At 45.1% G+C, this 72,089-nt stretch overlaps 1 protein-coding gene across 1 annotated transcript; it reads left to right on the top strand.

The window, feature by feature from the left end:
- Window positions 1-24,770: 24,770 nt before the first annotated feature.
- Window positions 24,771-46,217, top strand: LOC144821684 (uncharacterized). The gene is made up of 2 exons (XM_078678906.1): window positions 24,771-25,523; window positions 43,835-46,217. Exons 1-2 carry the CDS (start codon window positions 24,771-24,773, stop codon window positions 44,282-44,284), a joined length of 1,203 nt encoding a protein of 400 aa, XP_078535032.1. The 3' UTR covers window positions 44,285-46,217.
- Window positions 46,218-72,089: the final 25,872 nt, after the last annotated feature.

The following is a 72,089-nucleotide window of genomic DNA, read 5'->3' as shown; positions in this document are numbered from 1 at the left end:
AGATGCTCTCTCTTCCAAGGCAAGAAAGGAGTGGGACTCTTTCCCCACTTCCAACAATCTGTTGTCCACATGTATCTTTCCCATAATAGATAGCGTGTGCTGGGTCCTTGGTTCCCATGCCTTCTCTCTTACAAATTCATATTCGTATTTATCACCTTCGACCATATAACTGTAACTTATTTTCTCTTTTTCCCGCTGCTAAACAAAGACATTACCTTTTGCCTAACAAATACTTTGCCCCCTGCAATGAGACATGAGAAAGCACAGATTCCACAGTGCACATGAAATTCAGAACATTAATTCTGAAGCAAGAGTTTTCAGGGACTTGCATTTCAGGCTTACGATTTAAGTTAACATAAGAAAGCATTACTTCAGGCGTTTCATATTAGCATAATTCTATCGCAGTTTAACCAACACATTTACCAAATTATAGAAATCATTGTTAAACACATTCAGCATGTAAACTTCCATTGCCTTTGAGAACCCACACTATAAAATGGGATAAGGCACCCTCAAAATCTTAGTTTTGCCCCAATATTGTGGAATCGGTAGAGCACTTTATGTTTTTTTGCCCGCAATATAGAACCGTGCGCAAGAGATGGCTGATAGCGGCACTCAAATCCATGGGAGTGAGAAACTGTAGGGAAGCAGTAAGGTTTCTCAAGAGCGACACCAGGAAATTACCAGTATTGGCAGTCTTGCGCAATTTGCTCTGTGCTTGGAATCAGAGGAAAAAGGCTATAGATAATTTTCCATCTATGATAGCCAGCCTGTTGTAAAAGGCATAGAAGGTCCATTCAGTGTCATACCCTTTCCCCTATCTTACATTCTTAAAATAGTTATCAGGTTTATGACATTTTTATGCCTTGTTTATTAAATTGTTTCATCTACATATTAAATCTTATTCCTACGAAGGGTACTTGTGTAATAGGTTAATCCAGTTGGTTCTAGGAAAAGCATATACTACACATAGTAGCTATAAGAATTGTTTTATTCAATAATTATTCAATTTAACTTATTGTTGATTTGAACTTATTGCGAAAAGTAAGTCTGAATGATGTTTTTATTGATATTGATTGTTATGCTCTATGTTTGTAACTGTTTATGTCTCACATCCAACATAACAGGTTTGATGATGACATTCAGCATATAAGTGATGTTAACTCCACATCAAGAGTTGCTCCTTTTAACATGGTCTGCTAGTTACATTCCTTTCCCTATGTTAATCCTCCATGCTACTTACCAATAACCTAAAACATGTCACGAAATTGTGTTAATACATTTCACAACTGTAACACTAATACAATACAATTGCAAGATTATGTGCGGTTGCGCTCTACGCATAATCACGATGCAACTCTAAAATGAAATGAGATTTCTGCTCCTTCACATCACTACAACCCTCAGTCAAGAGACATGACTTTAAAGCCAGGAACAAGCCCTTGTGCCGTGGTGTGATCTGGTGTGGTGTGCATGCACTGTATCAGTGAAATGTCTTCCTGCAGGTGCCGCAGCAAACAGCTGCACACTAAGCCTCTAGCATATGGCTACCACTAAAATGAGCTGCTGCTATATATCTCCTATAAAACAAGGAAAAATATTGCTGTGGTGAGTTGTACAAAGGCGAAGAAGAATCACAGAGCCATAACTATTAAAAAGCATCGGCATAGGAGAGGATGTTGATGTTGTGAGACGCTGGTCGAGGGTTCACGTATGCACTGAAGAAGGTCGGGCTCAGGGTAAATCCTTGAGGAACTCTGCAGATCAGGGTTAGAGCGTTCGAGGTGTATGGTGCCGGGCTGACTGACTGAGTCTTTCAAGTCAGGAAGGAGCAGATCTAGCACAGTGTGTGTCCTTCGCAATGTCAGAGACGAACATTGGCTAAACTGTTTACGTCCTTCATCAAAAAAGCATAAATCATGCATGCATCCTCAATAAAGAAGTTACCTCCTGGACTAGTTGATGGTGAGGATGCTGTACTGCTACAGTACTGGAATCAGCGCATACCTTCTGGGAATTCATGAGCAGCTCAAGGACATTTCCATTCAGTCATCCAGGTAGAGGGCCACCACCAGAATTAAACCACTTGTCAATCACTGGTTGAAGCTTCAAAGAGCCATCACAGCAGGTTCATTGTTGGAAGGATTTGTCACAACATAAAAACATAGACTCCAGGGAAGATATTCTCAATTTCTTCTTGATGGATGGTCAGGTTCTCACTGTTTCCCTCAATACTGCTACCAGCTCTGACTGTTAATTAGAACTAGTGAGTGGTGTTGGCCATGTAGACTAAGGGTCAAGTAAGAAGATACCGGTGAATTTGGTACGTTACATTTTGTCTAAGATTGATATAATTTAATCAATAGAACAGTCCCAGCTTTGAAGATGAAATTTGGAGTGGTACTAACTGTTTGTGTTCTCCAAACGCCTAAATTGCTTGTGAAGACCTACATGGATATTAACGTTGGTGCGAGAATAAAAATGATGCCAATGAAGAAACCAAGCAGAGAAGTTATTAAATTCACAACTATGGCTAAATGCAAGTCTTAAGCATCTAAAAATAGCAAAAATCTCAAATCTGGGGATAATTATGAAGGTCTCACTCCCAAGTCTTTACTCATTTCTGGTATGTAGAAGATTTGTAGAACTAAGACTGAGGAATATCAGTGGATGGCAGTACCAATACGTTGTCACAGCAGCTTTGTGCTCATGTGAAAGGGATAGTAATGAATTATTTAGTGTTTTGTCATAGCTAGCTGATTACTATATAATTTTTGTGTCCTCTTAATATTTGAATGCCACTTCCACTGACCTCTCTTAGCTCCACTTTCTCCCTTTCTCTTCCCTCTTTTTGAGGCCTCTCCGTCCCATGCACTTCACAGTTCTCTGCATATTCTGCATTTTCAGTGGGATCAGTTTCGATTCTGCATTCTCTTTCTTTCTGTATTTTGATGCTACACAATTGTTAGTGACTATCACCAATCGACCAACTTCTTAGTCGGCCTCCAATGCAGATTGTCATCAACTAACTCCTGACATTCTGTAACAATCCCTGCAAAAAAGCAGCTCCAACAGCTTCCTGAGACGTCTCTGTAGGGTCCGCATTATCCCTGTCTCTTACACACATCTTTAAGTCTATCAAAATACTGGTGTTTCGCCACTATTTTGCTTATAATGCAAAATCTTTGCTGAACTCAACTCTTCTTCATTACTAGGGACAACCCTGGGACATGCCAACTTCTCCACCAATGTTTCCTCTCACTTCACTTGGCACCACCAATGGCAATGAGTGATTCACATCCATCCAATTCGGTCTGTTTATTTCAGTCACACTCTGCAGTTCAGATCAGAACTGAGTAGGGTTTTAGAACATTGTTTCTTAATGTTCACTACCTCAGAGGGGTCCAAGGATAGTAGTCCATATTTCTGCTCACCAGTAGCAGGGCAGTCCCTCAGGTGAAGAAGGGTGAAGAGGAAGGGTCTTTATCATCAGCGTCAAATGAATGACTCTAAGACAATCATTCTGCAGTCTGTCTCAAGCTTTTGAGATTAATAATAGGACTTAATTCTCTCCAGTCTCCATGCCTCAGCATAGCCCATACATGGGTCCTACACAACTCCACGGTAGTCAGCCTCATGCCAACTTGATTGCATCCCTATACCATGCATCAGTCAGTCGTACTGCAGCACCTGCTAGAACTTTACTCCCTCGTGTTGCTGTCACGGGCATTCCCGCAGAATTGCAGTTCGTCTCCAGGAGCTTCAGCAGCTGCACGCCCAGCCCCTTCAGTTGGCATGGGAACATTTCAAGCAGATCCTCCTCCCTCGTGTTTTGCTCTATTTTTCTTTTTCTTGTGGTTCAGTGATCTGGGGGAATAGATATTCGATATTAAATTACTTACCTTCAATTCGATATTTTTCACCACTATATTCTGTCCATTCGATATTTTGTCAATTCTATATTTTGACTTCGAAATTTTGGTAATTCTATATTTTGAATTCGATATTTTGTCTTGTTACCGGTTTTTCCTCTAGGTCCTGGCACTTTTACTTACCTCCCCCATTACTGCATTATTTCTAGAGCCCACAAGCTCCCAACCAGGGATTCACAGTCATTTGCATATTCAGGTTCTCCTTTGACTCCTCCCATTCCTACCTACCCAACCGTTTTCTTTCCCTGTTGTCTTCTACCTGGACGACAATTGAGGGCACCCTCTTTTTACCAACACATTTACTACCATAAAACAATACAGGCCATGCAAAGCAGCCAAGCGGACAGTTAGATTGTACCTATATTTAATTTTTGTTCAGTTGTACTCACACTACAGTGGAGTAGTGTGGCTCACTGGTTAGAGGCAGCAGGCCTGAGAGCAGAAGTCAGCCCGGGACCAGGGTTCAATTCCCGACGCGGCAGGGTCGTGGACCTTGGTCAGCGGACTTGATAATTCTCGCTTCGGTGCTTACTCTAATCAGGGGTTCCACTCGGCAACTCTGGGCATTAGCTTGCCTAATCTCCACAACGGCCCCACCAATTCCGGGGATGCCTGGCTCCACCTTGGGGACTCCCAGCAGGGACCATCCCACAGGGAAAGCCAGGACGGGTTCCCCAGAGTTATACAGCGCCGGGACGCCCCGTTGCTGGGGCAGCTGTGCGCTTTACAAGTATACTACATTTACATTTACATTTATATTTACACATTTAGCCTATTCTCCAGGTCCAGTCCTTAGCCCCCTTAGAGAACATTTTACCCTTAACTATGTGTGGAGACTGGTCCTGCGCTCACTTGTCTCCTACGCTGTTTAATCATTTCCTAGCAGATTTACCAGGGGAATTGGACAGCACCAAATCACATGCCCCATGATTGGGAGAAATCATGCTGTCCAATCTCCTATATGCTGATGACCTGGTCCTAATAAGCCGGACTCCAATTGGCCTCAAACACCTTCTGAATACTACCAGCTCATTTTCACAGCGCAACGGATTAACCATCAACTTAACAAAAACAAAAACCATGAACGTGAACTACAGGAAGGCTAGGAAAAACATCTGGTATTTGGAAGGGCGGAAACTGGACCATGTAACAAGCTACAAGTACCTTGGGGTACTACTAGATAGCAGAGGCTCGTTTAAACCTCAATTAGAGACGCTGCATCAAAAAGGCACCATGAGCTATCTTGCGATGAAGCCCCTGAAGAAAGTCCTGCCAGATTGTACACTGGACCCGCTCCTACAAGTAATAAGAGCATGTTTACAACCTATGCTGACATATGGGAGCGAATCAACATATGGAAAAGATGCACTGATCCTAGACAAAGTGATTAGTAAAACCTATAGATCCATCTTTCAGCTACCCAGCTATGTATCTCCTGCCCAAATACGCCTCGAATTTGGCCTCCAGAAGCAGACGGTGGAAAGAAGGGGCAGCTACATAAAATGCTGGCATAAGATCCGAAATGCTGAAGAAGGGACCTTAAACGCCCATCTTTGGACCGAGCTTCATCGACGAGAGCAGTCAGAGAGTATCTGTCAGAATCATTAGAAAAACTTGAATTGATTGATTTTTGGGAATCACCAGCAGACCATAAGAGCTTCAAAAAGGTCGTAACCAAAGTAACGAAAATAATATCGTTAACAGAAGACAAGAAAGCTCTAGCAAAGAGGACACACGGATGGATAGTGTTAAACGACTACAAAACACTTAAGCCACAAGCTTATTTGGAATGGGGATTCAAACAGAAGATAAAAGAATTTTTTTGAAAGCTGCGGCTTGGCATTTTACCAATCCTCCCTCATCTGGCACAATGGAAAAGGAAACAAGAAGATCAGATTTGTCGTCTTTGTAGAGTAGGACCTGAAGATTTAACACACATAATTTGTATTTGCCCAGGCTTAATGGATAAAAGGAGATCTTTACTACGAGCAAGATGGACCCAGAAGGGCATCAGGACTTGTAGACAGGCAGTCAAACTGTGCTTTAACCCGCAGGAGACCCAATTAAACTGCCGTCTCTCCAAAAATGTTGATATAGTGACGGAAAGAATCAAGAATAAGCAAAATGAGGAAACATGAACTTTATTCACCACTGTACAAAGCGAGATTACCGTGACCCTACTTTTTTTAAACTGTGAATTTAAAAAATTGTGAGTTTTAATTAACTGTACAATAAAGTTACTTACTTACCACTTGTCTCCTACTAGCAGAGTTGATTATTTGCTGCCAATGCACCATCTGTTAAAATAAAACACAACAGATGTCTAATATGTGATTAAAGCAAAAATAGCGAGCATCATAGCAAAAACTTATGAGACAATTGTCTATTCATCCAACTTGAGCTCTCACCCAAAATAGTCAGTGGGAGCATATATTGCTACAGTGCATGCAAAATTGAATGGTTTATATACATGTGTCTCTCCATACAGTTCTATCGGGTGCAACACACTTAACAGAAACTTGCTATTTTCAGCAAAACGTATCTAATGAGCAGGTGGCAGGATCTTCTTACAGAGAAAATGTGAGACACCCTTGAAGCAGAGATACAATACATAAATACACTGTTGACTTCATTACTTTCCTTAACCCCTCCCATGCTGGTGACGGAACCGCTCCGTCACGAGCCTCGGGTGGGCTGTGCTGGTGACGGAGCGGTTCCGTCACGGTCCGCGCGGTGCGCCTTCGCGGCGCGTTCTCTTGAGCGGGCGGGGCCGTGACGGAACCGCTTCGCCACAAGCACAGCCCACCCGAGGCTCGTGACGGAGCGTTTCAGTCACGAGCATGTGTGCGCTGCGCGGCCCCACCTCCCCCCTAGCGCTGCGGCGGAATTGCCGCCGCAGCCAAGAGGCTAAATTGTGCATCTGGTTGCCAATGGTTGCAAATGTTGAAAGCGAGGGCACACTTTACTATGAGTTGCAGGAAATGTGCAGATGTACTACCTCAAATAAAATGGTTTCCAAGCCTTCTGAAATCATGAAACTTAGCAGACATGTTGAGGTTAAAGGGCACTTTAGAATAATCAGACAACGACATACATATGTGATTATAAATGTGTCAGTGCATGCTGTGTCATGCAAATACAAAGAAACATTGGTGTTGAAGTAATGGAAGTACAATATTATGTATTCACATAATGTTGTGTTGATATTACAGCTCAGAGAATAGTATCTGAAGTGTCTGTCATGGTCGAGCACATATACCACATACAGCATGGCAAATTTGATACAGAACAAATTAAAAGCTTTAATTGTTGTCAGATTTCTTAGCCTCCAAATTCCATAAAAGAAACGTATTTTTCTTCAAGGAGTTTGTTTATGGAATAATTGAATGCAGATATCAAGGATGTAAATAATGATAAAAGTTGGTGAATAACAAAAGCATTTATACTTTCTAGATATATTATGGCACTGGTCGCTCTAGTTTGGTTTGTATTTTCATTCATTCAACACTTCTCCTTTTGTTGTTACTACATACCTTAATAATGTTGCTTGCATAGTATGAAACATTCACTTTGCCAGGAAGTATTTAGTCTTAGTTGCCATAAGTGTGACAGAATTTCTAGCACATTTTACAATTTGTCTGAGACTATGAATGAATAAATAGGTTGTATTTGAAAGCCAGCTATAGAACTTGTATATCTTTAGAGATGTTGTTGAAGCCAAATAACATAGCAAGAATGTGGCCTAACGGCTAGAGCGGTCAGCCTCGGAGCTGGGAAACCGTGTTCGAGTCTCAGCAGGAACGGTTAACATTCTGTGATTCTGGGCAAATCACTTAGGGCCACATGCATCAAATTCAGGATTTGAGAATCCTAAATAGCGAATTTTAAGAAATCGCTATTTAGGCCTCGCAAATCCCTATGCATGTAGGAGTTGCAAAAAAATTGTGATTTCTATATATTCCTTAATTACGACTCTCAAATTGCGAGTCGCAGTTAAGGACTTGTTTCCCATTCATTCCTATGGGCATATAGGCTATAGGCCCATAGGAATGAATAGGAATTGCATGCGCAATTTGCGAGTACCAAATTGGTACTCGTAAATTGCGCATGGAATTTCAAGGGTGACAAGGTGCCAAAAGGACACCCTGTTGCACCCCTGAAATTGAGTTGTTACCACATGTTGCACACATACATGCCCCAAGGGCATGTATGTGCATTTTTCATAGTTTCAGCAAATTACCATCAAGTTCAAATTGATGGTAATTTGCGATCCCTAATTGCGAATTCGAATTTGAAATTGCATCATGCATTGTATTTAGGGAATCACAATTTGCGATTCCCTACATGCATTCGGAATTTAAATAATTGCAAGTTTTGCAATTACTTAAATTGCGAATTTGCATTTGGGTTGATGCATCCTCAGGAATTAAGGGGCTACGTGGCAAGTTTTAGCTGGCTACACTTCCGTTCCTCGTCCTGACAACTTAACACCTAGCCAAAGTGGTAGGGGTGTTAAATCACACAGTTACCTTTTATAGGAGACTCGTACAGTTCATACAATGTATATTGAGCTCCAAACCTGCTGTCACAGCAGGACCTGCCGCTCCTGAACAGGTACAAACTATTAGTATACAGACTATCTACGCTATCATGGTACAAGCGCCCATGAAGTGTGATTAAATGGCTTTCTGAAGTGCTCATAGGACCAATCATTTGGAAGCAATGTATCCATACACTACCCCCCAGGACAAACACGGAATTCTTACTATCGGTCTACCTCTTCGAACGGCCCCCAGAGAGGAGAGTAATACCTGGGAAAGGAACTTTTCATGCATTTACATTAGTACGCATGGTACACATTCATTGGCAGTTCTCCCTGATGTACTTAGGCAGGTACAGAATGAGCACGGAGCTCCACCAGCTCTGGACGTAAGGATTAAGTTAAAGGGGTACCTCTCTACAGTGCCCTCTATCATCCGAAGCAATATTAAGGGAAGGCTTCAATTTTGGGTAGACATCAGAGACTGGAAGCAGTTCCAGGTCAAGAACAAGTACTACCAAAAATAATCAGGGACGTTTACACTTTTGTGTGCAGGGACACCTTGGAAACTTGACCCATTAAGCCACATTTGAAACCTATAAATGACTCTGAGAGTTCCACTGAAAAGAAATATGCAATGGAAGGGAAAAAGAAACAGAAGGACAAAGAAAAGAGACACACTGGATCACCCACTTCTCAGGAATCCCACAGGGTAGTTATAACTTAAGAGACCATGAAAAAAATGTATAAACCTGAACTGTATCAGTATTCTGATAGCCACTCTTCACATTCTTTCCAGGATAGTGATGGTGAAAAAACAGAGAGGGGGAGCCAAAGGAAAGACTACAGTAGGAAAAATGAAGTAGAACATGAGACTGATGTCAGTGTAACGAGGGAAGAGAAAGGATTGGACTCCAAAACCCCAGTAAAGAAGAAAAAGGTAGCAGGACTTTCTAAGAAACAGCTATGAGTCCTCCTCTGCAACAGGACTTGAGCAAGAGCGCTTCCAGACAGTGCAGCAGAAGTCACAATAGTGCATCAGATGCTTCAGAGGATTCTAGATGCAAATCCCACTGATGATTTTATACAGCTCGAGACTCTAGATATACATTTAAATCCTCCTGATAGGCTTCACAATCTAAACATACAAATTGAAGGGAACATACCACATAATAATAAAGCAGTGATTTGGTCACAATTATCTGATGATAATGACATCCATCAAAAAGATCCTGGTGGCTGTGCAGAGAAAACATATCATTATTGTTTTTCCCATATCAGCACTAGATGCGGCCACAAAGGCAAGTATTCCTAATGCTCACACCCTACACCAAAGATGGGTACAGTGGGCCTCTTCTTTAAGTTCAGTGGATGTGAAGTTTTAGTTTGATCCCTGTTTTCATAAACAAGCTTTTCTCCAATATGTACATGATTTTACTCCAACTACAGCCGCTTTACCCATTGAGTCTTATGAGACCATATTCTATATGGACGGCTATGCCCAACCTGTGGTAGGAACAAAATATAAGTTCTCCGCAGCCTGCGCAGCAATACAAGGTGTAGTGAAGGATGCTGAATTCATCCCACGTTTGCGCCCACATTAAAATGTTAGGTGACCGTACTGCACAACATGCAGAATTATATGCCCTGTTACTTGCATTGCAAAAAGGCTGGCTCGTCAGTTCCCATACTTATTGTGTATGAATCATCCTTCTGTATACAAGGTTACAATGTCGACTTCCAGCAGTGGCAGTTGAATGCATTAAAGGATTCAAAGGAAAAACCTATATATATATCTATCTATATATATCTATATATATATATATATATATATATATATATATATATATATATATATATATATATATATATATATATCTATATATATATCTATATATATAGATAGATATATATATATATATATATATATATATATATATATATATATATATATATATATATATATATAGATATATATATAGATATATATATAGATATATAGAAAGAGAGAGAGAGTAAAAGGCTTTGAGGAAGGGTACCTGTCTTACAAGATAAGCTTTCTTTGGGCCATCAGTGACACAGATATTTTAACAGCCATAAATGCAACTAAGCAAGGTGAAAAAGCCTCCTACAGGTTTTCCTCCCAAATACTCCTACACCCTTAGTTAGTTCTGATAACTTTCCTGAAGTCACAATACCACTAGTTGGAAACACAATAATAGCTAATAGTCAATCTCGATTAGATGTAATCAAAGAAGCCCATAAGGGGGTGACATCTGCTCATGCAGGAACTAACACAACTGTAGCAATACTACAGCAAAGCTATGGTGGCCTAGTGTATATAAACAGAGCAGTGATTATGTTAGGCAGTGTGACATTTATCTGCAGATTAAATACTCCAATGTCAAAACACCCTCGCCAACTCCCCTCATGACATCAAAAATCCCATTCCACGTGATTTATTTAGATTACTTCAGTCTCTTCCACTGAGCCAACCAATATAAGCACATAATGACGGCTATTGATTAATGTTTTCAATTCCTATGGGTTTGGCTATAGAGAAATGCAAGCACTTCACCAGTAGTCTAAGATTTGCAGTGCCTGGTAGCAATTGGGGCAGTTTGTGTATTTCATTCAGATAACAGTTCTGTGTTTAACTCTAAGGCTTACAGAGATTCAATATATTCAGTAGGATTTTTCTGCACTCCAGCAAACCATTCAAAGTTGAATCGAATGGCATTGTAGAACGTGCTAATGGCATGATTGAACTAGCATTGACTGCTAAGGTACTAAGTTCAGGCCTTAGGTGGTACCATAACCAATATGGAGGTCAGACAGTTTTAACCAGCTTTGCTTAGACAAGTATTGAGAGGATACACTTCATACAAGGTTTTCTACGGAGTTCCTATGTATATGCTTGGCTTAGATAATTCTAGGAAGGTAGAGGATGAAGATATATTTTGACTTGGAGAAACAGTTGAACACTCTGGAGAGTACCCAAAAAGTCAGAGACAAGCTGTCTAACCCAAACCACTCTGACGCCGCCACCTGTGAAGAACAGCTTATCATGGCTGCTGATGGGTTTGCTCCCAAAGTTAAGGATCTTGTTCGGGAAAAAATACACAACAAGCAAGCTTTCGAACCATGATACAGACCACCCACCCCTGTTCGTGAGGTAAAAGGCAACAGAACAGTTATTCTATCTACTATGCCTTGCTCAAGGAGAAAAAGACAGCTTCTATTGGCCATGTTAAAAAGCACTATGTGACCAGTCCTCTACAGCCAACCGCCGCAGACACCAAGAAGGATTCAGAGTAGTGCCTTTTGGCCTCTCCCTATTCTGAATCACATAACCCCTGAACAAAGCAGTAACATTTCTGTCTTGAACTCCCAGCCGAGGATATTTGACCCTAACTCAGTACATAGAACATTGAGTGCTAAAAACAGAGCTGATTTTGCCAATATGACAGTGGTTACTGTCCAACACCATTTCATGGTTTACTATGAAATTCCGCCTGACACTACATCATTTGAACTGTTGCTCTTTCAAGAGCTTTGAGAGACCAATGACATTGAAAATGACTCTGGATATTTCACACGAGATTTTTTAACCCCTTCTACAGTCACTCACTGCCAGTGACTACTTCATGCTTCGACCCCTTCGAGGCCACGCCCCCCCGCTCCTCACACTGTACTTAAGGCACCGATTGAAGGCGCCAGGTTAACTGTTGTTTGGTGTGCTCCTGAGGCGGAAAGCCGGTAGCGAGGCTGTGTGCTTGTTTATTTTTTAATCTTTGTGTCACCACTTTAAAACCTTTGTATTTTTAAAAATTAACACACTTACGATCTCTGGAATTCCCTGTGGTCCACAGCAGCCGAGTTATCGCTGCAGTCAGACCGCCCCAGATCTTTGTTTGGCGCCAGCGCCGCGCGCTGAAACCGGAGGCCACGCCCCCTTCGAGGCCACCCCCCCCCCCCGCTCCTCACCGGAAGTAGCATAAATTATGTGTATGCTACGGACACGCAGCGGACGAGCGCAGCGGGCGCGACGATTGCGCGCCAAAGGCGCGCCTAAGGCAAGCCCGTCTGCGCCCGTCCGCGCTCGACAGGGCTCAGGGCCAGACCCCCTGCCGGCCGGGCACACCGAGAGGGTGAGTTACTCTCGACGCGCCCTACTTAGTCTCCGACCTACAAAAAACATACATTGTAACTATGTTTACGACTCAGGCGGAAATTTCACAAACTGTGCCACTTGCAGCCCGGTTAAATTACAACTGACTCAAGCGCCACTGACATCCTCTGGCCTGAAATTAGCCGAACTGAACTGTTGGTCACTCCCCATGCACGCCCTATTCATTAACCATCTGCTCGTGGATCATGAGTTGGACATCCTATTTCTTACAGAAACATGGCTCACACCGCACTCGGACTCGGATGTGGTCTTGGCCCTGGCTCCAGGCTTCCTTATCCAGTCCCAGGCACGCTCCTGTGGCAGAGGAGGCGGATTGGCCATTTTGCACAGAGACCACCTCTCATGCAGAATTAGCGATGCCCACATCAAGGACTCAGAGAGCTGCCACTTCACCATCCATCTTACCCCGACAACCTCACTGACAGGTATTCTGGTGTACCGCCCCCCCCGGCCATTTCGGCCCCTTTGCTAGCGCTCTACTAGACTCCATATCAACTCTTGCCCACTCTACACCTAACTTTACTGTGCTAGGAGACCTCAATATCCATTTTGATGATCCCCTAGACACAGGGGCTGCTGACCTGGTATCAGACCTAACTGCCTATGGTCTTCAACTAGTAAATTCCGGAGCCACCCACATTAAGGGCCACCTGCTAGACCCAGTTTTTACAACTGTGCATACCCTCCAGGCCAGACCCCCTCTCCCCCTCCCCTGGACAGACCATTTTCTGGTGCCCCTTTCTCTGACAGGAGAATTTAAGAAGCCCCCCAAACCCACCACGTATACCCGGGACAGGGCATGGTCCAGACTCTCTACCAAGGACTGGGCCAGCGCCTTAGAATCAACGACCCCCCTCCCCCTCCGAGGACCCTATTATAGCAGATAGGAACCTCAGGAAGTGGATCTCCGACTCGCTAGACTCCATCCTTCCTATAAAAACCCGCGAAGACAAGAGCGGAAAAATAGGCTCAGCCCCCTGGTTTAACCTGGAACTTAGAGCCCTCCGCAAAGAATGTAAAAAAGCTGAGCGACTGTGGAGGAAGGATTGGCTTCACTCCAACAAAGACGCATACCGGAGGACTGTAAGAACATACAAAGCTGCTATGAAAATCTCTAAAGCCTCATACTATGACGATAGGATAAAAAATGCCACCAATTCCGCAAGAGAATCCTATCTCATTACTAAAGAACTGCTTAAGGTTCCCGAACCCCCACCATTAACCAGGTCCAATCCAGATAGGAGTGGAGAATTAGCAAAATTCTTCGACTCCAAAATCTCTCACATCCTTGACTCACTCCCGCAGCCTAGTCAGCCAAATTGCTGGGACACCGCGGCGCCCGACACCTGCCCAGTAGGCGTCGCTCGTCCCCGCGGCTTAATGCCTTCAGGGCGGTCACCGCAGACGAAGTAGAAAAGACTTTGGTCAAAATGAAAAGCGGCTCACCCCTTGACCCCGTACCCATGAGGTTCCTTAAAACTGTCGCCCCTGCGATTGTTCCCCCAGTTCTGGAGCTGATCAATGCCTCCCTGTCCCAAGGCATCGTCCCTCCTAGTTGGAAGGGAGCGGTAGTCAAAGCCCTGCTAAAAAAGCCCCAACTGGACCCCACCGAACTGGCCAACTATAGACCGATCTCGCTCCTTCCAGGAATTAGCAAAATTGCCGAAAAACTGGTCAATGCTCAGTTGTCCCAATTCTTGGAATCAAACAACCTGCTGCGACGATCCCAAACGGGGTTTTGTCCTGGCCAAGGCACGGACACCGCCCTCCTCGCTGTCATCGAGGTGCATTCTGGATTCGGGGGGGTCAGTGGAAGTGATCCTCCTGGACCTGAGTGCAGCCTTCGACACGGTGAACCACCGTGTCCTGCTCCACCGGCTGGCCAGAGCAGGAATCGGGAACACAGCACTGGCTTGGCTTGAGTCATTCCTGTCGGGCCGCTCATTTCAGGTCTGGGATGGCAGCTCCCGTTCTGACTCTCTTCCTTTGACAAGTGGGGTCCCCCAGGGTTCCTCACTGAGCCCCACTCTGTTCAATGCCTACATGGCCCCTTTGGAGGATGTTGTTGCCCCCTTTAACATCAAGATTGTGAGCTATGCGGACGACACGCAACTGGTCGTCTCACTCTCACATCTAGACCAATACCCTGATAATCTTCTGCACTGCCTCCAGAAAATCCACCTCTGGATGTGCGAATCCTCACTTAAACTCAATGGACCCAAAACAGAAGTTATGCTAATGGGCAAGAAATGGGCAACAATTCCACCTTCCGTTTGGCCCGACATCATGGGCGGGATACCCACCCCCAGAAAAGAAATCAAGAGCTTGGGGGTCTGGCTTGAACCAGACCTATCCATGAGAACTCAGGCCACCAAGATAGCCGGAACCTGCTTCGGACTTATGCGGTCAGTCCGCAAGATCCTCCCTCTGCTCCCTCCCCTTTCCAGGAAACTGCTGGTGCAAGGACTGGTTCTTGCACGACTGGATTACAGCAATGCTGTCTACTTAGGAGCCCCTGAAGTCACCCTGGGCAAGCTGCAACGAACCCAAAATGCAGCTGCTCGGATGCTGATGGGCCGTCCTCCCAGATCCTCCGCCAGATCGGCCCTTAAAGCACTCCACTGGTTGCCAGTGCGAGAGAGGATTGATTTTAAGGCTATGTGCATTGCCCACAAGCTCCTCAATGGACAAGGCCCTTCTATCCTAGGGGACATGGTTACCCCCTACAAAGCCCCGAGATCCCTGCGCTCGGACAATGAGCGTCTGGCAAATGTCCCCAGGGTTAGGAGGGCACGTACCGGAGGTCGCCGTTTCTCAGTAAGGGCGGTCTCCCGATGGAACTTGCTCCCCCGCACTCTGCGTTTGGAACCCTGCTACCTACGCTTCCGTGAGCAGCTCAAAACGCTGCTTTTCCCTAAATAAAATGGGTTTTCTCCCCCCTTTCCCCTCTCAGCTACCTTACTGGTCTTATAGCGCGGGGATGCCTCCGGGTCACCAGGCGCTCTACAGATCTTTAAATAAATAAATAAAATGCTTGTCAATGGGTATGTGACAAGTATTCGATTCCTCCGTGGTCCTGTGCCCTGATAATCTTGTGGTTGTCAATGATATTCATCATTCTACTGCTGTTTAATGGACATTTCACCCCTGCAAGAACAATTGCCTCACCTGTGGTTCGTGAACTACAGCCACGCTTTTCACGCAACAGAGTCGGAAGAGGTCTCTACCTGTGAACATTACAGCTTATACTGTGCCTCAGTACATAGCATGTTATGTTATGTTATGTTAATCACACTTGTAAAGTGCACGGTTACCCTGGGGTGTCCTCGCGTTAAGCACTTGTTGCTAGGGATAAAAGGGTGTGTGCTATTGGGAGAAGAGCCAAGTCTTCAAACCCTTTCTGAAGATAAGGAGATCCGGGGCATTTCTGAGATGAAAGGGAAGCTCGTTCCATGCCCAGGAGGCACAAGTAATGAAGCTCCTACCTCCCCAGTTGACTCTTTTGAAAGGGGGGACTTGAACAGATTTAGCTCCAGTGGATTGTAGCATTCTTCCCAGGACGTACCATTGGAATTTGCGCCTAAGGAAGTTGGGTCCTGCTCCATTGATGGCCTTAAAGACGGTGGAGAGTGCCTTAAAACTAACTCTTTGTTTCACCAGGAGCCAGTGAAGTTGCTTCAGCTCCTCTCTTACTGAGAAAACTTTTGGAGTACCTGACTGCAATCTTGCTGCTGCGTTTTGAGCCAGTTGGAACCGATTGATGTGCTGCTTTTGGGCATTAAGGTATAGGCCATTGCAATAGTCCAGGCACAACCTAATAAGGGCTGTTATCACTGCCTTAAGGCTGTTTTCAGACAGGAAGAACTTAATTTTCCTTATAATTCTTAGGACTAGAAAGCAGGCCGAGATCACCATGCTTATTTGGTCACCCATGGTGAGCTTATTGTCCAACAGTACCCCAAGATTTTTTGCTTTCCTAGGTCTTCTGGCCACCAGTCAGGTGTCCACACACATGGATTATTTCCAAACTTTATGACCTCTGTCTTGCTGGATATCAATTTTAGACAGTTAGAGGACATCGGGCCTGAGATGGCCCAATACACTCATGAACCGTGCCCCCGTTCCCTTTTCCCTCCCTTCCATCAGTGACAGCACTATTTGAGTGTCGTCAGTGTAGGAGGTGAGTTGGAAGCCAAATGATCTAATGACTCCAGCCAGGGGTGCCACGTAGATATTAAAAAGCATTGGGCTCAGTGACGAGCCTTGTGGTACCCCACATGGAAGGGAGAAAGGTTTGGACTTGTTGCAATCCAGATACACGGTTTGTGATCTGTCAGATAAAAAAGATTGCAAGAGTTCCCATGCTCACCCTTCTACTTCTATAGCATGTGAAAAGGTTGCATATCAGAGTAGGGGACCCACTGAGACATTGCAATTGCCTTATGTGATAAAAGATTCAACTAATGATATTGTAATTCCCGGTTCTATTTCAGATGAGTGGGACATTGAGACTATTAAAAGAATGATGACTGATTTACAGGCAAATGCTACTTTGAATAATCTTTATTTAAATTCAGCTAATTACAAAGAATTGTATTGTTATCACCACTATGCACATTCATTCTTATATAGGACTAGCTATCCTAGAGAAATTATTCACAATTACATACATTAGGATCATTGGGAGGCTCTTACTCTAGATAGTCATTCTCATTTCTTGAAGAAATTAACTTACTTTTAGAATACTGACAGATCTCATCTTTTAGCCTTCTATTTTATACAGAAGTCACAGCAGCTTCCCAAAAATATAATCACTACCAACAAGCTGATTTAATCTCCTGAATTTGGTAAAAACCTGGGTATTTAAGGATATGAATATTGGAAAACAAATGTTGATGGAAAAAGTATTTGGGCAACCAGATGTTGGCAGATCTAAGGCAAAAAGCCATATTTCGGGCATGTATAATACCAAAAGAAATGATATTTCTAAACAAAACTATCCAACAGACTACCTGTCTGGTATTCAGTACAGTAAAGTACTTAAACAACTCTCCTATACCAAAAACCAATTTGACCATGTTTAGTAATTGGCAATACCACATGAATACGTCTGAATCAGATATAAATGACATGATACAAAATGGAACTTATAAATATTTTAACCTAATTTCCTGTTGAAGGTTTAGCCTTATGGCCCTATAATTCTAACACAAGCATGCAGCATTGTTTCCAACACCCCTTGACCTAAAATTAATCTCCTGACCCACAGAATAATACCAAAACACTTGTGGTAGTTACCACATATAGTGTAGGTAAACTTTGCCAACGCTGACTAGAACATTTTAGTCTTTCAGTAGTAAAGGAAAGTGTTTCCTCAATTAATGAAAATATGTATTTTTCTGACTTTCTTCTGGGACGTCCTAAAAAAAATAGAACATTCCTTGCCACAGGAATATATATATTATATTATATATATATAAATATAATTCATTAAACAAATATTCAGAGAAAGAAGCTTTATAAATAATTTGGCAAATAGATCACGAAAACTTTCAAACAGTTTATACATTTATTGACAATGGAATGCACACGCTTGAAATGGTGTACTCATTGAATCACTTTCTCTCCATAGTCTTAGACATCATAAAGGAGGCCTATATTTAGTACAAGACAGGCAGGCTAGTAAAGAGCAATTATACAATTACATTGGGAACTACAAACTCTCAGATCAGGTTTCATACCTTCGCAACGTGTCAGAGAAACAGCCATCATTGTACCATGCAATTTAACACTGACTCAAAAAACAATGGCCAAGAAAGAGTTTATGTACACACTATTAAGTAAAGAATATTTTGAAGACACACCATTTACAGTCAGTCACACTCTACCTATTACCTAGGTAATACGCTGAATTATTTAATTGCCCATTACAACCTTTCATTTTCGTGAGTGTCAAAAATATAAATCCATTGGCTGGTATGAAACTCTGAACAATTCACAAGTGTTCCATTCATATAAATGTCCTTTTTCCTAAAAAATTTTGGGAATGTAAATTAAGATGCTGTGGGTGACAATCAGCTACTCGTCCATGAATGCAGCGCAGCTTCATGGGCAATCTGTTCCAAGAGTACGTCGGTGCCGGGTTCAAGGAACAGGAGGGAGAGCCAATCCATTAACTGGTCCGGGCAGCTGTGCTCCATCCATGCGTTTCACCAATCCGCAACACAGCCCAATAGAGGAGCGCCTCGATGTGGTCACTGCACATGAGGAGTTGTGCAATCTCCCATACCCAACTGCCAGCACATACGCCAAATATCATGGCATCCAATGCACAGGTATCACAGTTACACTCCTGTTCGTGGGCCAACAGGAGGCGCACACACAAGTCCTAATCCAGTTCAGCTACCATTGTGTTGTATAGGAAGACCTCCACTCGAATGTGCATGATCGACAGTGGAACCAGGGCTGGACGCAGGTGACGTACGCAAGACGGAAACTCAGACAGTAACTGATGCACAACACTGCCAGTGGCAGCATTCATGCACGGTACAGTTCCACGTGACAGGGGTTGTGCATGTGCCCAGGATTGCCTGCCATTGCTTTTGTTGGTCTCTTCACTTGCATAGTCAGTGTGGCTCACAGAGCAACTGCTTTTCTGGATTCAGCAAATGTGCATGGGTAGGTTGTGGCACTGGTGATATAGAGGGGGGGGGCCATTTTTGCACATTGTGGACGGGGGCCTATTTGCTGTTTCTATGTGTGCTGCAGTGTGCCAATGGTATCAGGGACATGTTCCACAATCATTGTGCGTGTGCAGTGTACTACACATGATTGTGCATGTTTGCCATTGTGCCCATCTCCCTCCGTCCCCCCAGGCCCTGGTTGTTACTCACCTTGTTGCTGTTGGGTGAGGTCATGTCGGGCTGTGTCTGGGCACCCAATTTCTTGCACCGTCTCCACACTGATGACTGTGGCCTCCATTTTCACCTGCTCATCCAGCTCCTCCTGTGGCGCAGGAATCCCACAGCCAGTCGCTGTTGCTGCCCTCCTGTTGGCAGCGAGTTTCTGTTTGGTTTGGCTTTGCACATAATGCCAGCACCTCTTGGCCTCCTCCGTTGACCTCCTCGACACTCTGACTGCATTCACGTTGTTGACGATGGACTGCCATATTTCCGTTTGTGTTGCCAATGACGCAGTGGAGGTGATAATCAGTTGTTGCTAGTGTGCTATTGATGAAGCAAAGCTTTGCATATTTTGCGGCTTGCCGAAATCAAGAACCTCATTTATGTGTAATAAGGTAACCCGTGTATGTTTTACTAACGTTTATATTTAGCTTAAGTAAAGTTCCCGAAGCTTGCCTATGTGTATTTCTAATGAATTAATCCGTGTCCTTTTAAAAATGGCCGTCGCTTGTATTTTAGTTACTGCGCATGCGTCAGCCACACTCACGTGTCCTGACGCGTCTGCAGAAGTGGAGGGAAAGTTATGCGCATGCGTAATTCATAGCTGTGCTTATCATGTGGTACAGCTCGTGCCACTGCTCTTGTGTCCGTGTCAATGTAGCTAACATTTAATGCAATTAAGTTTATTTCTTGATGATGAGTTAAAAGTACAAACCCTGTGATGTGTTTTCATAATGACATTATTATGTATTAATTTGTTTTCGCTTACTTTTCATGTACCGCGGGAAATGGGGGTCTGAGTGAGAGGAGAGCCATATTGGAGGTCCCTTCTGCGCCTGTGCGACATTCGGCAGCACGAGGGACCTTGGCTGATGGAACATAGCCAGCTGGCAGTGATGGGCGAGATGCTCCTGAGAAAGTCACCTCTGCCCTGCGAGAACAGCGAATGTGGCTCCTTATGTGATACATTGTTATATTGTGCTACTGTTAGCTCATGGGAACCCCAAATCTGCTAGGCGGTACCCAAATATGTTAATGAAGGCTTCAATTCGCGTATTGTGATTGGTGTGTTACCCAAACCCTACCTTAGGACCAATTGAAATTGAGGGATTCTGACACTTTGCAACATTGGGGGGTGGTACACTGTCCCCAAACTGTATATCTACCCTGGGTTCACCTAGTGAACCGTCCGACTTGTCTGGTTTAGCTGACCTGTCACTGACCCAACGCACTCAATAGGTGACTGAAGATACAGAGCGCTGCGGAGCACTCTGTCCGAATTTGACCATAGACTAAGGTTCTACTGAACCTTAAAGTGCTGGCAAGGCACTTAGCTGGGAGTTCGCTGACCCAATCGGGGTCTTGATCGATAGCTGCAGAGCGGGTGGAGCGCAGGCGTTGCTTCCGAACTGTGGGTTCCGGTCCTGTCCTGAAGAGGGTCCTGTCCTGAGGGTTTGCTGTCCTGTCCTGAGGGTCCTGTCCTGATTCCTATTCCGAGGGTATCCTGTCCTGTCCTGGGTGTCCATTCTGCACCTGCTGTCCTTTGAGGGGTATCCTTCCTTGAGGGTTTCCTGTCCTTAACTGACCCGTGGCCAGGGTTTGGTTTCCACACCTTTTCTAGGTAAATATTACTCTGAACCTCTTGAAATTCTTGCACCTTCTGAATTTCTAACTTTTGCTTAAATAAAGTTCAACATTGCATATGTTATATTTCCATGCCTTTCCGCAACTATTGAACAGTCATTTATAATTTTGCAAAGTTATTCCTATGTCTTCTCATTTGTTAGAAATTATATTTTGCATAGCAGTGTGTCATTTTCTGATATGGTCTAGAACTTCGTTGCCTAGGTTGTTCAAAGGCCCTTTCACCTTAAGTGAAGCGTGTTATTCATTATAAGTTCTTCTATAGTCACACACACTTAGTCTATCCCTGTTTAGATAATACTGACTTGCATAGTATCTTTTCTCGTTACATTTTATTTAGTACCTTGATGATTACTCTGTCATTATTTCTTTCTGCCTATGTGATTTACGTTATCTTGGTTATTGATTGCCTTATTTTACTGTACCTCATGCAAGAAAATATTGAATTTAGATAAACATTTTAAAACTTCCAGTTGTCCGTGGTCATTTAAACAGTATTTTGAATGTTATTGGTTGGGTTGGTATTTTGCTGCCTTTCTTTTACAGCTAGCTCCCTGATTCATTGTGGTCATTAGGCACCCGCATCGGTGGATGGTAAGTCGGGTGCACCGAAATTTGGTAGCAGGGAACACACACACACCAACTTGATAGAGCTCGTGAAGTCACCTGATCGATGTATATGGTGATTTGAAAAGTATATGGGCCCTGAAGCCGGAAACGGCGAAAACTGTTGGTCGGGTGGCCTCGCGCGCTCTATCAGTTTTCTGGTAGCTAGAGGATGGTTAGGGACTAGCTAAAGGTTAGGCAGGATTAGTTGGACTAGTTAAGTCGGAAGCTGCTATTATATTAATGCTGCTAAAAGAGCGGCTGTTCTGAGGGAACTGATCACTCTCTTGTGAATACGCTGCTGAAACTCATGAATTTTTGTATTGTTATTATTCTTGTTCTTATATTGTTATATGTACTAATCCATGCAATTGTCAATCGTTTAGTTAAGTGTTGTCCGAACTCCCCGGGGAATTGAAAGGGCAAGTGGTGAATAGAATCCATTGTCCTGAGGTCACAGGTTCGAGGAAAGTTAGGTGCAGGTTAGGATAACCGGGAAGCACTAACTAGGGTTTTCTGAATACATGTGTGAATAAATGACAGTAACGGGGTTCATTGGCAAAATTCCCATAGTGGCGTAACCTAGTAAGGGTCACATCGGAAGAGTAGCAGGTTCCTCGGAGCTAGCGTGAAAGCAGAGGGGTCCGCTGAGAAACCTTAAACTCGGAATATATCCCGGAAAGAAGTGGATGAGTTTAGGGGAATAACAGGTTCACCGATGCTAGAGTGAAGGGTAGGCGGAAGAGATCTGCCCGCAGCGAGTGAAAAGTAAATGGAAGTAGTTTACTTGCTGTAAAAGAATTCTTTCTCTGTCTAGACACTTGAGCACTGTGGCGAATGTGTATTTGTTGTAAAATAACCAAGCACTGAGCACTTTAAAAGAAAGAAAGTTTCCGTTACCTTGTGAAGGGAGGGAGTCAGTCGCGAAGCGCCTCTGACGTCACTCTGTGTCGCGCTGGGATTGGTAGACGCAGCGGGCGGGTAGCGGAGCTAAAATTGTAAAGGAGGGGTGAGCGCCGGAGCGTGGGAACTGTCTCACGAAGGGGCCGCGCACCCATTGGCGGAGCTTATTTTGTGTCGCGCACCCATTGGTTGCACGAATTTTCTGAAGCGCGTTCTGATTGGAGGTAGTTAGTAAACAAAGTTAGCGCAGAAGTCGTATGTGGCACTCGCGGACTACAGAGACGCGACCTGATCCAAGGCATCTAGGGTTTGAAAGGGATCAGTGGAAGGCTAACAGATACGATATTATGTACGGAACCAAGAGAAAAATGTCCCTTGTAAATAAGGTGAAAAATTATTTTAAAACGGACAAACCGATTAAATCTAGGGAAGGTGTTCTTGTCCCAGCACCCAATACTCCCGCCTCATTCATGATGTTTGACCGAGGGTACAATACCTGTGTGTGGCTGGAGAATTGGGTGAAGTATACAAAGGATGACGGAGTATTGGCGTTTCCGTTAGATGGTACTTTCAATGGTAGGATCTTATTTAATTTAAGAACCCGAATGAATGAGCTGCATCCCAGACCAAGACTAACGCAGTATGAGGCATTAGAGGAATGGGAGATTGAGGCTTTTGAAAGAGAAAGACCCCGAATGGACAAGGGTTTGACCAAGTGGTACCCCAGGCAGAAACAGGAGTCCAGGGACAAAAGGATGAAACAGTGGAGGCAGAGCATGATTGTTGAGGGTCTGTTTCCCATGATGCCGGCATGTCATAACATTGGAACGGGTGAGAAAAGTACTGAAAAATGTAAACATTGGGGGGCCCTGGGGGATTCAGATGATGAACTAATAGATGACATCTGTACCAGAAGTCCGCCACCTTACAATGAGGGAACCCGACCTTCCAGTGTAGGAGATGTTCCCCGACGCCACTTCCTAAAGGAAGAAGACAGGTCCCTGGGACTGGGAGGGGGTGGTCAAGTATTGCCCTATCCTGAAAAACCTGAACTAACGGAAACAAGGGATATATATCCCAAAGTGCCCGCAAGTCAGGAAGAAAAATATCCACGTACGAAAACTTTTTTTCCCAGACCCTTGTATGAAAGCGAAGAGAAACCTTCGAATTCGGGACTGCCTTTTGTTCAACCTCCATATGGGGAAGAGCGCAGGTCCTTTAATACTGGAACTTTATTCCCGAAACCAAATTACGGGGGAGGACCAAGTGAAACGCATCCTACTGCCCCGAGTTTTACTCCTCCATTGAACCCCCAAATATTACATGACACAACTTTAAGAAGGGTACTAGTGGAAAAGGAGCAAGAGGCTCTAGCTAGACAAAGAACAGAAATAATTCAGAAAATTTCTCAGATAAATACCAGTCCTGAGGCATTGACTATTCCAGTAACTATTGGACCGGTGGTCCCGTTATACGGAAATGGTCAGGGAAATCCGATTACTCCAGTTATGACCCCAGTCATGGCAACCCCGAGACAGGAACCAATCATCATAGATGATCAGTCCAGTGAATGCGAGTCTGAAGTTGCGTTTTTGGAATTGCCAAACAAACAGACTGTAAAGGGAACACAGCAGAGGTATAACCCTTTTAATACAAAGGAAATTAAATTAGAGACAGCAACCGGTACTAGGAATGTCTCTCTGGTAACTCCGGATGAAATTGAGAGTTGGAGTCGTGAATTAGAGAAGCAGACTCCGCAAACAAAGCCTTTAGACCTCTACAAGCTGAGGGTTGAAATAGAAGAATTAATGGCAGGAAATGTGGGGTTGGATCGTTTGAATACCTACTCTGAGGAAGAATTGTCGTTCATATGTAAAAGCTTTACTAGGAACACCAGAGTGCTCCATGAAAAACTGACCGAAACAGCAGTTAGTATGGGGGTAGACATCTCAAAATCCAAGCCCTTACAGAAACCGTACAGAGCAGACTTCTCAGACAAAGATATAGAACACCTGAATGTGGCAGGGAAGAAGTTGCAGATTAAAGAATTAATGGGGGTACTGCAGAAATGGGGAGATGTGGAAAGATGGAGAAGCAGGTGGGCGAAAAAGAGGGAAGAGGTTCGCTCCCGACAAGTGACTCCCGAGTTTGCTTTAAGAGAGGTAGAAAAACCTGAGCAGTTATGCCCCATGCGCGAAGTTCCAGGGGGAAAATATGTGCATGTCCCCTGGTCTAGGCAGGATATTGTGTCCTTCACGAACGATTTTCCAAAATTACGAGAGAAACCAGTTGACTGGTACCGGCAGGTGGAGAGGTTCGTGAAGGTACAGAAATGTCTGTGGAAAGACCTGGATGGGTTTTTCGACATTGTGGTTCCAGTAGATTTATGGACCCAGTGTAAAATAAACATAGATTGGCCCAGTGAAGAGTATCCCAGAAACAAGGAAACAGGGGAGCCATCAAAGGAAGTCATGCGAAAATATGAGCAGGTAATTCAGCACTTGAAAGAAAAGGTGCCCGCTAAGGAAACTGATTGGACAAAAATAGATAGAACAACACAGGAAAGGGACGAGACAGTGCACTCTTTCTATGAGAGGTTATTGCAGGTATTTAAAACATACAGTGGTATTGATAACATCGACCTGAAGGATATGACGCACTTTATTTACAGGTTTGTAAATGGTTTAAGACCTGAAATTTGTCAGTGGATAAAAGACAATAAAATCTGTTGGCATACTAAGAAAATGGATGAGGTCCTGCGGTACGCTAAGTACTGCGAGGACGAGATGGCAGAAAAGAAAAAGGTATACAGATCAACAAGAGAGAGAGGACTAGATAAGCTAGCCTGTATCCCCAGTTTATATATATAAATCAATAAAGGCTAGCTAGTTTAAGGGAAATATTTAGGGAGACTCTGGTACGTCAGCAGTGACAATATGTGGGAAAAACACTGTTTTCCTTTGAAAGCCCTCACCCACCGACCTAGTCGGTGGCATGCTTCATCATCGGGCCCACCACAGTGGCACCGAATGTGCCCCGGGTGTGCTTCAACGCCAGGTGACTGCGGAGCTGGTATGTTGCTGAGTGTGCAGTGAAGGGGTGTGAAGGTGAGAAATTAAAATGCTATCCAGGAGGTCCCAGCACCCGAGGGTATTAGCAATATTTAATGAACTGGGCCTCTGTTAGCAGGTTAAAAAGGCAATAGGACGTTTTAAGGGAGAGTTACAATGACCTCCAGCGTCCAGTGTGGTCTACATGTTTCTGCCAGTGCCTTTGTTGTAAGCTGGCTTTCCTCAGGACCAAAAAGGGGTGAAAAGTGCAAATAATAATAAACTATATTAAGTGAGTGTTGTTATTTTCTCTATGTATCGCGCACGCTAAGGCGCTGTAGCTGTTAGAGGGGGATTCCCTCAAGCTTTTCTACACAGAACACATAGGACAAAGACAAGACGTACAAGGAAGAGTCATATTAGGTTTACATTGAGTAAAAGAACCACTTATAGCCGACTTGTAAGGTGGTGTTCGACCTATATGCGGCTAAGGTGAGCTCATTGGGGACTCCATAGAGCTTGTGAGGGTATATTCGACCGTTAGTGAGGGGTGGTGGGCTAAAAACGAAATCACAAGGTGAGGTACAGGGAAGTAATAGTACTAAGTCCTCACTCTGTTATTTCAATGTAAAAAGCCTCATGGGTCGCCTGGCAGAGAAAGAGACCCTGTAGGGATAAAAATGAGACATACAAGGCTATCTAACCTGTAGGGAGAGAAAGTTCTTACCCCATTTGCAGGATTTAGAGGGTTACTCACGAGTAGTTCGGTCTGGTTCCTCCTAGGACCTATTCATCCATCCGCGGCGCCCGAAATGCAGTGACTGGGCCGCAATGTTTGTCTTTTTATGCTCTAATCGTAATCTATTTCACCTGGTTAGAGTAGAAAGAGAAGGCGGTATGCGCGTAAAACGCCCTATCATGCTGCAACCAACTGCACATGTGCAGGGGAGCAGCGCGTGGACTCGCGCATGCGCGGAAGGCAGGGCGCGTCAATGCGCATGCGCAAGGAACGGGGCTCTGATGCGCATGCGCGGAGCATCGCCGGGTGAGCGCTGCAAGCGCTGGGCTGTATGAGCAGCCTGTGTGAGAACAGGTGTGCGTAGCGCTGGATGTGCGCTAGCCCAAGCGTTATAATAGACAAAGTATTAAGCTCTGGCACATGTAAAGAAACACAAGCGCTGGGCAAAGAGAATAACCTGTGAGTTAACAGGTGTGTGTAGCGCTGACTATGTGCTACCCAGAGAGTCATTATAAACGAAGTATTGGGCCACTATGTTGAGAATGGGTAATGCCCATCAGGCTTAGGAAATACTAAGTGGAGAGGGGGGATCACTAGCTGGAGAGAAGGGGTCAGGGAGGACGCTCATGCAGGGGGACAGGGGCACAAGTGTCTCACATGAAGTGCTAGGTGCTACTGAGTAGGACCGTGGAGGTTATTACTGGCTCACAGCCCAAGTTGTATAGGTGGGCATGATATGGTTATACTGTTAGGCTATTCCATGGAATGGCATCGTTCAGGCCATGGATGTGTGTGGCCAGGCGGTAAATCCAGCGCTGCTCTTTTTGTAGAAGGAATCTTTCATCTTTGGCATTGTCAAATTTCTCAATGACAGTCCAGGAGAAATCATTTGGTGTGTGGTTGTGGGTCAGGAAGTGATCTGTAAGTTTACTGATATTTTTCCCACATCTTATTGTACTCCTGTGTTCGGTCATTCTTGTGCGTACCTTGCGAGTGGTCATGCCAATGTATCTCAGGCCGCATCTGCACGTTATCAGGTAAACCAGGTTGGTAGAGTTGCAGTTAGTGAAATTTCGTTGCATCCAGGTTTTGCCTGGTTCCAGATTGAGGGTTTTGGACGGAGATGTAAGGTGGCATACGCTGCAGTTGTTACAGGGTTGGTGTCCGATGATCTTGGGCAGGCCCCATGCGTTAACAATTGTGTTGTCTCTGTTCTGATTGGTCGTGCGTGGCCTGGTGTTGACTAGCTGGTCTCTTAGGTTGGTAGATCTTTTGTAGGCAATGCGTGGTTTTTCCCATTGTCTTGTGCCAGAGTTGATAATTTTCCAGTGCCGTTGTATAATGTTGGAAACTTGGTTCGATGCTGTGTTGTACGTTGTTACACAGGTGAGGACTGGTTCTTCCTCAGGTTTGTCGTAGTTTTCCAGGAGGGCTTCTCGATTTTGATTCCTTGCTCTTTTGCGGGTTTGGTTTATTATCCTGGTGGGGTAGCCACGGTCCCTCAGTTTGTGAACTAGGTCATTGGACTGTTGTTTATAGTCCTGGATGTTACTGCAATTGCGCCTGATACGTAAAAACTGCCCGTAGGGCAAGTTTTCCCTCAGGTGTCGAGGGTGAAAACTGTCAAACCTAAGCAGTGAGTTCCTTGCTGTGGGTTTGTAGTAGGTGGTGGTGGTAAGCTTCCCATTGTCTGGTTTGATGTTCAGGTCCAGGAAGGGTAGTTCAGTGGTACTGCTGGTGCATGTGAAGCGTAAGTAGGGGTCCAGTTGGTTGACCCAGAGTATGAAGCTGTCCAGTGATTCTTGGTCTCCTTTCCATATTAAGAGTATATCGTCGATATACCGACGCCACATACGTATGTTGGCAGAGAAAGGGTTAGTGGGTTGTAGTACGTGGGTGTCTTCAAAGTGGGCCACGTACAATCCTGCCACACTAGGGGCAAAAACACTGCCCATGGACGTTCCATTCGTCTGTAAGTAGTGCGTGCCTTCATATTCAAAATAGTTCTCTTTGAGAGCCAGAGCCGCGCAGTCTAAGATGAAGCTACGGGGGGTGTTGTACTCCCAGGGGCTTGTCATTAGGACATCATGTAACACTTGGAGTGTAGCGTCCTGTGGTAGGCTAGTATATAGGCTTTCTATGTCTAGTCCTGCCATGAGTTCTGTGGTGGGGTCAAAGTCAATATCTTGAATCACACTAAGGAGGTGTTTGGTGTCTTTAATGTAAGAGGGGGTCTTTTGGACGAGTGGGTTTAGGAAAAAATCACAGAACCGTGATAGGGGCTCTAGGAGTGACTTGATCCCTGATACGATGGGTCTCCCGGGTGGTGGAGAGATACCTTTATGTATCTTGGGGACCGTGTAGAAGTAAGGGGTCTTTATTTCTTTGGGACAAAGGTAGTCCGCCTCTTGTTTAGAGATGTGTTCGTTGTCTTTTGCGTTGGTGACCAGTTGGTTGATGGTGACTTGAAGTTGTGCAGTCGGGTCTCTGGTGAGGCGTTTGTAGTTTCTTGTGTCACTGAGGAGCCTCTTACATTCGAGGTCGTAGTCAGTCTTGTTCATCAAGACTATTCCTCCCCCTTTATCAGCAGGTTTGATTACCAGTGTGGGATCATTTTGTAGGCGTTGGATGGTACTTCTATCTTTGCTGGACAGGTTGTTAAAGGTGTCCTTTTGTTGTAGGTTTTGTATATCGGTGTAGACTGCCTGTTCGAACGTCAGGATTTCGACCGGGATGCTACCCGGTGGGGGGGTGAAGGTGGACTTCATTCTCAAGCCTGTCTCGTTTGGCGTGCTGGTTGTCTCCGACATGATGTTGTCCTTTTTCTCAAAGAAAGCTTTAAGTTTAAGTTTCCGGAAAAATTCGGCAAGCTCGACGTGTAATTTGAACATGTCTAGCCTGGGAGTGGGGACAAATGAAAGGCCTTTGTTGAGTACTTCCATTTCTTCTGTTGTTAACTGGGTATCAGATAAGTTGAACACTAGTGGGTGTTGCGGTGCTACTTGCTGGTTCCCGGTTGTTCCCTGGTTTTGTTTCTTGTGTTGGCGCTCACAGGTTCTTCCTCTGGGGTCCATTGGACATGCCCCGTGTTCCGTCTCTTGCCCCGGCCTCTTCTGCCCTGGGATAAAAAAGGATACCGGGGGTTTTGGTTCCCTTGGAAGAACGGCATGTTGCCTTGGGGATACATGTGAGGGTATCCAAAGTAAGGAGGTGGGAAGTGGCCTAGGAGGGGCGGTGGTGGCCCGTAATTTTGGTTTTGGGGGCCTTGCCAGGGTTGTTGCCAGTGTTGTCCCCGTCTTCCTCTTCCTCTTGATGTGTTGGATCCTGTGCTAGAGTTGCTAGAGGTGCTTGAGACAGAGCTGTTGTCTGAATTGTCAAAAGTTTTTTTGGGGGGGGTGTAGTCGTCCTCCGAGTACGGGTAAGTTTTAGAATAGCTGAATCTCTTCAGGTCTTTCTCGAATTTCTTAATTTTGGTCTGGGTTAGGTAGTCTTTGTATTCCGCTATTTCGCGGTTTTGGTCCTCGAGTTTTTTCTTAAAGCCCGTTATGGTGGTTTTGAAATGGGACTCTGTTGCTTGGATTTCTATCATGATGGCATCTGATAGACGTTTGGCAGTTTTGATGATTAAGACTAGCCAGTCCCTTGTGCAGTGCCAGGCGATCTGGGCCCAGTCTTTACGAAATGCTGCGTCATCCAGGAAGATCCTGGGGGCATTGGTGACTAGAAGGCCGGTAGGAGCTGTATTGGTGCGTAAGTATTGTGCCAGGATGACCCCATGCAGAACAGTCCGGATCCTGTTCCTCTTTTTCTCCGTAAGTGAATCCCAGTCCGTTGTTTGTGCTACGGTGGCCGGGATGTTGAAGTCTGCCAGGAGTGAGGGGTCAGCTAGAATTTCGCTGATATCCTCAGCAGTGTAAGTAAGGCCCATATTTTCGGCCATATTGAAGGGAAGGAAGCTCTCACAGCTGCGCGCTGCTCAGTAGTATACAGATCAACAAGAGAGAGAGGACTAGATAAGCTAGCCTGTATCCCCAGTTTATATATATAAATCAATAAAGGCTAGCTAGTTTAAGGGAAATATTTAGGGAGACTCTGGTACGTCAGCAGTGACAATATGTGGGAAAAACACTGTTTTCCTTTGAAAGCCCTCACCCACCGACCTAGTCGGTGGCATGCTTCATCATCGGGCCCACCACAGTGGCACCGAATGTGCCCCGGGTGTGCTTCAACGCCAGGTGACTGCGGAGCTGGTATGTTGCTGAGTGTGCAGTGAAGGGGTGTGAAGGTAAGAAATTAAAATGCTATCCAGGAGGTCCCAGCACCCGAGGGTATTAGCAATATTTAATGAACTGGGCCTCTGTTAGCAGGTTAAAAAGGCAATAGGACGTTTTAAGGGAGAGTTACAATGACCTCCAGCGTCCAGTGTGGTCTACATGTTTCTGCCAGTGCCTTTGTTGTAAGCTGGCTTTCCTCAGGACCAAAAAGGGGTGAAAAGTGCAAATAATAATAAACTATATTAAGTGAGTGTTGTTATTTTCTCTATGTATCGCGCACGCTAAGGCGCTGTAGCTGTTAGAGGGGGATTCCCTCAAGCTTTTCTACACAGAACACATAGGACAAAGACAAGACGTACAAGGAAGAGTCATATTAGGTTTACATTGAGTAAAAGAACCACTTATAGCCGACTTGTAAGGTGGTGTTCGACCTATATGCGGCTAAGGTGAGCTCATTGGGGACTCCATAGAGCTTGTGAGGGTATATTCGACCGTTAGTGAGGGGTGGTGGGCTAAAAACGAAATCACAAGGTGAGGTACAGGGAAGTAATAGTACTAAGTCCTCACTCTGTTATTTCAATGTAAAAAGCCTCATGGGTCGCCTGGCAGAGAAAGAGACCCTGTAGGGATAAAAATGAGACATACAAGGCTATCTAACCTGTAGGGAGAGAAAGTTCTTACCCCATTTGCAGGATTTAGAGGGTTACTCACGAGTAGTTCGGTCTGGTTCCTCCTAGGACCTATTCATCCATCCGCGGCGCCCGAAATGCAGTGACTGGGCCGCAATGTTTGTCTTTTTATGCTCTAATCGTAATCTATTTCACCTGGTTAGAGTAGAAAGAGAAGGCGGTATGCGCGTAAAACGCCCTATCATGCTGCAACCAACTGCACATGTGCAGGGGAGCAGCGCGTGGACTCGCGCATGCGCGGAAGGCAGGGCGCGTCAATGCGCATGCGCAAGGAACGGGGCTCTGATGCGCATGCGCGGAGCATCGCCGGGTGAGCGCTGCAAGCGCTGGGCTGTATGAGCAGCCTGTGTGAGAACAGGTGTGCGTAGCGCTGGATGTGCGCTAGCCCAAGCGTTATAATAGACAAAGTATTAAGCTCTGGCACATGTAAAGAAACACAAGCGCTGGGCAAAGAGAATAACCTGTGAGTTAACAGGTGTGTGTAGCGCTGACTATGTGCTACCCAGAGAGTCATTATAAACGAAGTATTGGGCCACTATGTTGAGAATGGGTAATGCCCATCAGGCTTAGGAAATACTAAGTGGAGAGGGGGGATCACTAGCTGGAGAGAAGGGGTCAGGGAGGACGCTCATGCAGGGGGACAGGGGCACAAGTGTCTCACATGAAGTGCTAGGTGCTACTGAGTAGGACCGTGGAGGTTATTACTGGCTCACAGCCCAAGTTGTATAGGTGGGCATGATATGGTTATACTGTTAGGCTATTCCATGGAATGGCATCGTTCAGGCCATGGATGTGTGTGGCCAGGCGGTAAATCCAGCGCTGCTCTTTTTGTAGAAGGAATCTTTCATCTTTGGCATTGTCAAATTTCTCAATGACAGTCCAGGAGAAATCATTTGGTGTGTGGTTGTGGGTCAGGAAGTGATCTGTAAGTTTACTGATATTTTTCCCACATCTTATTGTACTCCTGTGTTCGGTCATTCTTGTGCGTACCTTGCGAGTGGTCATGCCAATGTATCTCAGGCCGCATCTGCACGTTATCAGGTAAACCAGGTTGGTAGAGTTGCAGTTAGTGAAATTTCGTTGCATCCAGGTTTTGCCTGGTTCCAGATTGAGGGTTTTGGACGGAGATGTAAGGTGGCATACGCTGCAGTTGTTACAGGGTTGGTGTCCGATGATCTTGGGCAGGCCCCATGCGTTAACAATTGTGTTGTCTCTGTTCTGATTGGTCGTGCGTGGCCTGGTGTTGACTAGCTGGTCTCTTAGGTTGGTAGATCTTTTGTAGGCAATGCGTGGTTTTTCCCATTGTCTTGTGCCAGAGTTGATAATTTTCCAGTGCCGTTGTATAATGTTGGAAACTTGGTTCGATGCTGTGTTGTACGTTGTTACACAGGTGAGGACTGGTTCTTCCTCAGGTTTGTCGTAGTTTTCCAGGAGGGCTTCTCGATTTTGATTCCTTGCTCTTTTGCGGGTTTGGTTTATTATCCTGGTGGGGTAGCCACGGTCCCTCAGTTTGTGAACTAGGTCATTGGACTGTTGTTTATAGTCCTGGATGTTACTGCAATTGCGCCTGATACGTAAAAACTGCCCGTAGGGCAAGTTTTCCCTCAGGTGTCGAGGGTGAAAACTGTCAAACCTAAGCAGTGAGTTCCTTGCTGTGGGTTTGTAGTAGGTGGTGGTGGTAAGCTTCCCATTGTCTGGTTTGATGTTCAGGTCCAGGAAGGGTAGTTCAGTGGTACTGCTGGTGCATGTGAAGCGTAAGTAGGGGTCCAGTTGGTTGACCCAGAGTATGAAGCTGTCCAGTGATTCTTGGTCTCCTTTCCATATTAAGAGTATATCGTCGATATACCGACGCCACATACGTATGTTGGCAGAGAAAGGGTTAGTGGGTTGTAGTACGTGGGTGTCTTCAAAGTGGGCCACGTACAATCCTGCCACACTAGGGGCAAAAACACTGCCCATGGACGTTCCATTCGTCTGTAAGTAGTGCGTGCCTTCATATTCAAAATAGTTCTCTTTGAGAGCCAGAGCCGCGCAGTCTAAGATGAAGCTACGGGGGGTGTTGTACTCCCAGGGGCTTGTCATTAGGACATCATGTAACACTTGGAGTGTAGCGTCCTGTGGTAGGCTAGTATATAGGCTTTCTATGTCTAGTCCTGCCATGAGTTCTGTGGTGGGGTCAAAGTCAATATCTTGAATCACACTGCACACTCAGCAACATACCAGCTCCGCAGTCACCTGGCGTTGAAGCACACCCGGGGCACATTCGGTGCCACTGTGGTGGGCCCGATGATGAAGCATGCCACCGACTAGGTCGGTGGGTGAGGGCTTTCAAAGGAAAACAGTGTTTTTCCCACATATTGTCACTGCTGACGTACCAGAGTCTCCCTAAATATTTCCCTTAAACTAGCTAGCCTTTATTGATTTATATATATAAACTGGGGATACAGGCTAGCTTATCTAGTCCTCTCTCTCTTGTTGATCTGTATACTACTGAGCAGCGCGCAGCTGTGAGAGCTTCCTTCCCTTCAATATGGCCGAAAATATGGGCCTTACTTACACTGCTGAGGATATCAGCGAAATTCTAGCTGACCCCTCACTCCTGGCAGACTTCAACATCCCGGCCACCGTAGCACAAACAACGGACTGGGATTCACTTACGGAGAAAAAGAGGAACAGGATCCGGACTGTTCTGCATGGGGTCATCCTGGCACAATACTTACGCACCAATACAGCTCCTACCGGCCTTCTAGTCACCAATGCCCCCAGGATCTTCCTGGATGACGCAGCATTTCGTAAAGACTGGGCCCAGATCGCCTGGCACTGCACAAGGGACTGGCTAGTCTTAATCATCAAAACTGCCAAACGTCTATCAGATGCCATCATGATAGAAATCCAAGCAACAGAGTCCCATTTCAAAACCACCATAACGGGCTTTAAGAAAAAACTCGAGGACCAAAACCGCGAAATAGCGGAATACAAAGACTACCTAACCCAGACCAAAATTAAGAAATTCGAGAAAGACCTGAAGAGATTCAGCTATTCTAAAACTTACCCGTACTCGGAGGACGACTACACCCCCCCCAAAAAAACTTTTGACAATTCAGACAACAGCTCTGTCTCAAGCACCTCTAGCAACTCTAGCACAGGATCCAACACATCAAGAGGAAGAGGAAGACGGGGACAACACTGGCAACAACCCTGGCAAGGCCCCCAAAACCAAAATTACGGGCCACCACCGCCCCTCCTAGGCCACTTCCCACCTCCTTACTTTGGATACCCTCACATGTATCCCCAAGGCAACATGCCGTTCTTCCAAGGGAACCAAAACCCCCGGTATCCTTTTTTATCCCAGGGCAGAAGAGGCCGGGGCAAGAGACGGAACACGGGGCATGTCCAATGGACCCCAGAGGAAGAACCTGTGAGCGCCAACACAAGAAACAAAACCAGGGAACAACCGGGAACCAGCAAGTAGCACCGCAACACCCACTAGTGTTCAACTTATCTGATACCCAGTTAACAACAGAAGAAATGGAAGTACTCAACAAAGGCCTTTCATTTGTCCCCACTCCCAGGCTAGACATGTTCAAATTACACGTCGAGCTTGCCGAATTTTTCCGGAAACTTAAACTTAAAGCTTTCTTTGAGAAAAAGGACAACATCATGTCGGAGACAACCAGCACGCCAAACGAGACAGGCTTGAGAATGAAGTCCACCTTCACCCCCCCACCGGGTAGCATCCCGGTCGAAATCCTGACGTTCGAACAGGCAGTCTACACCGATATACAAAACCTACAACATAACAACCTGTCCAGCAAAGATAGAAGTACCATCCAACGCCTACAAAATGATCCCACACTGGTAATCAAACCTGCTGATAAAGGGGGAGGAATAGTCTTGATGAACAAGACTGACTACGACCTCGAATGTAAGAGGCTCCTCAGTGACACAAGAAACTACAAACGCCTCACCAGAGACCCGACTGCACAACTTCAAGTCACCATCAACCAACTGGTCACCAACGCAAAAGACAACGAACACATCTCTAAACAAGAGGCGGACTACCTTTGTCCCAAAGAAATAAAGACCCCTTACTTCTACACGGTCCCCAAGATACATAAAGGTATCTCTCCACCACCCGGGAGACCCATCGTATCAGGGATCAAGTCACTCCTAGAGCCCCTATCACGGTTCTGTGATTTTTTCCTAAACCCACTCGTCCAAAAGACCCCCTCTTACATTAAAGACACCAAACACCTCCTTAGTGTGATTCAAGATATTGACTTTGACCCCACCACAGAACTCATGGCAGGACTAGACATAGAAAGCCTATATACTAGCCTACCACAGGACGCTACACTCCAAGTGTTACATGATGTCCTAATGACAAGCCCCTGGGAGTACAACACCCCCCGTAGCTTCATCTTAGACTGCGCGGCTCTGGCTCTCAAAGAGAACTATTTTGAATATGAAGGCACGCACTACTTACAGACGAATGGAACGTCCATGGGCAGTGTTTTTGCCCCTAGTGTGGCAGGATTGTACGTGGCCCACTTTGAAGACACCCACGTACTACAACCCACTAACCCTTTCTCTGCCAACATACGTATGTGGCGTCGGTATATCGACGATATACTCTTAATATGGAAAGGAGACCAAGAATCACTGGACAGCTTCATACTCTGGGTCAACCAACTGGACCCCTACTTACGCTTCACATGCACCAGCAGTACCACTGAACTACCCTTCCTGGACCTGAACATCAAACCAGACAATGGGAAGCTTACCACCACCACCTACTACAAACCCACAGCAAGGAACTCACTGCTTAGGTTTGACAGTTTTCACCCTCGACACCTGAGGGAAAACTTGCCCTACGGGCAGTTTTTACGTATCAGGCGCAATTGCAGTAACATCCAGGACTATAAACAACAGTCCAATGACCTAGTTCACAAACTGAGGGACCGTGGCTACCCCACCAGGATAATAAACCAAACCCGCAAAAGAGCAAGGAATCAAAATCGAGAAGCCCTCCTGGAAAACTACGACAAACCTGAGGAAGAACCAGTCCTCACCTGTGTAACAACGTACAACACAGCATCGAACCAAGTTTCCAACATTATACAACGGCACTGGAAAATTATCAACTCTGGCACAAGACAATGGGAAAAACCACGCATTGCCTACAAAAGATCTACCAACCTAAGAGACCAGCTAGTCAACACCAGGCCACGCACGACCAATCAGAACAGAGACAACACAATTGTTAACGCATGGGGCCTGCCCAAGATCATCGGACACCAACCCTGTAACAACTGCAGCGTATGCCACCTTACATCTCCGTCCAAAACCCTCAATCTGGAACCAGGCAAAACCTGGATGCAACGAAATTTCACTAACTGCAACTCTACCAACCTGGTTTACCTGATAACGTGCAGATGCGGCCTGAGATACATTGGCATGACCACTCGCAAGGTACGCACAAGAATGACCGAACACAGGAGTACAATAAGATGTGGGAAAAATATCAGTAAACTTACAGATCACTTCCTGACCCACAACCACACACCAAATGATTTCTCCTGGACTGTCATTGAGAAATTTGACAATGCCAAAGATGAAAGATTCCTTCTACAAAAAGAGCAGCGCTGGATTTACCGCCTGGCCACACACATCCATGGCCTGAACGATGCCATTCCATGGAATAGCCTAACAGTATAACCATATCATGCCCACCTATACAACTTGGGCTGTGAGCCAGTAATAACCTCCACGGTCCTACTCAGTAGCACCTAGCACTTCATGTGAGACACTTGTGCCCCTGTCCCCCTGCATGAGCGTCCTCCCTGACCCCTTCTCTCCAGCTAGTGATCCCCCCTCTCCACTTAGTATTTCCTAAGCCTGATGGGCATTACCCATTCTCAACATAGTGGCCCAATACTTCGTTTATAATGACTCTCTGGGTAGCACATAGTCAGCGCTACACACACCTGTTAACTCACAGGTTATTCTCTTTGCCCAGCGCTTGTGTTTCTTTACATGTGCCAGAGCTTAATACTTTGTCTATTATAACGCTTGGGCTAGCGCACATCCAGCGCTACGCACACCTGTTCTCACACAGGCTGCTCATACAGCCCAGCGCTTGCAGCGCTCACCCGGCGATGCTCCGCGCATGCGCATCAGAGCCCCGTTCCTTGCGCATGCGCATTGACGCGCCCTGCCTTCCGCGCATGCGCGAGTCCACGCGCTGCTCCCCTGCACATGTGCAGTTGGTTGCAGCATGATAGGGCGTTTTACGCGCATACCGCCTTCTCTTTCTACTCTAACCAGGTGAAATAGATTACGATTAGAGCATAAAAAGACAAACATTGCGGCCCAGTCACTGCATTTCGGGCGCCGCGGATGGATGAATAGGTCCTAGGAGGAACCAGACCGAACTACTCGTGAGTAACCCTCTAAATCCTGCAAATGGGGTAAGAACTTTCTCTCCCTACAGGTTAGATAGCCTTGTATGTCTCATTTTTATCCCTACAGGGTCTCTTTCTCTGCCAGGCGACCCATGAGGCTTTTTACATTGAAATAACAGAGTGAGGACTTAGTACTATTACTTCCCTGTACCTCACCTTGTGATTTCGTTTTTAGCCCACCACCCCTCACTAACGGTCGAATATACCCTCACAAGCTCTATGGAGTCCCCAATGAGCTCACCTTAGCCGCATATAGGTCGAACACCACCTTACAAGTCGGCTATAAGTGGTTCTTTTACTCAATGTAAACCTAATATGACTCTTCCTTGTACGTCTTGTCTTTGTCCTATGTGTTCTGTGTAGAAAAGCTTGAGGGAATCCCCCTCTAACAGCTACAGCGCCTTAGCGTGCGCGATACATAGAGAAAATAACAACACTCACTTAATATAGTTTATTATTATTTGCACTTTTCACCCCTTTTTGGTCCTGAGGAAAGCCAGCTTACAACAAAGGCACTGGCAGAAACATGTAGACCACACTGGACGCTGGAGGTCATTGTAACTCTCCCTTAAAACGTCCTATTGCCTTTTTAACCTGCTAACAGAGGCCCAGTTCATTAAATATTGCTAATACCCTCGGGTGCTGGGACCTCCTGGATAGCATTTTAATTTCTCACCTTCACACCCCTTCACTGCACACTCAGCAACATACCAGCTCCGCAGTCACCTGGCGTTGAAGCACACCCGGGGCACATTCGGTGCCACTGTGGTGGGCCCGATGATGAAGCATGCCACCGACTAGGTCGGTGGGTGAGGGCTTTCAAAGGAAAACAGTGTTTTTCCCACATATTGTCACTGCTGACGTACCAGAGTCTCCCTAAATATTTCCCTTAAACTAGCTAGCCTTTATTGATTTATATATATAAACTGGGGATACAGGCTAGCTTATCTAGTCCTCTCTCTCTTGTTGATCTGTATACTACTGAGCAGCGCGCAGCTGTGAGAGCTTCCTTCCCTTCAATATGGCCGAAAATATGGGCCTTACTTACACTGCTGAGGATATCAGCGAAATTCTAGCTGACCCCTCACTCCTGGCAGACTTCAACATCCCGGCCACCGTAGCACAAACAACGGACTGGGATTCACTTACGGAGAAAAAGAGGAACAGGATCCGGACTGTTCTGCATGGGGTCATCCTGGCACAATACTTACGCACCAATACAGCTCCTACCGGCCTTCTAGTCACCAATGCCCCCAGGATCTTCCTGGATGACGCAGCATTTCGTAAAGACTGGGCCCAGATCGCCTGGCACTGCACAAGGGACTGGCTAGTCTTAATCATCAAAACTGCCAAACGTCTATCAGATGCCATCATGATAGAAATCCAAGCAACAGAGTCCCATTTCAAAACCACCATAACGGGCTTTAAGAAAAAACTCGAGGACCAAAACCGCGAAATAGCGGAATACAAAGACTACCTAACCCAGACCAAAATTAAGAAATTCGAGAAAGACCTGAAGAGATTCAGCTATTCTAAAACTTACCCGTACTCGGAGGACGACTACACCCCCCCCAAAAAAACTTTTGACAATTCAGACAACAGCTCTGTCTCAAGCACCTCTAGCAACTCTAGCACAGGATCCAACACATCAAGAGGAAGAGGAAGACGGGGACAACACTGGCAACAACCCTGGCAAGGCCCCCAAAACCAAAATTACGGGCCACCACCGCCCCTCCTAGGCCACTTCCCACCTCCTTACTTTGGATACCCTCACATGTATCCCCAAGGCAACATGCCGTTCTTCCAAGGGAACCAAAACCCCCGGTATCCTTTTTTATCCCAGGGCAGAAGAGGCCGGGGCAAGAGACGGAACACGGGGCATGTCCAATGGACCCCAGAGGAAGAACCTGTGAGCGCCAACACAAGAAACAAAACCAGGGAACAACCGGGAACCAGCAAGTAGCACCGCAACACCCACTAGTGTTCAACTTATCTGATACCCAGTTAACAACAGAAGAAATGGAAGTACTCAACAAAGGCCTTTCATTTGTCCCCACTCCCAGGCTAGACATGTTCAAATTACACGTCGAGCTTGCCGAATTTTTCCGGAAACTTAAACTTAAAGCTTTCTTTGAGAAAAAGGACAACATCATGTCGGAGACAACCAGCACGCCAAACGAGACAGGCTTGAGAATGAAGTCCACCTTCACCCCCCCACCGGGTAGCATCCCGGTCGAAATCCTGACGTTCGAACAGGCAGTCTACACCGATATACAAAACCTACAACAAAAGGACACCTTTAACAACCTGTCCAGCAAAGATAGAAGTACCATCCAACGCCTACAAAATGATCCCACACTGGTAATCAAACCTGCTGATAAAGGGGGAGGAATAGTCTTGATGAACAAGACTGACTACGACCTCGAATGTAAGAGGCTCCTCAGTGACACAAGAAACTACAAACGCCTCACCAGAGACCCGACTGCACAACTTCAAGTCACCATCAACCAACTGGTCACCAACGCAAAAGACAACGAACACATCTCTAAACAAGAGGCGGACTACCTTTGTCCCAAAGAAATAAAGACCCCTTACTTCTACACGGTCCCCAAGATACATAAAGGTATCTCTCCACCACCCGGGAGACCCATCGTATCAGGGATCAAGTCACTCCTAGAGCCCCTATCACGGTTCTGTGATTTTTTCCTAAACCCACTCGTCCAAAAGACCCCCTCTTACATTAAAGACACCAAACACCTCCTTAGTGTGATTCAAGATATTGACTTTGACCCCACCACAGAACTCATGGCAGGACTAGACATAGAAAGCCTATATACTAGCCTACCACAGGACGCTACACTCCAAGTGTTACATGATGTCCTAATGACAAGCCCCTGGGAGTACAACACCCCCCGTAGCTTCATCTTAGACTGCGCGGCTCTGGCTCTCAAAGAGAACTATTTTGAATATGAAGGCACGCACTACTTACAGACGAATGGAACGTCCATGGGCAGTGTTTTTGCCCCTAGTGTGGCAGGATTGTACGTGGCCCACTTTGAAGACACCCACGTACTACAACCCACTAACCCTTTCTCTGCCAACATACGTATGTGGCGTCGGTATATCGACGATATACTCTTAATATGGAAAGGAGACCAAGAATCACTGGACAGCTTCATACTCTGGGTCAACCAACTGGACCCCTACTTACGCTTCACATGCACCAGCAGTACCACTGAACTACCCTTCCTGGACCTGAACATCAAACCAGACAATGGGAAGCTTACCACCACCACCTACTACAAACCCACAGCAAGGAACTCACTGCTTAGGTTTGACAGTTTTCACCCTCGACACCTGAGGGAAAACTTGCCCTACGGGCAGTTTTTACGTATCAGGCGCAATTGCAGTAACATCCAGGACTATAAACAACAGTCCAATGACCTAGTTCACAAACTGAGGGACCGTGGCTACCCCACCAGGATAATAAACCAAACCCGCAAAAGAGCAAGGAATCAAAATCGAGAAGCCCTCCTGGAAAACTACGACAAACCTGAGGAAGAACCAGTCCTCACCTGTGTAACAACGTACAACACAGCATCGAACCAAGTTTCCAACATTATACAACGGCACTGGAAAATTATCAACTCTGGCACAAGACAATGGGAAAAACCACGCATTGCCTACAAAAGATCTACCAACCTAAGAGACCAGCTAGTCAACACCAGGCCACGCACGACCAATCAGAACAGAGACAACACAATTGTTAACGCATGGGGCCTGCCCAAGATCATCGGACACCAACCCTGTAACAACTGCAGCGTATGCCACCTTACATCTCCGTCCAAAACCCTCAATCTGGAACCAGGCAAAACCTGGATGCAACGAAATTTCACTAACTGCAACTCTACCAACCTGGTTTACCTGATAACGTGCAGATGCGGCCTGAGATACATTGGCATGACCACTCGCAAGGTACGCACAAGAATGACCGAACACAGGAGTACAATAAGATGTGGGAAAAATATCAGTAAACTTACAGATCACTTCCTGACCCACAACCACACACCAAATGATTTCTCCTGGACTGTCATTGAGAAATTTGACAATGCCAAAGATGAAAGATTCCTTCTACAAAAAGAGCAGCGCTGGATTTACCGCCTGGCCACACACATCCATGGCCTGAACGATGCCATTCCATGGAATAGCCTAACAGTATAACCATATCATGCCCACCTATACAACTTGGGCTGTGAGCCAGTAATAACCTCCACGGTCCTACTCAGTAGCACCTAGCACTTCATGTGAGACACTTGTGCCCCTGTCCCCCTGCATGAGCGTCCTCCCTGACCCCTTCTCTCCAGCTAGTGATCCCCCCTCTCCACTTAGTATTTCCTAAGCCTGATGGGCATTACCCATTCTCAACATAGTGGCCCAATACTTCGTTTATAATGACTCTCTGGGTAGCACATAGTCAGCGCTACACACACCTGTTAACTCACAGGTTATTCTCTTTGCCCAGCGCTTGTGTTTCTTTACATGTGCCAGAGCTTAATACTTTGTCTATTATAACGCTTGGGCTAGCGCACATCCAGCGCTACGCACACCTGTTCTCACACAGGCTGCTCATACAGCCCAGCGCTTGCAGCGCTCACCCGGCGATGCTCCGCGCATGCGCATCAGAGCCCCGTTCCTTGCGCATGCGCATTGACGCGCCCTGCCTTCCGCGCATGCGCGAGTCCACGCGCTGCTCCCCTGCACATGTGCAGTTGGTTGCAGCATGATAGGGCGTTTTACGCGCATACCGCCTTCTCTTTCTACTCTAACCAGGTGAAATAGATTACGATTAGAGCATAAAAAGACAAACATTGCGGCCCAGTCACTGCATTTCGGGCGCCGCGGATGGATGAATAGGTCCTAGGAGGAACCAGACCGAACTACTCGTGAGTAACCCTCTAAATCCTGCAAATGGGGTAAGAACTTTCTCTCCCTACAGGTTAGATAGCCTTGTATGTCTCATTTTTATCCCTACAGGGTCTCTTTCTCTGCCAGGCGACCCATGAGGCTTTTTACATTGAAATAACAGAGTGAGGACTTAGTACTATTACTTCCCTGTACCTCACCTTGTGATTTCGTTTTTAGCCCACCACCCCTCACTAACGGTCGAATATACCCTCACAAGCTCTATGGAGTCCCCAATGAGCTCACCTTAGCCGCATATAGGTCGAACACCACCTTACAAGTCGGCTATAAGTGGTTCTTTTACTCAATGTAAACCTAATATGACTCTTCCTTGTACGTCTTGTCTTTGTCCTATGTGTTCTGTGTAGAAAAGCTTGAGGGAATCCCCCTCTAACAGCTACAGCGCCTTAGCGTGCGCGATACATAGAGAAAATAACAACACTCACTTAATATAGTTTATTATTATTTGCACTTTTCACCCCTTTTTGGTCCTGAGGAAAGCCAGCTTACAACAAAGGCACTGGCAGAAACATGTGGACCACACTGGACGCTGGAGGTCATTGTAACTCTCCCTTAAAACGTCCTATTGCCTTTTTAACCTGCTAACAGAGGCCCAGTTCATTAAATATTGCTAATACCCTCGGGTGCTGGGACCTCCTGGATAGCATTTTAATTTCTCACCTTCACACCCCTTCACTGCAAACTCAGCAACATACCAGCTCCGCAGTCACCTGGCGTTGAAGCACACCCGGGGCACATTCGGTGCCACTGTGGTGGGCCCGATGATGAAGCATGCCACCGACTAGGTCGGTGGGTGAGGGCTTTCAAAGGAAAACAGTGTTTTTCCCACATATTGTCACTGCTGACGTACCAGAGTCTCCCTAAATATTTCCCTTAAACTAGCTAGCCTTTATTGATTTATATAGAAAAGAAAAAGGCCCTTAAGGAGAAGGTTATGTGGGCTCAGGTGAAGCTCGCAGAACAACAGGAAAAACAATTGAGTAACATGGTTAAAAATGCTGAGAACAAAAGTCCTGGGGGAGGGGGTGGAGGAAAGCCCCGGCCCAAATTTAGCAGGGAAGAGGCTATGAAAAAATTTCCCTGCCATCAGTGCGGCGAAATTGGACACTGGCGAAACGAGTGTCCCCAATTAGTCGATGTTAATGAGAAAACTCCTGATTTAATTCCACAGACGCAGAAAGAAAGACCAAGAAAGACTCAACCCCAGGTAAAAACAGTTCAGGTGCCTCGAGCACCCAAGCAGGTATACAGGGGAAGACAGGCAGAAAATGAAGAGATAGAGGTTTGGGAAAGCGGGGAGAACAGAAATACAGCAACTTCGCAGTATCTGCTGAATGATACCTTCCTTTGTAATGATCAGGACTGACGGGGCCTGAGAGGGGAGGACGAGGAGTGCGTACTTGGCGCTTCCTTGCCGGTAGACCAGTCTGGACCATATATTGAAGGAAAGGTTGACGGAAATGATGTCACCTTTCTGTTGGACACTGGCGCTACCCGTTCTACTGTAAGAACAGTGGACGTTCCAAACCTACCCCTCTCGGGAGAAAATATCCAAGTAGTAGGTGTATCTAATCAATTGATTAGTACTCCTGTTACCGAACCAATGGAGATTTCAATTGGAAATTTTAAACAGATGCATAGATTTGTCGTCTGTGACACCAGTCCAGTAAATTTACTGGGACGTGATTTGCTGTGCAAAATGAACTGTACCATCTTTTGCACACCAAAAGGTGTTGAAATACAGACCCCAGATGAAGACGGCATTTATAAATTATTGTTGCTTAGACCTGACTCAGAAATTAAAAGATTGACCCTGCAGGACTTGCCCCAAGAACTACAGGAAGCCGTAAAGCCAGAGGTGTGGGATTTCACTGGAAAGGATGTGGGGTTGATGAAAGATGTGGACCCCATACAAATAGCCATCAAGGACAATGCAGTATATCCTAACACTAGGCCCTACCGAATGAATGCTGAAGTGAAAGCAGGTGTCACTCTGGAAATACAAAAATTATTGGAAGGAAACATCATACAGGAAGTGATGAGCAGCCCATGCAACTCACCGATTATGGGCATCAAAAAGCCTAGTGGCAAGTATAGGGTAGTGCAGGACCTGAGAAAGGTTAACAAAATTGTAGTTCCTTGCTGCCCTATTGTCCCGAACCCTGCAGTAATTCTGTACCAGATTCCTTGGGATGCTGAGTGGTTCACTGTGATTGATTTGTGTCATGCATTCTTTTCGATACCCCTGCACCCCGACAGCAAATTTCTTTTCTCATTTGCTTTCGAGGGTCACGTGTATTGTTGGAACAGGGTCCCTCAAGGGTATACAGAGAGTCCCTCTATCTTTAATCAGATCTTGAAAAAATGTCTAGAGACTTTGATCTTACCTGGGAACTCTGTATTAGTGCAGTACATAGACGACCTTCTATTAGCGTCTAAAAGTCACAGGGACTGTGTAGTTGACACCATTGCCCTCCTAAATCACCTGTGTGAGAAAGGGCATAAAGTGGCCCCTGACAAACTACAGTTCTGTGCGAAATCTGTAAAATATCTGGGACACCAAATAGAAAAGGGAGTCAGAAAAGTCACATCAGAAAGAGTGAGAATAATTCAAAAAATGCAGTTGCCCCGTACTCAAAAAGAAGTCAGAATGTTCCTGGGTGTATTAGGGTACTGCAGGCAGTGGATTCTGGGATTTGCAGCCTTAGCCAGGCCCTTGATAAAAATGACCACGAGAGGAATGCCAGATGTTGTACAGTGGGACGATGAAAGTCTAATGGCTTTCACAAGATTGAAAAACTGTCTGTGTACAGCCCCTGCGTTGGGAATGCCAGATTATTCCAAAGAGTTTGCACTATTCTGTGACACTCGCGATAATTGCGCATTGTCAGTCCTGACTCAAGAACATGGCACGACCAGGAGGCCTGTGGCCTATTTCTCTGCCACACTGGACCCAGTAGCCGCTGGGTTACCAGGCTGTCTGAAAGCAGTAGCTGCTACCTGTGCAAGTTTAGAGCAGAGTGAGTCCATTGTCATGGGACATCCTGTGACCGTGTATGTTTCACATGGAGTGGTAATCCTATTGACCAGAACTAAAACACAGTATCTCACCCCTAGTCGGCTGACTAAATACGAGAGGATTCTTGTGGGTGCAGCAAATGTGAGCATTGTTAGGTGCGGTATTCTGAACCCTGCCACCTTACTCCCCGACCCCTTGGAAATGGAAGGTGGGGATGATGATGAACATGATTGTATTGATCTGACAGAGTTCAGTACCAAGCCACGCCCAGACATAAAAGAAGTACCATTGCCTGAGCATGATAAAGAACTATTTGTGGATGGTTCCTGCCTAAGACATGAATTAGGAGGCTTGAGTGCTGCTTATGCAGTAGTGTCTTTCACAAAAATTGAACAAGCAGGTTACCTATATAACATCAAGTCTGCACAAGTAGCCGAATTGATAGCCATGATAATGGCTTGCAAAATTGGGAAGGACTTACGCATAACAGTGTATACTGACAGTCAGTACTGTTATGGCGTTGTGCATGACTTTGGCCAATTATGGCTGCAGAGGGAATTCATGACTTCCTCAGGTACTCCCATTCGGAATGCAAAAGTTGTTCATGACCTTTTAGAGGCCATCCAGTTGCCCAAAGAACTGGCAGTGGTAAAATGTACTGCTCATCAAAGGAGCATGGACAGAGTATCTCTGGGAAACGATTATGCTGATCGAGTGGCTCAATGGTGTGCCAAAGATCGGTATATTGTAAATCCAAAACGAGGGGGGCCAGGAACCAGCTGCCAGCTTCAGGTGTTTGAGGAAGTGCCTACATGGGATGAGGTGAGAGAGTGGCAGGAGTCGGCTCCTTGGCAAGAAAGAGAGAAATGGAAAGAGGATGGATGTAGACCGAGACGTGTGGATGGTGTCATCATAGGTCCAACTGGTATGCCTGTGTTACCCCGACACTTGCTTGGCACAATGGCAAGATTAATACATGAAGGATCACACATTGGTAGGGATGCCATGATTCTGGTATTTCAACAGACTTGGTACAATAAAAAGTTCAGGAAGGTAGCAGAGTCCCTCTGCCAGAGGTGCCTGTCATGTCAACAGATGAACCCAGGCAAGAGGACAATGGTTGAACTGAGCAAGATTGGGAGGTCAGGGGGTCCCTTTATAAAGATACAGGTTGATTTCATCACCATGCCCCGTTGTGAAGGGAAACGATATGTCCTTGTCATTGTTTGCGTATTTTCAAAATGGGTAGAAGCTTACCCTACTCCTCAAAGTGACGCACTGACAGTAGCGAAGTGTTTACTAAAAGAACTGATACCTAGGTTCGGAATACCATGCATTATTGAATCAGATAAGGGTGGACATTTCCAGAATGACATACTGGCTGAACTTTGTAAGGCCTTTGGAATAAGGCAGAAACTCCATTGTGCATACCACCCAGAGGCTTCTGGAATAGTGGAACAAGTAAATGGAACTATCAAAAACAGACTAGCAAAACTGACAGATGCTACTGGCATGACCTGGGTGAAGGCCCTGCCCCTGGTCCTGATGGGACTGAGAAGTGTTCCAGACCGCAAGACAGGCCTAAGTCCCCATGAAATCATTATGGGAAGAGTGATGAGACAAGCATGGGTGCCAGGAAGCAAATTGTTGAGCATTACTGATGATTTGGTGCTTGAATACTGCAGAAGATTGGGTGACCAAGTGCGTTCTATCTCTCGCCAGATTGGAGACGACGGCATCCTTAATCCAACGACTCCTCTCCACAACTTGGTTCCAGGAGACTGGGTCAAAATAAAGAAGCACACTCGATCAAGCTGTCTGGCACCAAGGTGGGGAAAGAAACGCCAAGTAATCCTGGTGACAACCACTGCAGTAAAAGTCGCAGGTGTTCCCCAGTGGATCCACGCCGGACACACCCAGAAGGTATTGCCAGACAAAGGATTTGAAGAACCAGGGCAACCAGCAGAGGACCCTGAAGAAGCCAGACCAGTAGCAACTGACAACGAGCAGCCCAGCACCAGTCAGGTTGCAGGAACAGCAGACGTTGGCCCAGGAGTAGTTGACTGTGAACTGCCAAGAAACCAGCCTGCTGAAGAGGTCCAGGAAACTGAGCCAGGGGTAGCTGAAGACGAGCTGCCCAGCATATGGCCAGAAGAATGGATACCGATGATTGATCTGACCGAAGATCCTATCAGAACAAGAGAACGACTTAGTGAAGGTAGAGAGTGGACTAGTCAGGAAAAGCAAGGCACAGGCGAAGAACCTCAGCCACTTGAGATTAAAATCAAAACTGAGGAAGGAGAAGGTCAGACAGGGACAGAGCACGTGATTGATACAGATCAAGTGAACAAGACTGAACAAGTACCCGATACTGAACAAGTGCAGGATACAGAGCAAGTGTTTGATACTCCTCCACTAACTCCTGATGTGGATAAGGGACAGAATAGACATAGAGTAATAGTTCGAGCAGAAGAAAATCAAGAGATCGAAGTGCTTGAACAGGATCAGATAGGGTTAGAAGAACAGGTTCAGGAAACAGAAACAGAAATAAAGACAATCGAAAGCCAAAAACAAAATATTCCTGAACAAAGCCAGATTAGCAACCAGGCAGAAGAATTTGATGCTAGCCCTGGAACTAGTCAGATAAGGGAAGTAGGAGAAGAAAGTGGAGAAGAATTACCACAAGATAAAGAGAATAAGAGAATAAGAAAAGAAAGTGAAGTCAAAGTACCGACTAAGAGACTAAAGAAAAGAAACAACCTTGAGCCTAGGTTTGTAAAAAGACTGAGACTAAGGATAAAGACAGTAGAAGAAAAACGTGCAGAAGCAAGAAGAAGTGCTCGAATAGCAGAGCAAGAAGAAGACTCTTCCAAAAGAAGGAGTGAGCGGATAAAAAGACAAAACAAAAAGTACAAGTCTCCTGAATGGACACTGGTTTTGGAAGAACTTGAAGATCTTGATATAACTGACGTAAGCGACGGAGAACCTGTCCCAGAGTACTCAGCTGAAGAGGAAGACGAGCCACCGTGAATTTGCACAAAGTAAGCTAGTTGTGTAAAAAGTAAAAAAAAAGAGGGGTGAGAACACTCCTACTGAGCTAAAATGTCTGATTCAACAGTGAATGGTAGACCTAGTTGCAGCCGTTTTAAGACGTGTTGCAAGGTGTGTATATGTAGTGTAGTAGTGCTGATAGTTATCTGGATAGGATTAACAATTTTCATTCCCTTTGCTGTAAGTAAAGATACTAACATTGTCCCTACTGAAGTTGTAAATACTGACAGTGAGGAGCTAACAACACAGAGTGTAGAAAGACATGAGAGAGCATTGAGACAAACTAAACGAGACTTAGAAGCATCAGATGAGGGAGGACTACATTATCATGGAATGAAGAACAGGACACACTTAAATGTTTTTGCAAACCTATTAATACACTATGTAGAGACTATGGAAATTGAAGATTGCTATGTCTGCATGAAGCTACCTACTTCGGTGGCTGAAGGCGTGACATACCATCATCTGCCATTAACATATGGAATTTCCTGTAGCATTTTAGCTAGTTTATTTTACAAAAGGGGACCGTTACAGTATTATTACTCTAACAATGACGTGATCTTTTCTGAACTTCCTATACGTGGGAACTTGAATCCTGTACATACCAAAACTGACACCATAAGATATATGGGAGACTACTTTCTGACTATAGGGAACATTGACATAGCAGACGCACACAGAGATAACTTGACTTGTTCTTTGCGTGAGCAGGAAAAGATGTTCCTGAACATGGCAGAGAAAAGGAGAATTAAAATTCAGAAGAAGGCTAATGACGAAAGTCAGAAAAAGCCAAAGTGGGCAGAAAACATGGAAGGCACCTCATCTGGTGGAGCGGGTCCTGCTCTGTTGCTGGATTTTGAAAAGAAAGGCAAGCTATGTCTTCACCGCGAGAAGACTAGCTATTATAATAATGTTTTCATTGGTTCCAGTGAATGCGAACATAATTACAAGGTAATTGGAGGTTGGGGTTTCAAAAATGGGTCAGAGCCTGTGTTTCCTGGAATTTATTATATTTGTGGGGACAAGGCTTATTTCAAATTGCCGGATCACTGGTATGGAAGCTGCTACTTTGGCATTGTTTTCCCGAAAATATACCATGTGAATGGAAAAGCTGGAAGCAATGAAGATACTAATGGCTTAGTGCGTAGTAAAAGAGAAAGTATAGGTGAAATTATGGGTAGTATTTTCAGTGCACTGATACCTGGAGTGGGAGTGGTTCTGAACACTCACCGAATTTGCAAATTGTCTACTATAGTAGATGTGCTGTCTACTGAAACAGCTCATGGATTTCTGCTGGTCAATACCGAAATGGTTGCGATCAGATCAATGGTTTTACAAAATCGACTTGCTCTTGACACCTTATTAGCGAAAGAGGGCGGAGTCTGCCGGATGTTGAAGGCGCAACATTGTTGCACTTATATTCCGGATAAAAGTGTACAGATCAAAAGATATGTGAAAAACATTACTAATTTGGCAAAGGAACTCAAACCACTCGAGGTTGATAGTGCCTGGAAGAGACTGGTAGATGGTCTCTCAAATGTAGGTCATTGGCTTGCTAGCATAGGTAAAAGCTTATTATTCAAAATTCTGATGCCAATTGGTATTATAGGTCTTATTATACTTTCCATTTTCTTATGCTGTAAATACCGCAAGCGCACCAAAAAGCACGAGGTAAATGCAAGAGGAGTGAAACGAAGTGTGGATGAGATTGAATTAGAGGAAGTGAATGATCAGATATACAAAAAGGTGAAAACTTCTCACCCTGCTAAAACTGAAAGAGAAAAGTTAGAGCGGTTGCTGGAAGAAATAGAACTTTATAAAGTGTGAAAGAAAGTTGGCATCTGGTTCCAGTATAATTTGTGATGATAGTAGATATCATCAAAGAGGGGATTGATGAAGCAAAGATTTGCATATTTTGCGGCTTGCCGAAATCAAGAACCTCATTTTTGTGTAATAAGGTAACCCGTGTATGTTTTACTAACGTTTATATTTAGCTTAAGTAAAGTTCCCGAAGCTTGCCTATGTGTATTTCTAATGAATTAATCCGTGTCCTTTTAAAAATGGCCGTCGCTTGTATTTTAGTTACTGCGCATGCGTCAGCCACACTCACGTGTCCTGACGCGTCTGCAGAAGTGGAGGGAAAGTTATGCGCATGCGTAATTCATAGCTGTGCTTATCATGTGGTACAGCTCGTGCCACTGCTCTTGTGTCCGTGTCAATGTAGCTAACATTTAATGCAATTAAGTTTATTTCTTGATGATGAGTTAAAAGTACAAACCCTGTGATGTGTTTTCATAATGACATTATTATGTATTAATTTGTTTTCGCTTACTTTTCATGTACCGCGGGAAATGGGGGTCTGAGTGAGAGGAGAGCCATATTGGAGGTCCCTTCTGCGCCTGTGCGACATTCGGCAGCACGAGGGACCTTGGCTGATGGAACATAGCCAGCTGGCAGTGATGGGCGAGATGCTCCTGAGAAAGTCACCTCTGCCCTGCGAGAACAGCGAATGTGGCTCCTTATGTGATACATTGTTATATTGCGCTACAGTTAGCTCATGGGAACCCCAAATCTGCTAGGCGGTACCCAAATATGTTAATGAAGGCTTCAATTCGCGTATTGTGATTGGTGTGTTACCCAAACCCTACCTTAGGACCAATTGAAATTGAGGGATTCTGACACTTTGCAACATTGGGGGGTGGTACACTGTCCCCAAACTGTATATCTACCCTGGGTTCACCTAGTGAACCGTCCGACTTGTCTGGTTTAGCTGACCTGTCACTGACCCAACGCACTCAATAGGTGACTGAAGATACAGAGCGCTGCGGAGCACTCTGTCCGAATTTGACCATAGGCTAAGGTTCTACTGAACCTTAAAGTGCTGGCAAGGCACTTAGCTGGGAGTTCGCTGACCCAATCGGGGTCTTGATCGATAGCTGCAGAGCGGGTGGAGCGCAGGCGTTGCTTCCGAACTGTGGGTTCCGGTCCTGTCCTGAAGAGGGTCCTGTCCTGAGGGTTTGCTGTCCTGTCCTGAGGGTCCTGTCCTGATTCCTATTCCGAGGGTATCCTGTCCTATCCTGGGTGTCCATTCTGCACCTGCTGTCCTTTGAGGGGTATCCTTCCTTGAGGGTTTCCTGTCCTTAACTGACCCGTGGCCAGGGTTTGGTTTCCACACCTTTTCTAGGTAAATATTGCTCTGAACCTCTTGAAATTCTTGCACCTTCTGAATTTCTAACTTTTGCTTAAATAAAGTTCAACATTGCATATGTTATATTTCCATGCCTTTCCGCAACTATTGAACAGTCATTTATAATTTTGCAAAGTTATTCCTATGTCTTCTCATTTGTTAGAAATTATATTTTGCATAGCAGTGTGTCATTTTCTGATATGGTCTAGAACTTCGTTGCCTAGGTTGTTCAAAGGCCCTTTCACCTTAAGTGAAGCGTGTTATTCATTATAAGTTCTTCTATAGTCACACACACTTAGTCTATCCCTGTTTAGATAATACTGACTTGCATAGTATCTTTTCTCGTTACATTTTATTTAGTACCTTGATGATTACTCTGTCATTATTTCTTTCTGCCTATGTGATTTACGTTATCTTGGTTATTGATTGCCTTATTTTACTGTACCTCATGCAAGAAAATATTGAATTTAGATAAACATTTTAAAACTTCCAGTTGTCCGTGGTCATTTAAACAGTATTTTGAATGTTATTGGTTGGGTTGGTATTTTGCTGCCTTTCTTTTACAGCTAGCTCCCTGATTCATTGTGGTCATTAGGCACCCGCATCGGTGGATGGTAAGTCGGGTGCACCGAAATTTGGTAGCAGGGAACACACACACACCAACTTGATAGAGCTCGTGAAGTCACCTGATCGATGTATATGGTGATTTGAAAAGTATATGGGCCCTGAAGCCGGAAACGGCGAAAACTGTTGGTCGGGTGGCCTCGCGCGCTCTATCAGTTTTCTGGTAGCTAGAGGATGGTTAGGGACTAGCTAAAGGTTAGGCAGGATTAGTTGGACTAGTTAAGTCGGAAGCTGCTATTATATTAATGCTGCTAAAAGAGCGGCTGTTCTGAGGGAACTGATCACTCTCTTGTGAATACGCTGCTGAAACTCATGAATTTTTGTATTGTTATTATTCTTGTTCTTATATTGTTATATGTACTAATCCATGCAATTGTCAATCGTTTAGTTAAGTGTTGTCCGAACTCCCCGGGGAATTGAAAGGGCAAGTGGTGAATAGAATCCATTGTCCTGAGGTCACAGGTTCGAGGAAAGTTAGGTGCAGGTTAGGATAACCGGGAAGCACTAACTAGGGTTTTCTGAATACATGTGTGAATAAATGACAGTAACGGGGTTCATTGGCAAAATTCCCATAGTGGCGTAACCTAGTAAGGGTCACATCGGAAGAGTAGCAGGTTCCTCGGAGCTAGCGTGAAAGCAGAGGGGTCCGCTGAGAAACCTTAAACTCGGAATATATCCCGGAAAGAAGTGGATGAGTTTAGGGGAATAACAGGTTCACCGATGCTAGAGTGAAGGGTAGGCGGAAGAGATCTGCCCGCAGCGAGTGAAAAGTAAATGGAAGTAGTTTACTTGCTGTAAAAGAATTCTTTCTCTGTCTAGACACTTGAGCACTGTGGCGAATGTGTATTTGTTGTAAAATAACCAAGCACTGAGCACTTTAAAAGAAAGAAAGTTTCCGTTACCTTGTGAAGGGAGGGAGTCAGTCGCGAAGCGCCTCTGACGTCACTCTGTGTCGCGCTGGGATTGGTAGACGCAGCGGGCGGGTAGCGGAGCTAAAATTGTAAAGGAGGGGTGAGCGCCGGAGCGTGGGAACTGTCTCACGAAGGGGCCGCGCACCCATTGGCGGAGCTTATTTTGTGTCGCGCACCCATTGGTTGCACGAATTTTCTGAAGCGCGTTCTGATTGGAGGTAGTTAGTAAACAAAGTTAGCGCAGAAGTCGTATGTGGCACTCGCGGACTACAGAGACGCGACCTGATCCAAGGCATCTAGGGTTTGAAAGGGATCAGTGGAAGGCTAACAGATACGATATTATGTACGGAACCAAGAGAAAAATGTCCCTTGTAAATAAGGTGAAAAATTATTTTAAAACGGACAAACCGATTAAATCTAGGGAAGGTGTTCTTGTCCCAGCACCCAATACTCCCGCCTCATTCATGATGTTTGACCGAGGGTACAATACCTGTGTGTGGCTGGAGAATTGGGTGAAGTATACAAAGGATGACGGAGTATTGGCGTTTCCGTTAGATGGTACTTTCAATGGTAGGATCTTATTTAATTTAAGAACCCGAATGAATGAGCTGCATCCCAGACCAAGACTAACGCAGTATGAGGCATTAGAGGAATGGGAGATTGAGGCTTTTGAAAGAGAAAGACCCCGAATGGACAAGGGTTTGACCAAGTGGTACCCCAGGCAGAAACAGGAGTCCAGGGACAAAAGGATGAAACAGTGGAGGCAGAGCATGATTGTTGAGGGTCTGTTTCCCATGATGCCGGCATGTCATAACATTGGAACGGGTGAGAAAAGTACTGAAAAATGTAAACATTGGGGGGCCCTGGGGGATTCAGATGATGAACTAATAGATGACATCTGTACCAGAAGTCCGCCACCTTACAATGAGGGAACCCGACCTTCCAGTGTAGGAGATGTTCCCCGACGCCACTTCCTAAAGGAAGAAGACAGGTCCCTGGGACTGGGAGGGGGTGGTCAAGTATTGCCCTATCCTGAAAAACCTGAACTAACGGAAACAAGGGATATATATCCCAGAGTGCCCGCAAGTCAGGAAGAAAAATATCCACGTACGAAAACTTTTTTTCCCAGACCCTTGTATGAAAGCGAAGAGAAACCTTCGAATTCGGGACTGCCTTTTGTTCAACCTCCATATGGGGAAGAGCGCAGGTCCTTTAATACTGGAACTTTATTCCCGAAACCAAATTACGGGGGAGGACCAAGTGAAACGCATCCTACTGCCCCGAGTTTTACTCCTCCATTGAACCCCCAAATATTACATGACACAACTTTAAGAAGGGTACTAGTGGAAAAGGAGCAAGAGGCTCTAGCTAGACAAAGAACAGAAATAATTCAGAAAATTTCTCAGATAAATACCAGTCCTGAGGCATTGACTATTCCAGTAACTATTGGACCGGTGGTCCCGTTATACGGAAATGGTCAGGGAAATCCGATTACTCCAGTTATGACCCCAGTCATGGCAACCCCGAGACAGGAACCAATCATCATAGATGATCAGTCCAGTGAATGCGAGTCTGAAGTTGCGTTTTTGGAATTGCCAAACAAACAGACTGTAAAGGGAACACAGCAGAGGTATAACCCTTTTAATACAAAGGAAATTAAATTAGAGACAGCAACCGGTACTAGGAATGTCTCTCTGGTAACTCCGGATGAAATTGAGAGTTGGAGTCGTGAATTAGAGAAGCAGACTCCGCAAACAAAGCCTTTAGACCTCTACAAGCTGAGGGTTGAAATAGAAGAATTAATGGCAGGAAATGTGGGGTTGGATCGTTTGAATACCTACTCTGAGGAAGAATTGTCGTTCATATGTAAAAGCTTTACTAGGAACACCAGAGTGCTCCATGAAAAACTGACCGAAACAGCAGTTAGTATGGGGGTAGACATCTCAAAATCCAAGCCCTTACAGAAACCGTACAGAGCAGACTTCTCAGACAAAGATATAGAACACCTGAATGTGGCAGGGAAGAAGTTGCAGATTAAAGAATTAATGGGGGTACTGCAGAAATGGGGAGATGTGGAAAGATGGAGAAGCAGGTGGGCGAAAAAGAGGGAAGAGGTTCGCTCCCGACAAGTGACTCCCGAGTTTGCTTTAAGAGAGGTAGAAAAACCTGAGCAGTTATGCCCCATGCGCGAAGTTCCAGGGGGAAAATATGTGCATGTCCCCTGGTCTAGGCAGGATATTGTGTCCTTCACGAACGATTTTCCAAAATTACGAGAGAAACCAGTTGACTGGTACCGGCAGGTGGAGAGGTTCGTGAAGGTACAGAAATGTCTGTGGAAAGACCTGGATGGGTTTTTCGACATTGTGGTTCCAGTAGATTTATGGACCCAGTGTAAAATAAACATAGATTGGCCCAGTGAAGAGTATCCCAGAAACAAGGAAACAGGGGAGCCATCAAAGGAAGTCATGCGAAAATATGAGCAGGTAATTCAGCACTTGAAAGAAAAGGTGCCCGCTAAGGAAACTGATTGGACAAAAATAGATAGAACAACACAGGAAAGGGACGAGACAGTGCACTCTTTCTATGAGAGGTTATTGCAGGTATTTAAAACATACAGTGGTATTGATAACATCGACCTGAAGGATATGACGCACTTTATTTACAGGTTTGTAAATGGTTTAAGACCTGAAATTTGTCAGTGGATAAAAGACAATAAAATCTGTTGGCATACTAAGAAAATGGATGAGGTCCTGCGGTACGCTAAGTACTGCGAGGACGAGATGGCAGAAAAGAAAAAGGCCCTTAAGGAGAAGGTTATGTGGGCTCAGGTGAAGCTCGCAGAACAACAGGAAAAACAATTGAGTAACATGGTTAAAAATGCTGAGAACAAAAGTCCTGGGGGAGGGGGTGGAGGAAAGCCCCGGCCCAAATTTAGCAGGGAAGAGGCTATGAAAAAATTTCCCTGCCATCAGTGCGGCGAAATTGGACACTGGCGAAACGAGTGTCCCCAATTAGTCGATGTTAATGAGAAAACTCCTGATTTAATTCCACAGACGCAGAAAGAAAGACCAAGAAAGACTCAACCCCAGGTAAAAACAGTTCAGGTGCCTCGAGCACCCAAGCAGGTATACAGGGGAAGACAGGCAGAAAATGAAGAGATAGAGGTTTGGGAAAGCGGGGAGAACAGAAATACAGCAACTTCGCAGTATCTGCTGAATGATACCTTCCTTTGTAATGATCAGGACTGACGGGGCCTGAGAGGGGAGGACGAGGAGTGCGTACTTGGCGCTTCCTTGCCGGTAGACCAGTCTGGACCATATATTGAAGGAAAGGTTGACGGAAATGATGTCACCTTTCTGTTGGACACTGGCGCTACCCGTTCTACTGTAAGAACAGTGGACGTTCCAAACCTACCCCTCTCGGGAGAAAATATCCAAGTAGTAGGTGTATCTAATCAATTGATTAGTACTCCTGTTACCGAACCAATGGAGATTTCAATTGGAAATTTTAAACAGATGCATAGATTTGTCGTCTGTGACACCAGTCCAGTAAATTTACTGGGACGTGATTTGCTGTGCAAAATGAACTGTACCATCTTTTGCACACCAAAAGGTGTTGAAATACAGACCCCAGATGAAGACGGCATTTATAAATTATTGTTGCTTAGACCTGACTCAGAAATTAAAAGATTGACCCTGCAGGACTTGCCCCAAGAACTACAGGAAGCCGTAAAGCCAGAGGTGTGGGATTTCACTGGAAAGGATGTGGGGTTGATGAAAGATGTGGACCCCATACAAATAGCCATCAAGGACAATGCAGTATATCCTAACACTAGGCCCTACCGAATGAATGCTGAAGTGAAAGCAGGTGTCACTCTGGAAATACAAAAATTATTGGAAGGAAACATCATACAGGAAGTGATGAGCAGCCCATGCAACTCACCGATTATGGGCATCAAAAAGCCTAGTGGCAAGTATAGGGTAGTGCAGGACCTGAGAAAGGTTAACAAAATTGTAGTTCCTTGCTGCCCTATTGTCCCGAACCCTGCAGTAATTCTGTACCAGATTCCTTGGGATGCTGAGTGGTTCACTGTGATTGATTTGTGTCATGCATTCTTTTCGATACCCCTGCACCCCGACAGCAAATTTCTTTTCTCATTTGCTTTCGAGGGTCACGTGTATTGTTGGAACAGGGTCCCTCAAGGGTATACAGAGAGTCCCTCTATCTTTAATCAGATCTTGAAAAAATGTCTAGAGACTTTGATCTTACCTGGGAACTCTGTATTAGTGCAGTACATAGACGACCTTCTATTAGCGTCTAAAAGTCACAGGGACTGTGTAGTTGACACCATTGCCCTCCTAAATCACCTGTGTGAGAAAGGGCATAAAGTGGCCCCTGACAAACTACAGTTCTGTGCGAAATCTGTAAAATATCTGGGACACCAAATAGAAAAGGGAGTCAGAAAAGTCACATCAGAAAGAGTGAGAATAATTCAAAAAATGCAGTTGCCCCGTACTCAAAAAGAAGTCAGAATGTTCCTGGGTGTATTAGGGTACTGCAGGCAGTGGATTCTGGGATTTGCAGCCTTAGCCAGGCCCTTGATAAAAATGACCACGAGAGGAATGCCAGATGTTGTACAGTGGGACGATGAAAGTCTAATGGCTTTCACAAGATTGAAAAACTGTCTGTGTACAGCCCCTGCGTTGGGAATGCCAGATTATTCCAAAGAGTTTGCACTATTCTGTGACACTCGCGATAATTGCGCATTGTCAGTCCTGACTCAAGAACATGGCACGACCAGGAGGCCTGTGGCCTATTTCTCTGCCACACTGGACCCAGTAGCCGCTGGGTTACCAGGCTGTCTGAAAGCAGTAGCTGCTACCTGTGCAAGTTTAGAGCAGAGTGAGTCCATTGTCATGGGACATCCTGTGACCGTGTATGTTTCACATGGAGTGGTAATCCTATTGACCAGAACTAAAACACAGTATCTCACCCCTAGTCGGCTGACTAAATACGAGAGGATTCTTGTGGGTGCAGCAAATGTGAGCATTGTTAGGTGCGGTATTCTGAACCCTGCCACCTTACTCCCCGACCCCTTGGAAATGGAAGGTGGGGATGATGATGAACATGATTGTATTGATCTGACAGAGTTCAGTACCAAGCCACGCCCAGACATAAAAGAAGTACCATTGCCTGAGCATGATAAAGAACTATTTGTGGATGGTTCCTGCCTAAGACATGAATTAGGAGGCTTGAGTGCTGCTTATGCAGTAGTGTCTTTCACAAAAATTGAACAAGCAGGTTACCTATATAACATCAAGTCTGCACAAGTAGCCGAATTGATAGCCATGATAATGGCTTGCAAAATTGGGAAGGACTTACGCATAACAGTGTATACTGACAGTCAGTACTGTTATGGCGTTGTGCATGACTTTGGCCAATTATGGCTGCAGAGGGAATTCATGACTTCCTCAGGTACTCCCATTCGGAATGCAAAAGTTGTTCATGACCTTTTAGAGGCCATCCAGTTGCCCAAAGAACTGGCAGTGGTAAAATGTACTGCTCATCAAAGGAGCATGGACAGAGTATCTCTGGGAAACGATTATGCTGATCGAGTGGCTCAATGGTGTGCCAAAGATCGGTATATTGTAAATCCAAAACGAGGGGGGCCAGGAACCAGCTGCCAGCTTCAGGTGTTTGAGGAAGTGCCTACATGGGATGAGGTGAGAGAGTGGCAGGAGTCGGCTCCTTGGCAAGAAAGAGAGAAATGGAAAGAGGATGGATGTAGACCGAGACGTGTGGATGGTGTCATCATAGGTCCAACTGGTATGCCTGTGTTACCCCGACACTTGCTTGGCACAATGGCAAGATTAATACATGAAGGATCACACATTGGTAGGGATGCCATGATTCTGGTATTTCAACAGACTTGGTACAATAAAAAGTTCAGGAAGGTAGCAGAGTCCCTCTGCCAGAGGTGCCTGTCATGTCAACAGATGAACCCAGGCAAGAGGACAATGGTTGAACTGAGCAAGATTGGGAGGTCAGGGGGTCCCTTTATAAAGATACAGGTTGATTTCATCACCATGCCCCGTTGTGAAGGGAAACGATATGTCCTTGTCATTGTTTGCGTATTTTCAAAATGGGTAGAAGCTTACCCTACTCCTCAAAGTGACGCACTGACAGTAGCGAAGTGTTTACTAAAAGAACTGATACCTAGGTTCGGAATACCATGCATTATTGAATCAGATAAGGGTGGACATTTCCAGAATGACATACTGGCTGAACTTTGTAAGGCCTTTGGAATAAGGCAGAAACTCCATTGTGCATACCACCCAGAGGCTTCTGGAATAGTGGAACAAGTAAATGGAACTATCAAAAACAGACTAGCAAAACTGACAGATGCTACTGGCATGACCTGGGTGAAGGCCCTGCCCCTGGTCCTGATGGGACTGAGAAGTGTTCCAGACCGCAAGACAGGCCTAAGTCCCCATGAAATCATTATGGGAAGAGTGATGAGACAAGCATGGGTGCCAGGAAGCAAATTGTTGAGCATTACTGATGATTTGGTGCTTGAATACTGCAGAAGATTGGGTGACCAAGTGCGTTCTATCTCTCGCCAGATTGGAGACGACGGCATCCTTAATCCAACGACTCCTCTCCACAACTTGGTTCCAGGAGACTGGGTCAAAATAAAGAAGCACACTCGATCAAGCTGTCTGGCACCAAGGTGGGGAAAGAAACGCCAAGTAATCCTGGTGACAACCACTGCAGTAAAAGTCGCAGGTGTTCCCCAGTGGATCCACGCCGGACACACCCAGAAGGTATTGCCAGACAAAGGATTTGAAGAACCAGGGCAACCAGCAGAGGACCCTGAAGAAGCCAGACCAGTAGCAACTGACAACAAGCAGCCCAGCACCAGTCAGGTTGCAGGAACAGCAGACGTTGGCCCAGGAGTAGTTGACTGTGAACTGCCAAGAAACCAGCCTGCTGAAGAGGTCCAGGAAACTGAGCCAGGGGTAGCTGAAGACGAGCTGCCCAGCATATGGCCAGAAGAATGGATACCGATGATTGATCTGACCGAAGATCCTATCAGAACAAGAGAACGACTTAGTGAAGGTAGAGAGTGGACTAGTCAGGAAAAGCAAGGCACAGGCGAAGAACCTCAGCCACTTGAGATTAAAATCAAAACTGAGGAAGGAGAAGGTCAGACAGGGACAGAGCACGTGATTGATACAGATCAAGTGAACAAGACTGAACAAGTACCCGATACTGAACAAGTGCAGGATACAGAGCAAGTGTTTGATACTCCTCCACTAACTCCTGATGTGGATAAGGGACAGAATAGACATAGAGTAATAGTTCGAGCAGAAGAAAATCAAGAGATCGAAGTGCTTGAACAGGATCAGATAGGGTTAGAAGAACAGGTTCAGGAAACAGAAACAGAAATAAAGACAATCGAAAGCCAAAAACAAAATATTCCTGAACAAAGCCAGATTAGCAACCAGGCAGAAGAATTTGATGCTAGCCCTGGAACTAGTCAGATAAGGGAAGTAGGAGAAGAAAGTGGAGAAGAATTACCACAAGATAAAGAGAATAAGAGAATAAGAAAAGAAAGTGAAGTCAAAGTACCGACTAAGAGACTAAAGAAAAGAAACAACCTTGAGCCTAGGTTTGTAAAAAGACTGAGACTAAGGATAAAGACAGTAGAAGAAAAACGTGCAGAAGCAAGAAGAAGTGCTCGAATAGCAGAGCAAGAAGAAGACTCTTCCAAAAGAAGGAGTGAGCGGATAAAAAGACAAAACAAAAAGTACAAGTCTCCTGAATGGACACTGGTTTTGGAAGAACTTGAAGATCTTGATATAACTGACGTAAGCGACGGAGAACCTGTCCCAGAGTACTCAGCTGAAGAGGAAGACGAGCCACCGTGAATTTGCACAAAGTAAGCTAGTTGTGTAAAAAGTAAAAAAAAAGAGGGGTGAGAACACTCCTACTGAGCTAAAATGTCTGATTCAACAGTGAATGGTAGACCTAGTTGCAGCCGTTTTAAGACGTGTTGCAAGGTGTGTATATGTAGTGTAGTAGTGCTGATAGTTATCTGGATAGGATTAACAATTTTCATTCCCTTTGCTGTAAGTAAAGATACTAACATTGTCCCTACTGAAGTTGTAAATACTGACAGTGAGGAGCTAACAACACAGAGTGTAGAAAGACATGAGAGAGCATTGAGACAAACTAAACGAGACTTAGAAGCATCAGATGAGGGAGGACTACATTATCATGGAATGAAGAACAGGACACACTTAAATGTTTTTGCAAACCTATTAATACACTATGTAGAGACTATGGAAATTGAAGATTGCTATGTCTGCATGAAGCTACCTACTTCGGTGGCTGAAGGCGTGACATACCATCATCTGCCATTAACATATGGAATTTCCTGTAGCATTTTAGCTAGTTTATTTTACAAAAGGGGACCGTTACAGTATTATTACTCTAACAATGACGTGATCTTTTCTGAACTTCCTATACGTGGGAACTTGAATCCTGTACATACCAAAACTGACACCATAAGATATATGGGAGACTACTTTCTGACTATAGGGAACATTGACATAGCAGACGCACACAGAGATAACTTGACTTGTTCTTTGCGTGAGCAGGAAAAGATGTTCCTGAACATGGCAGAGAAAAGGAGAATTAAAATTCAGAAGAAGGCTAATGACGAAAGTCAGAAAAAGCCAAAGTGGGCAGAAAACATGGAAGGCACCTCATCTGGTGGAGCGGGTCCTGCTCTGTTGCTGGATTTTGAAAAGAAAGGCAAGCTATGTCTTCACCGCGAGAAGACTAGCTATTATAATAATGTTTTCATTGGTTCCAGTGAATGCGAACATAATTACAAGGTAATTGGAGGTTGGGGTTTCAAAAATGGGTCAGAGCCTGTGTTTCCTGGAATTTATTATATTTGTGGGGACAAGGCTTATTTCAAATTGCCGGATCACTGGTATGGAAGCTGCTACTTTGGCATTGTTTTCCCGAAAATATACCATGTGAATGGAAAAGCTGGAAGCAATGAAGATACTAATGGCTTAGTGCGTAGTAAAAGAGAAAGTATAGGTGAAATTATGGGTAGTATTTTCAGTGCACTGATACCTGGAGTGGGAGTGGTTCTGAACACTCACCGAATTTGCAAATTGTCTACTATAGTAGATGTGCTGTCTACTGAAACAGCTCATGGATTTCTGCTGGTCAATACCGAAATGGTTGCGATCAGATCAATGGTTTTACAAAATCGACTTGCTCTTGACACCTTATTAGCGAAAGAGGGCGGAGTCTGCCGGATGTTGAAGGCGCAACATTGTTGCACTTATATTCCGGATAAAAGTGTACAGATCAAAAGATATGTGAAAAACATTACTAATTTGGCAAAGGAACTCAAACCACTCGAGGTTGATAGTGCCTGGAAGAGACTGGTAGATGGTCTCTCAAATGTAGGTCATTGGCTTGCTAGCATAGGTAAAAGCTTATTATTCAAAATTCTGATGCCAATTGGTATTATAGGTCTTATTATACTTTCCATTTTCTTATGCTGTAAATACCGCAAGCGCACCAAAAAGCACGAGGTAAATGCAAGAGGAGTGAAACGAAGTGTGGATGAGATTGAATTAGAGGAAGTGAATGATCAGATATACAAAAAGGTGAAAACTTCTCACCCTGCTAAAACTGAAAGAGAAAAGTTAGAGCGGTTGCTGGAAGAAATAGAACTTTATAAAGTGTGAAAGAAAGTTGGCATCTGGTTCCAGTATAATTTGTGATGATAGTAGATATCATCAAAGAGGGGATTGATGAAGCAAAGATTTGCATATTTTGCGGCTTGCCGAAATCAAGAACCTCATTTTTGTGTAATAAGGTAACCCGTGTATGTTTTACTAACGTTTATATTTAGCTTAAGTAAAGTTCCCGAAGCTTGCCTATGTGTATTTCTAATGAATTAATCCGTGTCCTTTTAAAAATGGCCGTCGCTTGTATTTTAGTTACTGCGCATGCGTCAGCCACACTCACGTGTCCTGACGCGTCTGCAGAAGTGGAGGGAAAGTTATGCGCATGCGTAATTCATAGCTGTGCTTATCATGTGGTACAGCTCGTGCCACTGCTCTTGTGTCCGTGTCAATGTAGCTAACATTTAATGCAATTAAGTTTATTTCTTGATGATGAGTTAAAAGTACAAACCCTGTGATGTGTTTTCATAATGACATTATTATGTATTAATTTGTTTTCGCTTACTTTTCATGTACCGCGGGAAATGGGGGTCTGAGTGAGAGGAGAGCCATATTGGAGGTCCCTTCTGCGCCTGTGCGACATTCGGCAGCACGAGGGACCTTGGCTGATGGAACATAGCCAGCTGGCAGTGATGGGCGAGATGCTCCTGAGAAAGTCACCTCTGCCCTGCGAGAACAGCGAATGTGGCTCCTTATGTGATACATTGTTATATTGCGCTACAGTTAGCTCATGGGAACCCCAAATCTGCTAGGCGGTACCCAAATATGTTAATGAAGGCTTCAATTCGCGTATTGTGATTGGTGTGTTACCCAAACCCTACCTTAGGACCAATTGAAATTGAGGGATTCTGACACTTTGCAACATTGGGGGGTGGTACACTGTCCCCAAACTGTATATCTACCCTGGGTTCACCTAGTGAACCGTCCGACTTGTCTGGTTTAGCTGACCTGTCACTGACCCAACGCACTCAATAGGTGACTGAAGATACAGAGCGCTGCGGAGCACTCTGTCCGAATTTGACCATAGGCTAAGGTTCTACTGAACCTTAAAGTGCTGGCAAGGCACTTAGCTGGGAGTTCGCTGACCCAATCGGGGTCTTGATCGATAGCTGCAGAGCGGGTGGAGCGCAGGCGTTTCTTCCGAACTGTGGGTTCCGGTCCTGTCCTGAAGAGGGTCCTGTCCTGAGGGTTTGCTGTCCTGTCCTGAGGGTCCTGTCCTGATTCCTATTCCGAGGGTATCCTGTCCTATCCTGGGTGTCCATTCTGCACCTGCTGTCCTTTGAGGGGTATCCTTCCTTGAGGGTTTCCTGTCCTTAACTGACCCGTGGCCAGGGTTTGGTTTCCACACCTTTTCTAGGTAAATATTGCTCTGAACCTCTTGAAATTCTTGCACCTTCTGAATTTCTAACTTTTGCTTAAATAAAGTTCAACATTGCATATGTTATATTTCCATGCCTTTCCGCAACTATTGAACAGTCATTTATAATTTTGCAAAGTTATTCCTATGTCTTCTCATTTGTTAGAAATTATATTTTGCATAGCAGTGTGTCATTTTCTGATATGGTCTAGAACTTCGTTGCCTAGGTTGTTCAAAGGCCCTTTCACCTTAAGTGAAGCGTGTTATTCATTATAAGTTCTTCTATAGTCACACACACTTAGTCTATCCCTGTTTAGATAATACTGACTTGCATAGTATCTTTTCTCGTTACATTTTATTTAGTACCTTGATGATTACTCTGTCATTATTTCTTTCTGCCTATGTGATTTACGTTATCTTGGTTATTGATTGCCTTATTTTACTGTACCTCATGCAAGAAAATATTGAATTTAGATAAACATTTTAAAACTTCCAGTTGTCCGTGGTCATTTAAACAGTATTTTGAATGTTATTGGTTGGGTTGGTATTTTGCTGCCTTTCTTTTACAGCTAGCTCCCTGATTCATTGTGGTCATTAGGCACCCGCATCGGTGGATGGTAAGTCGGGTGCACCGAAATTTGGTAGCAGGGAACACACACACACCAACTTGATAGAGCTCGTGAAGTCACCTGATCGATGTATATGGTGATTTGAAAAGTATATGGGCCCTGAAGCCGGAAACGGCGAAAACTGTTGGTCGGGTGGCCTCGCGCGCTCTATCAGTTTTCTGGTAGCTAGAGGATGGTTAGGGACTAGCTAAAGGTTAGGCAGGATTAGTTGGACTAGTTAAGTCGGAAGCTGCTATTATATTAATGCTGCTAAAAGAGCGGCTGTTCTGAGGGAACTGATCACTCTCTTGTGAATACGCTGCTGAAACTCATGAATTTTTGTATTGTTATTATTCTTGTTCTTATATTGTTATATGTACTAATCCATGCAATTGTCAATCGTTTAGTTAAGTGTTGTCCGAACTCCCCGGGGAATTGAAAGGGCAAGTGGTGAATAGAATCCATTGTCCTGAGGTCACAGGTTCGAGGAAAGTTAGGTGCAGGTTAGGATAACCGGGAAGCACTAACTAGGGTTTTCTGAATACATGTGTGAATAAATGACAGTAACGGGGTTCATTGGCAAAATTCCCATAGTGGCGTAACCTAGTAAGGGTCACATCGGAAGAGTAGCAGGTTCCTCGGAGCTAGCGTGAAAGCAGAGGGGTCCGCTGAGAAACCTTAAACTCGGAATATATCCCGGAAAGAAGTGGATGAGTTTAGGGGAATAACAGGTTCACCGATGCTAGAGTGAAGGGTAGGCGGAAGAGATCTGCCCGCAGCGAGTGAAAAGTAAATGGAAGTAGTTTACTTGCTGTAAAAGAATTCTTTCTCTGTCTAGACACTTGAGCACTGTGGCGAATGTGTATTTGTTGTAAAATAACCAAGCACTGAGCACTTTAAAAGAAAGAAAGTTTCCGTTACCTTGTGAAGGGAGGGAGTCAGTCGCGAAGCGCCTCTGACGTCACTCTGTGTCGCGCTGGGATTGGTAGACGCAGCGGGCGGGTAGCGGAGCTAAAATTGTAAAGGAGGGGTGAGCGCCGGAGCGTGGGAACTGTCTCACGAAGGGGCCGCGCACCCATTGGCGGAGCTTATTTTGTGTCGCGCACCCATTGGTTGCACGAATTTTCTGAAGCGCGTTCTGATTGGAGGTAGTTAGTAAACAAAGTTAGCGCAGAAGTCGTATGTGGCACTCGCGGACTACAGAGACGCGACCTGATCCAAGGCATCTAGGGTTTGAAAGGGATCAGTGGAAGGCTAACAGATACGATATTATGTACGGAACCAAGAGAAAAATGTCCCTTGTAAATAAGGTGAAAAATTATTTTAAAACGGACAAACCGATTAAATCTAGGGAAGGTGTTCTTGTCCCAGCACCCAATACTCCCGCCTCATTCATGATGTTTGACCGAGGGTACAATACCTGTGTGTGGCTGGAGAATTGGGTGAAGTATACAAAGGATGACGGAGTATTGGCGTTTCCGTTAGATGGTACTTTCAATGGTAGGATCTTATTTAATTTAAGAACCCGAATGAATGAGCTGCATCCCAGACCAAGACTAACGCAGTATGAGGCATTAGAGGAATGGGAGATTGAGGCTTTTGAAAGAGAAAGACCCCGAATGGACAAGGGTTTGACCAAGTGGTACCCCAGGCAGAAACAGGAGTCCAGGGACAAAAGGATGAAACAGTGGAGGCAGAGCATGATTGTTGAGGGTCTGTTTCCCATGATGCCGGCATGTCATAACATTGGAACGGGTGAGAAAAGTACTGAAAAATGTAAACATTGGGGGGCCCTGGGGGATTCAGATGATGAACTAATAGATGACATCTGTACCAGAAGTCCGCCACCTTACAATGAGGGAACCCGACCTTCCAGTGTAGGAGATGTTCCCCGACGCCACTTCCTAAAGGAAGAAGACAGGTCCCTGGGACTGGGAGGGGGTGGTCAAGTATTGCCCTATCCTGAAAAACCTGAACTAACGGAAACAAGGGATATATATCCCAAAGTGCCCGCAAGTCAGGAAGAAAAATATCCACGTACGAAAACTTTTTTTCCCAGACCCTTGTATGAAAGCGAAGAGAAACCTTCGAATTCGGGACTGCCTTTTGTTCAACCTCCATATGGGGAAGAGCGCAGGTCCTTTAATACTGGAACTTTATTCCCGAAACCAAATTACGGGGGAGGACCAAGTGAAACGCATCCTACTGCCCCGAGTTTTACTCCTCCATTGAACCCCCAAATATTACATGACACAACTTTAAGAAGGGTACTAGTGGAAAAGGAGCAAGAGGCTCTAGCTAGACAAAGAACAGAAATAATTCAGAAAATTTCTCAGATAAATACCAGTCCTGAGGCATTGACTATTCCAGTAACTATTGGACCGGTGGTCCCGTTATACGGAAATGGTCAGGGAAATCCGATTACTCCAGTTATGACCCCAGTCATGGCAACCCCGAGACAGGAACCAATCATCATAGATGATCAGTCCAGTGAATGCGAGTCTGAAGTTGCGTTTTTGGAATTGCCAAACAAACAGACTGTAAAGGGAACACAGCAGAGGTATAACCCTTTTAATACAAAGGAAATTAAATTAGAGACAGCAACCGGTACTAGGAATGTCTCTCTGGTAACTCCGGATGAAATTGAGAGTTGGAGTCGTGAATTAGAGAAGCAGACTCCGCAAACAAAGCCTTTAGACCTCTACAAGCTGAGGGTTGAAATAGAAGAATTAATGGCAGGAAATGTGGGGTTGGATCGTTTGAATACCTACTCTGAGGAAGAATTGTCGTTCATATGTAAAAGCTTTACTAGGAACACCAGAGTGCTCCATGAAAAACTGACCGAAACAGCAGTTAGTATGGGGGTAGACATCTCAAAATCCAAGCCCTTACAGAAACCGTACAGAGCAGACTTCTCAGACAAAGATATAGAACACCTGAATGTGGCAGGGAAGAAGTTGCAGATTAAAGAATTAATGGGGGTACTGCAGAAATGGGGAGATGTGGAAAGATGGAGAAGCAGGTGGGCGAAAAAGAGGGAAGAGGTTCGCTCCCGACAAGTGACTCCCGAGTTTGCTTTAAGAGAGGTAGAAAAACCTGAGCAGTTATGCCCCATGCGCGAAGTTCCAGGGGGAAAATATGTGCATGTCCCCTGGTCTAGGCAGGATATTGTGTCCTTCACGAACGATTTTCCAAAATTACGAGAGAAACCAGTTGACTGGTACCGGCAGGTGGAGAGGTTCGTGAAGGTACAGAAATGTCTGTGGAAAGACCTGGATGGGTTTTTCGACATTGAGGTTCCAGTAGATTTATGGACCCAGTGTAAAATAAACATAGATTGGCCCAGTGAAGAGTATCCCAGAAACAAGGAAACAGGGGAGCCATCAAAGGAAGTCATGCGAAAATATGAGCAGGTAATTCAGCACTTGAAAGAAAAGGTGCCCGCTAAGGAAACTGATTGGACAAAAATAGATAGAACAACACAGGAAAGGGACGAGACAGTGCACTCTTTCTATGAGAGGTTATTGCAGGTATTTAAAACATACAGTGGTATTGATAACATCGACCTGAAGGATATGACGCACTTTATTTACAGGTTTGTAAATGGTTTAAGACCTGAAATTTGTCAGTGGATAAAAGACAATAAAATCTGTTGGCATACTAAGAAAATGGATGAGGTCCTGCGGTACGCTAAGTACTGCGAGGACGAGATGGCAGAAAAGAAAAAGGCCCTTAAGGAGAAGGTTATGTGGGCTCAGGTGAAGCTCGCAGAACAACAGGAAAAACAATTGAGTAACATGGTTAAAAATGCTGAGAACAAAAGTCCTGGGGGAGGGGGTGGAGGAAAGCCCCGGCCCAAATTTAGCAGGGAAGAGGCTATGAAAAAATTTCCCTGCCATCAGTGCGGCGAAATTGGACACTGGCGAAACGAGTGTCCCCAATTAGTCGATGTTAATGAGAAAACTCCTGATTTAATTCCACAGACGCAGAAAGAAAGACCAAGAAAGACTCAACCCCAGGTAAAAACAGTTCAGGTGCCTCGAGCACCCAAGCAGGTATACAGGGGAAGACAGGCAGAAAATGAAGAGATAGAGGTTTGGGAAAGCGGGGAGAACAGAAATACAGCAACTTCGCAGTATCTGCTGAATGATACCTTCCTTTGTAATGATCAGGACTGACGGGGCCTGAGAGGGGAGGACGAGGAGTGCGTACTTGGCGCTTCCTTGCCGGTAGACCAGTCTGGACCATATATTGAAGGAAAGGTTGACGGAAATGATGTCACCTTTCTGTTGGACACTGGCGCTACCCGTTCTACTGTAAGAACAGTGGACGTTCCAAACCTACCCCTCTCGGGAGAAAATATCCAAGTAGTAGGTGTATCTAATCAATTGATTAGTACTCCTGTTACCGAACCAATGGAGATTTCAATTGGAAATTTTAAACAGATGCATAGATTTGTCGTCTGTGACACCAGTCCAGTAAATTTACTGGGACGTGATTTGCTGTGCAAAATGAACTGTACCATCTTTTGCACACCAAAAGGTGTTGAAATACAGACCCCAGATGAAGACGGCATTTATAAATTATTGTTGCTTAGACCTGACTCAGAAATTAAAAGATTGACCCTGCAGGACTTGCCCCAAGAACTACAGGAAGCCGTAAAGCCAGAGGTGTGGGATTTCACTGGAAAGGATGTGGGGTTGATGAAAGATGTGGACCCCATACAAATAGCCATCAAGGACAATGCAGTATATCCTAACACTAGGCCCTACCGAATGAATGCTGAAGTGAAAGCAGGTGTCACTCTGGAAATACAAAAATTATTGGAAGGAAACATCATACAGGAAGTGATGAGCAGCCCATGCAACTCACCGATTATGGGCATCAAAAAGCCTAGTGGCAAGTATAGGGTAGTGCAGGACCTGAGAAAGGTTAACAAAATTGTAGTTCCTTGCTGCCCTATTGTCCCGAACCCTGCAGTAATTCTGTACCAGATTCCTTGGGATGCTGAGTGGTTCACTGTGATTGATTTGTGTCATGCATTCTTTTCGATACCCCTGCACCCCGACAGCAAATTTCTTTTCTCATTTGCTTTCGAGGGTCACGTGTATTGTTGGAACAGGGTCCCTCAAGGGTATACAGAGAGTCCCTCTATCTTTAATCAGATCTTGAAAAAATGTCTAGAGACTTTGATCTTACCTGGGAACTCTGTATTAGTGCAGTACATAGACGACCTTCTATTAGCGTCTAAAAGTCACAGGGACTGTGTAGTTGACACCATTGCCCTCCTAAATCACCTGTGTGAGAAAGGGCATAAAGTGGCCCCTGACAAACTACAGTTCTGTGCGAAATCTGTAAAATATCTGGGACACCAAATAGAAAAGGGAGTCAGAAAAGTCACATCAGAAAGAGTGAGAATAATTCAAAAAATGCAGTTGCCCCGTACTCAAAAAGAAGTCAGAATGTTCCTGGGTGTATTAGGGTACTGCAGGCAGTGGATTCTGGGATTTGCAGCCTTAGCCAGGCCCTTGATAAAAATGACCACGAGAGGAATGCCAGATGTTGTACAGTGGGACGATGAAAGTCTAATGGCTTTCACAAGATTGAAAAACTGTCTGTGTACAGCCCCTGCGTTGGGAATGCCAGATTATTCCAAAGAGTTTGCACTATTCTGTGACACTCGCGATAATTGCGCATTGTCAGTCCTGACTCAAGAACATGGCACGACCAGGAGGCCTGTGGCCTATTTCTCTGCCACACTGGACCCAGTAGCCGCTGGGTTACCAGGCTGTCTGAAAGCAGTAGCTGCTACCTGTGCAAGTTTAGAGCAGAGTGAGTCCATTGTCATGGGACATCCTGTGACCGTGTATGTTTCACATGGAGTGGTAATCCTATTGACCAGAACTAAAACACAGTATCTCACCCCTAGTCGGCTGACTAAATACGAGAGGATTCTTGTGGGTGCAGCAAATGTGAGCATTGTTAGGTGCGGTATTCTGAACCCTGCCACCTTACTCCCCGACCCCTTGGAAATGGAAGGTGGGGATGATGATGAACATGATTGTATTGATCTGACAGAGTTCAGTACCAAGCCACGCCCAGACATAAAAGAAGTACCATTGCCTGAGCATGATAAAGAACTATTTGTGGATGGTTCCTGCCTAAGACATGAATTAGGAGGCTTGAGTGCTGCTTATGCAGTAGTGTCTTTCACAAAAATTGAACAAGCAGGTTACCTATATAACATCAAGTCTGCACAAGTAGCCGAATTGATAGCCATGATAATGGCTTGCAAAATTGGGAAGGACTTACGCATAACAGTGTATACTGACAGTCAGTACTGTTATGGCGTTGTGCATGACTTTGGCCAATTATGGCTGCAGAGGGAATTCATGACTTCCTCAGGTACTCCCATTCGGAATGCAAAAGTTGTTCATGACCTTTTAGAGGCCATCCAGTTGCCCAAAGAACTGGCAGTGGTAAAATGTACTGCTCATCAAAGGAGCATGGACAGAGTATCTCTGGGAAACGATTATGCTGATCGAGTGGCTCAATGGTGTGCCAAAGATCGGTATATTGTAAATCCAAAACGAGGGGGGCCAGGAACCAGCTGCCAGCTTCAGGTGTTTGAGGAA

This window comes from Lissotriton helveticus, chromosome 2_2 (assembly GCF_964261635.1).
Source record: "Lissotriton helveticus chromosome 2_2, aLisHel1.1, whole genome shotgun sequence".
Taxonomy (NCBI): Eukaryota; Metazoa; Chordata; class Amphibia; order Caudata; family Salamandridae; genus Lissotriton; species Lissotriton helveticus.
The sequence above is the reverse complement of the archived record's forward strand: the minus strand, read 5'-3'. Positions and strand labels throughout refer to the sequence as shown.

Coding starts and splice junctions, on each gene's coding strand:
- LOC144821684 (XM_078678906.1), top strand. CDS start 24,771: ATGGGGGTACTGCAGAAATGGGGAGATGTGGAAAGATGGAGAAGCAGG. Junction 25,524..43,834: donor AGATGGCAGAAAAGAAAAAG/GTATACAGATCA, acceptor GAAAAGAAAAAG/GCCCTTAAGGAGAAGGTTAT.